At 46.7% G+C, this 71,828-nt stretch overlaps 1 protein-coding gene across 4 annotated transcripts; it reads right to left on the reverse strand.

Moving 5' to 3' along the window:
* Window positions 1-2,408: 2,408 nt before the first annotated feature.
* ALOX5 (arachidonate 5-lipoxygenase) lies at window positions 2,409-49,088 on the reverse strand (the record flags this gene model as incomplete). 4 transcript variants are annotated; one of them, XM_080694585.1, is made up of 14 exons in its annotated part: window positions 2,409-2,588; window positions 4,582-4,752; window positions 5,403-5,503; window positions 5,674-5,795; window positions 5,932-6,014; window positions 6,647-6,733; window positions 7,333-7,536; window positions 14,763-14,909; window positions 16,700-16,872; window positions 18,181-18,287; window positions 27,522-27,644; window positions 32,500-32,581; window positions 38,906-39,104; window positions 48,939-49,088. In XM_080694585.1, 14 exons carry the CDS (start codon window positions 49,086-49,088, stop codon window positions 2,409-2,411), a joined length of 1,929 nt encoding a protein of 642 aa, XP_080550711.1. The 4 variants fall into 4 exon arrangements, with proteins under 4 accessions (XP_080550711.1, XP_080550710.1, XP_080550709.1 ...); XM_080694584.1 differs by having other exon boundaries at window positions 5,932-6,023; XM_080694583.1 differs by having other exon boundaries at window positions 5,932-6,110.
* Window positions 49,089-71,828: the final 22,740 nt, after the last annotated feature.

Consider the following 71,828-nt stretch of genomic DNA (forward strand, 5'->3'; position numbering starts at 1 on the left):
ACTTCCATCCCTAACCCTAGGGAAGACCATGACACAGGGCAATAAAGTATTTATCTTTGTTTTGGAAGTCATTGTCCAAGTTTGCAGCTGATTGGTGCACATTTAGATGCAATGTTTATATAAAGTTGATTGTTAATAAAAACCAAATCTACACTGGCATGTGTGGTGTGGTTCCTCAGAGGCATGTCATGTTTCATTTTTCTTGACTTAGACAATATCTAGTAATTTTAAAGTCTCATTTTGTATTATTTTGTGTTTATTCACTGTTTCTCAGTTTTTTTCAGAGTTTCTACTGAAAATCTGTTTCATATCCTCCGTTGTCTTCCTTAGTTCATTCCTTAATCTACTTTTAATTCATTAATCATTGTGCGTGGAGGGGGGATTACGTGGGATTGAATCCAAGGACACTCTACCTCTGAGCTACACCCTCAGCCCTGTTTATTATTTTTCATTTTGAAACAGGATCTTGACAGTTACTGCGTGCTGCTGGCCTGGAACCTGTGATTCTCCTGTCTCAAACTCACAAGTACTGAGATTACAGTCATGATGTGCAGCTTCCAGCTCATGAGTCATCTTAACAATCAACTTTCTGACCTTTGTCACATCTCCTCCACTTTGGTGTCTATGGGTTGAGTGATTGTATGGTTCTGAACTTTTGGAGGCTTCTCATTCCCTTGTTTTCACATTTCTTGAGCTTGGACATTGGTACTTGTGCCTCTGCTGGGAAGGACATCTGTCCACTGTTGCGTGAGCATCTTTTTAGCCAGCTGCTTTCTCTTTACTGTGAGTCCCAAGCTGGGGGTATGTCTCAGAGTGCAGACACCGACCCACTGTGATCGCAGTGCTGTGATCACCTCCTAACATGACTCTGAGAGGAGATAATAACCACCAGTAACTGCAAGCACTTCAGAGCAAACTATATATTAATAAACCATAAAATCATTGAAAATGTTTTACACATGCTACTTGTCCAGAGTGGAAAAATAGAGTATTATTCCTTTTTCCACTTCTGGACAAGAATAAGCTCCTCTACCCCATGGCTGCGGTTCTCAGGCCCGTGTGAGGCGCTCGAGGGTCTCTCCTGTGGCAGTGTGCTCGTGGAGTCTGTCCGGAAGGCCCTCCACAAGTATGGCAGGCAGTTCTAGTGGGACCCTGGGATGTCTGGGCAGTAGGGAGCTGGACCTGAGTCTCTCCGGGGCCTACCCCAGAGCTAAGTTTTCTCAGAGAGACTCGTGGCTTCAGGAACATAAGCACATCTTCTCTTGTACCATGTTGGCCCTGGTAGAAGCATTTTGCCTAGACATGTAGTTGTTGGCCTACTGCCTCAGGAGCACCTTTCAGAAGCTATGGAGATCCTGTCAACATGACTCTAAAGCCAGGGGTCAGGGGGCTATGGTCAGATATGAATTTAAGAGGGACCATGTCTAAGCTCAGAGTGGATTCTCCTTTTGGGCCTTGGAAAGAGAATGCATTCTTCTTAAAAGCCATACTGTAAACCCTGCCTCAGGAGAAACAAGCCCTCAAGATGGTGCCTGCACTCTACCAGCCAGGTACCCTGCTGGGAGGAAACCAAGGTAGTGACCAAGTGCATGTGCCCCATGCTATCCCAGGCACAGCGAGATGCAATGTTTATATAAACACAGGGGCTCCCCTCTTTAGGGGAGAGCATGTTGGAGGGTGACCACATGGGGTGGATGAAGTCCCAGGTGAAGATGAACTCTCCCTGAGCACAGGAGCCCGCTTCCCTGCTGCCGTGGCCTGGGCTGTGCGCTGCAGAGATGGCAGGTCCAGAGAAGTAGAGGGGGAGGCCCGGGCCATCCTGATGCCCATGGGCACGGTTTCCCCCTGATTGAATCCCCAGTGATCGTGGCTCATTTTTGACAGTGATGGGAGTCATGAGCTGTTGGTGGTAACTGAAACATAGCATGTGGAACAGAATGGGTTTTAAATGCCCTTTTACTTTTAGGACAACCGGTTCTTAATTCATTGAACCAGAGTTTATTTGGACATCTCCTACATATAAGAAATTGGATTAAGCATAAATAAAACCAAAAGTCATTCCACCTCTCCAAGCACAGCAGACTCAGGCTCTCAGGCTGCTGCTGCTTAGTATGGAAGGGCCGGGCTGGGCGTGGGCAGGAGGCTGCATGTCAGTCCTGCTCTGTGGAGGAGGGCCCCTGCCATGTTTCACTTCAATCAACATAGGAGATCCCCCAGAGACTGAGGAACACGAAGAAAAATGCCCTGAAGCTCTGTTGCCATGCCACACTCTGGGGTAGCCTTATTGTTGGAGGCCAGTGTATCTGGGCCTGAGAACAGACCTGCTGGCTTCAGAGGAGAGGCCAGGAGGCCAGCATCTGAGTGGCCGGTAAAGCTGGCCTCCTGGAGCAAGACTGCCACAGGCAGGCTCAGATGGCCACGCTGTTGGGAATCCGGTCTGGAGACAAGTAGTAATAGGGCAGCTTTTTGTTCTTGTTGCGCTCGGCAATCACGCTGACGATGGCCTCCAGGTCCTTGCGGAATCGGGCCATGGCTTCCTTCACCGGCTTCTCAGTGAAGTGCTCCTCTGGGTACATGCCCAGGAACAGCTGAGGACCCAGACATAGATAGGCACATTAATCTAAGCTGGGCTATATGAACTGACAAGCCCTGTCCCACTCCTGGGGACCACCCCTGGGGAGGACACAAAGGGGCTTCCTGCTCACCCCCCCATTTCCTCTGCCCAGAGTGGTATGTCTACATAAGGGGATACTGCTCAGCCATGAAAAAGAACGAGATTCTGTCACTCACAACATGAATGAACCTGGAGGACATTATGTTTACTGAAACTGTTTACTAAAATAAGCCAGGCACTGAAAGACCATTTCTTCATGGTCTCACCAATATGTACATGATTTCACTAACATGTGAAGTTTAAAGACATCCATCTCAGAGAAGCTGAGAATAGAAGGATGGCAACCGGAGGGGCAGGGAGGGGGAAAAGGAGAGGTGAAAGCCTAGTCTTGGATATGATGTTAGAGAGGAGGAATGCTTTCCAGTGTTGTACAGCATAGCAGGGTGACCATTTAACACTATCTTAGACATTTCATAATAACTAGAAGATTCTGAATGTTCTCACCACAGGAAAGGCTAAATGTTTGAGCTGACGGATTTGCTAAATGCCAAGATTTGATCATTCCCCAGTGTAGCATGTATCAAAACATTGCATGGTACCCCATAAATATTTATAACTATGTGTCAATCAAAAAACAGAACAAAGTTTTAAAAGTTACACAAATGCCACCTTTAACTTGATTTTTTTTTTTTTTTTTTTTTTACAGAAGTCTCCAGGGCACAGGCATCATGTATAAAAGGGAAAGGGGCCGCAGTGGTGTTAGCTGGTTTCGAAGACCAGTGGAGAGGTGGTGCAGGTGGAGGCGGAGGCTGCTAGGGTCCTAGACCTGGTGGGCCTGCAGCCCTGCTGTTCTCTTGTTCTCTCCGCCCTACCCCTTTTGCTTCTCATCTGGGCTCCAGCCATGTAGGGCCACTGGGGCCAGCGAGGGCCCCACAGGCTTGGGGGCAGGGAGTGGGAAGGAGGCAGCAGCCTCTTGGTCAATGTGCCCCTTTGCTTGCTCACACAGATGCCTGCAAATAAACTCTAGACATTGATCTCCCCCCACCCCTGTACTGAGGATGGAACCCAGGGGCATTCTACCTCTGAGCTACACCCCTAATCCTTTTTATCATTATTATTATTATTATTCTTTATTTTGAAACAGGGTCTCACTGAGTTGCAAAGGGCCTCACTAAGTAGCCGAGGCTGTCCAAGAACCTCCATCCTCCTGTCTCAGCTTCCCAAATGCTGAGATTACAAGTGTGTACCACGGCCAGCAAAGACATTAATTAATCTTTTGAAACTACTGGATTATTAAAATTAGAAAGTTTCAGGGCTAGAAAGAGGATGATGGGGCTTTGGAGTCAGTTTGCAGAGAGTAACTCTATCTTGACTTTCTTTGACCAAGAAAGTCCCTTACTAGGACTGTGTCCCCTGGCCAAACTGAACAAATGCAAAGACACATGTGCAAGGGCGTCCAGTGAGGGACCAGGACATTAGCCAAGGCTCCCGGCTCCTAAGACACCATACGCTGGGCTGCTTGACCTGGTAGTGCCCCGGGGAAACTGCCGAGGGAGGGAGAGTGCTGAGCCACCAGTTTCCGCTAGTGTTTGGGTCAGATTTACAGGCGTGTGTCAGGAAGGAACCAGGAAACGGGTTCCCTCTGGGGCACCAGGGTTTTGCTATAGGAAAGAGCTTTGTCCGCAGCTGGAAAGAGTGGGGTGGGCTGGGAGTCGTCATCGCCCTCTGGTGGTAGAGTGGAGCAGAGCATGTGCCCTCTCGGCCCCACCCGGCCCCACCCACTCGGAACCCGTGCAGACTCCCGCCTAAGGACCTGATGGCACCTGCAGCCAGCCTGCCCTTCAGCCCTGGACGTCAGGATTCCTGGCTGCAGGTGCCTAGCTTGAGTCTTGACTCACAAACCCCGAGGATGAGGAATCAGTAGACCTAGGGTGACCTGCGCTGTCTCCCATCCTGCCGGGCCTCACCTCATTTTCCTGAAACTGGCTCAGCGCCCACACTGCACCCAGATGCCAGCAGGAGCGGCCGCGGTCAGGCAGTGTATCCACGATCTGCTCGATGGTCACCACACCCTTGGCTGTGGGCGGCGGGGCCCGCATGGTTGGGGGAGCATTGGGGATCCAGGAACACCAGTCATACTGTGGGTACAACGACAGCGTGGGCGCCCTGGGGGCCCACCAGCCCTCCCACTTGCGATGCACCGGGCCTGCACTTGCCCAATTCTGAGCGCAGATGCTGGGCCATCTGGGCCCCACCTTTGCAGGGCCCGCCCTCCCTCCGGAGTCTCCCCCCCCTCCCGGACACCCTCCCGGGTCCCCGCCCCGCCTCGCCCCGCCCTCTGGGGTCCCACCCCTCTTCCTGGAGTCTTGCCCCTCCTCTCCAGTGTTCCCGCCCCTCTTAGCTGGTGCCCTTGTCCCTTTCCTTCCTCTTGGGGTGCTGCCCCTCCTCTTGGGGTCCTGTCCTCCTCCAGCCCCGCCCCTCCTCAGATGTCCCCGCCCCTCCCCATCCCTCCAGAGGCCAGGCATCCTGCCTCAATCCTCTGTTTGCGGCGGGCGCCCTCAGCTGAACCCACATTATCCAAGCCGGCAACTGCTGAGTCCAGGGCCAGAGGCCATCTGAGGGTCAGGCTGGCTAAGAGTATCGTGGCTGGCGCCCGAGGAGGAGAAGGAAGAGTAGGGGGAGGGAGAGGAGGAGGAGACTCCAGTGGGAGCTGAGCTTGGCTCCTCTTGGCCAGCCTCGAGTTGACCGGCCATTGAACGTGGGTGAGCTCCCGCCGAGGGCTACCTACCTGGCCGAAGTTGACTGCGGCGTGCTGGGCGGAGGCGGTGAAGATCACCACGGTCAGGTACTCCGCCAGCTTCTCCCTGTTCTTGATGGACTTGGGGAAGCCTAGGGCGGAGCCAAGGCCCGTGAGCCCCTCCCCGGGAGTGAGGAGTGCCCCCAGCCTCGTCCTGGGCTCCCCACTGCGCCCTGGGAAGGAGGCCGGTGGTGGGCGGTACCCGTGAGGGCTCTGGCCAGTGCTCAGACACCCAGTCAGGCTGGAGAACTGTGAGGCCTACCTGAGGTCTTTCTGCCCCGCATGCCGTACATGTACACGTCCTTCACGAAGTCCTGCAGCTCCGTGTCCTCCTCCACCACCTGGTCACTCTCATAGTAGATGCCCACCACCTCGGCTGCGAACCTGGCTCAGGAGGAGGCCGGCAGCAGCGGCGTCTTAGGGCGCCCCCTCCCTCCTTCAGCGCTGGGGCCCTGATCCAGGTTGGGCCCCATCAGTCCCTGGGGGTTCCTCCTCCCCTGGGACCCCAGCAGACTCTCACTTCTGGATGGCCTCCCACACCAGCAGCCCGTCATCGCGGTAGAAGTAGTAGGGGATGTCCTGCGTGCTGTCCATGCCCCGGGCCTTGATGGCCTCCGGAAAGCACAGGGTGGTGTAGGTCAGGTCCTGCATGGCCCTCTGCACCATTTGCACGTGCCCACCGCCTCCAGTGGCATTGGCCTGGTTGGGAGGATGAGGCCCTGAGCACAGGCTCTCCTGCACAGCTGCCCAGCCCCAAGGCTGTCCTGACATCCCTGAGAAACTGGGAGCCAGAGTGGGGGTGGGGGCAGGCACAGAGGGCAAACCCATGCCCGCTGTGTGGGGGAAGGGGTGTGTAACTCTGAGAAGGCCAAGCCTCTCCCCCAGGCCGAGGTGATGGGGAGGTGTCCCCCTCCATCCAGTGCAAGGGGTAGAATTTCAGGGCTTTGCAGATCTGTCTGCAGGAGAGAAGGTCAGGTCCACCTGGAGGAAGGTGGCAGGCAGTAGGCATGAAATGGGGAACACCCCAGCTCTAGCAGGGAAGAGGAGAGTCCTCATGGTTGGTGAGGGAGCTGGAGACCAGCTGGAGAAGCTAGGAGCCAGCTCTAAGCACAGCCTCCAGCCTTCTGCCCTTCCTAGCCTCCACCCCCGTGGCCTGGCCTCCTGAGTGGAATTCTGGAACTCAGGTGGGGGCAGAGGCCTCCAGGCAGGGTTCTTTCTGGTCCGGGGGCACCTACCTTGTCAAAGAGGCCGTACTCACAGATGAGCTGCTCCCGGGCCTTGGTGTTGATGGCGATGGTGAACCTCACATGTGCCACCAGCAGCTGAGTGGGGAGGAGAAATCTCAGAGCTGCCCCCTGGGGCCCCTGCTATGGGGGTGCTGGGCTCAGGGAGGTGAGGGTCTGTGCCTTTCTCCCTGCTGGAGGCTTTGGTGCAGGATAGTAATGGTGGTGGTGATAAAAAAAAAAGGCTCACAGTTAACACTTTCTAGTGCTTACCTCTGCAATATGTGTGGTTTTAAGCTCTCTAAACTTATTAACTTGAAATCCTGACCATCATCCTTTGAGGCATTTTTACCTGTCTTACAGATGAGGAAACTGAGGCACGGGGCATTTTCTTTTCTTTTAGCCTTCAGTTCTGTAGCAGTCAGTGCTGTGCCATCATTGGGAGGACGGAGGGCGAGGCAGTGCATTATTTTGCCTTTTTAAACTCCACTCCCAGTAGCCAGGCTCCACATCAGGCCCAGACCCAGCCAGGGTCTTGGTCTTGCTACTGGGGACCCAGCATGCCCCCAGCTGCTCTCTTCCCTGGGGGCCCTACATTGCCCTGAGCACTTCTCCAGGAGTCCCTCTGCTGAGCACTCCAGCCAGCCCCCCGCCCCAGAGTCCTTTCCTTCTCCAGGTGGGGCAGTAGCTGGCTGTACCTTGAAAATGGGATGCACGGCGGGCAGCTGGCGGTACATGGCAATGCCGAAGACCTCAGACACCAGATGTGTGCGCAGAAGGTGGGTGATGGTCTGGTGGACATGGAAGTCACTGGAACGCACCCAGATTTTGGCCAAAAGCCAGTCGTATTTGGCATCCGAAGGGAGAAAAATGGGGTTCTCCTCTCCTGGGGTTTGGTTGAGCTGATATGTTGAAGAAAGAAAACACATTGATCTATTTTGCTCTGGGCTGTAGCCTTTGGAGAACCTGATCTCTCAGTAAATTCCTGAAGAATCCCTGTGTCTTCTGCAGGAAGAACATGGAGGGTCACTGGGGACCCAGGGTCAGTATTTCCTCATCTCACTGTGTCACTGAGAACCTGAGGAACCTGGATGACTGGCCCAGCCTTTCTGAGCCCAGGTCTCCTCCTCTGTGATTTGGGGACAGTAATGTCTCATGGATTTGTCAAGATGCCACAGGAGACAGAGGGGAGCAAGCAGGTGGAGGTGGATGGGCCCCACCCCTTTTATCCTGTTTCCTTTTTGTCCTGTCCCCTCCTGGCTCCAGATTCCTCCCTCCACCCTGTCCTCAAATGCTGCTGCTTCCCAGCGGCTGCTCAGGTGCCCCCTGTCATCCCTTCTTGCCCTCAACTAACTCCTCCCTGTAGTCCCTTCTTGCCCTCAACTAACTCCTCCCAAGTCTAGGGCATGGGGGCTGCACGCTGTCAAGTCCCCCAGATGGGAACCCGCAGCTGCAGCCCTAGCTGGGCCCCAAGCCCTGCAGCTGGGCACCCTCTTGTAGCATGGGCTAGGTAGGCTTCCCTTCCCAGCTGGGGACCATGCTGCTTTTCTTTAAAATGTCAATCACGTTATTATAGTGATCTCCTCTTGAAGAACACCCAGTCACCTCTTAATGTCAGAAAAGAAAGTCCCCCAAGTCCTCGGTGATCTGGCTGCGGACACCTCTGCGGATGTGTCCCACCATATTCTGGTCTCTCCATACTCTCTGCCTGGCCAGCCTTTGGTCCCCAGCTTTGTCTGTGACATCAGCCATCCCCACTGCTCACTGTTGTGTGTGTGTGTGTGCTGCTGGAGACCAAGCCCAGGGACTGGGGCATGCTAGGTGCTACCCTACCACTGAGCCACATCCCCAGTACATAGCCATCACTCTTACGAGCACCCACCCCAACTCAGGACCTGACAGTGAGTTCTCCTGGGATCCTGGAAGGCAGGTGCTAGTGCTGCCTTATCTATTAGATGAGAACAGAGTCTTGGACCTTTAATATGCCAGTGGCACAGCAGAGAGTGGGCCTGGAAGGGCTCTGACTGAGCTTTGGGCATTTGGAGAGAAAAGTGTGGCTCCAGCTGGGAGACAGGTAGAGCTGCCCGGGAGCAGAGGCAGCAGTATCCTGTTAGGTTTTTTTGGAAGGTCGCTTCCTTGTCTGTTTCTCCCTCCAAAACAGCACTGTCTAATAGAAATACAATGCAGAGTGGGGCGTGGTGGTGCATGCTTGTAATCCTTGTACTTAGAAGGATGAGACAGAAAGGTTGTAGGTTCAGCAACTTGTGAGGCCCTCTGTAATGTAGTGAGACCCTGTTTCAAAACAAAAATAAAAGTAAGAATAAAAAATTAGGCTGAGAGTGGAGATCAGAGGTAGAATGCCCCTGAGTTCTACCCCTCATACCACAAAAAAAAAGGAAAGAAAAGGAAAGGAAAGAAAGAAATAGAGGGAATTTCAAATTTCTGTAAACTATATTTAAAAATATAAAAGGAATTTGGGCGTGGCAGCTCACACTTGTAATCCCAGTACTTGGGAGGCTGAGACAGAAGGATTGCAGGTTTAAAGTCACCTTCAGCAACTTAGTGAGGCTCTCAGTAACTTAGTGAGACCCTGTTTCCTAATAAAAATAAATATAGGGCTGGGGGGATAGTTTGGAGATAGACTGCCCCTTGGTTCAATCCCCAGTACTGAAAAAATAAATAAATACATGAATAAATACATAAACATGTAAAAGGAAACAGGTGAGATTTAGATTTGCAATATAACTTCAGCTTATTCCAAAATAGGCCTGGTAAAGCATGCCTATAATCCCAGTACTTGGGAGGCTGAGACAGGAATATCACAAGTCCAAGGCCAGCCTCAGCAACTCAACATGAAACTAATCTAAAACGAGTAAATGAGGTATCTCACTAGGTTCAGTGGCATGTGCCTCTAATCCTAATACTTGGGAGGCTGAGACAGGAAGATTGAAGGCTTGAAGCCAGCCTCAGCAATTTATAGAGACCCTGTTTCAAAATAAAAAACACTGGGGTATATCTGAAAGTTAGAACATCCTTGGGTTCAATCCCCAGTACCAGAGAGAGACGGAGACAGAGACAGAGGACTTTACTTTTTCCCTCATTCTATGTCTTTGAAATGTGGTGTGTACTTTGTCCTTATATTATGTCTTGGTTTGGACTAGCCTGGTCTCAGATCTCCAGACCTCTGAGATACTGGTGTCTCCCACCTAGGACAGGGGACAGAGCAGCTCTTGCATTCTGCTCCACCTGTTTCTGGAGGAAATAAATGGGATAGGAGGAGAGGAGAGGAGGGGTTAGCTTACACAGTATTCTAATTCATTTGTTTATTAATGGGGCTCCATGTCTATCTTGAACTATCAGGTGCCTTCAGATAATATTTGGATGATCAGTTTTCTTGAAAAATTACGGAGTTAGAAAACTCTGCACCTGTATTCATACAGAATGAATTTTCTTCTTTTCTTTTGGCATTGGGGATTGAAACTAGGATTGTTCTCCCTACCTCCAAGCTACACCCCCTAGTCCTTTTTTATTATTTTTTACTTTGAAACAGGATCTTGGTAAATTTCTGAGACTGGCTTCCAACCTCCTATCACAGCCTCCCAAGTATAGGGATTACAGGAGCACACCACCACACTGGGCTTCACTGCCCCCTTTGAAAGGTCACAGGACTCAAGATTCTGGGGGTCCCTCCCTCAAGTGCTGTACTCATTTGCACTTGCTGCCTGGCCACAGATCCCTACTGTCATGCCTTCTCCTAGAGCAGGTAGGCTGCCCGCTGCTCTGGGCCTACTTGGATCCATTCCCCAAGTGTTCCCTCCCCAGCTCTGGGCCTGGGATATCCTGTGATACATGCTGCGGGCTTTATTTCATCTTTGCAATGACCCTGCAGAGCATGTATTCCTCACCAGCTCCTGGGGTGCCTCCCTGCTAGCAGTTGGCTGTTAACCACTTTTTTGTTTTTGCCAACCTGAGTCAGAAGAGGGACCTTATTGTTTGCTTTAGTTTGCATTCCCCTAACCAAGGGTGAAGTTGAGAAATTTCCCACATGTGGATTGTCTATTTCTATTTCCTGTTCTGCACTCAGCCCATCCATCATATTCTCTGCCCATTTTCCTACTGTAGTGTTTGTCTCTTCCTTATCACTCTGCAGGATGGTTTTGCATGGTAGAGATATTCATCCTTTGTGTGGCACTGGGGTGGCAGTCATTTTCTCTAGGCCACTGTTTACCTTTAAGTTTTGTTTATGGAGTATTTTACCATTTGATTTTTAAAATGACATAATCAAATGTGCCTACCTTTTCCCTTATAACTTCTTGTCTTCTTGTTTTCCCTCTAAAAGTCTATTTAGTCCCCACAGTATACTCATTATGAATCTTTAAATTCTTTTATTCAGTTGTCTTGCCTCTTTAGCCTCCCATCAGCACCACCTCCAATCAAGAGGAAAACTGTATTAAGGTTTTAATTGGAAGCACATTAAAATTTGTATAATAAGATTTGATAGAATTGGCATTGTGAAGATATGTGGTTTTTCTATTTGCTATCAAATCATTGTTAAGATTTATTTTTAGAGCCTTTAAAATGATTGTATAGTTTTCCTTGCTAAGGGCATTATATTTTGCTGTTAGCATAGAGAAAAGCTATTGTGTTTTTTTGAGGGGTATATCTCTCTGGACACTTTGCTAAATAAGCTTATTACTTCAAGTAGCTTTGAAAAATTAGAACATTTTGTTTTTCAGTAGCAGAAAAGATAACTTTTCCCATTCTTTTATAATTTGTCTATTGATTATTTTATTGCATTTGAGAGAAACTTTAAAACAATGTTGAATAACAATGGTGATAGCAGTATTTTTGCTTTGTTTTGTAGTGCTAGGGATAAACACAGCACCATAAATGCTAGGTAAGTGCTGTACCACGGGGCTACATCCCCAGTCCCATATCAGCATTCTTGTGTGTGATTTGAATGAAAACAACTTTAGAATTGTACTTTTTTTTTTTTTTTTTTTGGTGGTACTGGGGTTCCTGGAAACCCTTCTACCTCCAGGCTACACTCCCAGACATACATATATCTATCTATCTATCTATCTATCTATCTATCTATCTATCTATCTATCTATCTAGTTGTTGTTGTTGTTGTTGTTGTTGTTGTTGTTGTTGTTGTTGTTGTTTTTTGGAAACAGGGTCTCTTAAGCCAGCAAGGCTGGCTTCGAACCTGTGCGAACCTCCTGTCTTCACCTCCCAAGTGCGGGGATTACAAGCATACACCACCACGCCCAGCTTTTAAGATCAATTTTTAAGCTCGGCATGGTGGTGCATGCCTGTAATCTCAGTACTTGGGAGGCTGAGACAGGAAGATCACAGGTTCAAGGCCAATCTTAGCAACTTAGTGAGATCTTATTTCAAAATAAAAAATAAAAGGGCTGGGGTATATCTCGGAGGTAGAATGGCCGAGGGTTTGATCCTCAGCACTAAAAATAAATAAATCATAAGATTAATTTTAAATTATGACAATCATGATTATTAACTTGGATTGATCCTCAGATCTCTTGTAGCCTACCTGTACTCAGTTTCAGAACTAGGACTATGGCAGCTAGGTAGGATGAATTGGGGGTTAATATAAAAAAGCTCTAGAAACAACTGCTCTTGAAGCTGGCTAAAACCCAGATGCTCATCATTTGGGCCTCACATGAATTTAATCAGCTTCCCGACCACTTACGTGGAAACTGGCCTATTTTCTACAATTTCTTCTAATATATGTTTTCCTGGCATTTTCTTCCATTTCCAGTAGCTTTTCTTTCCAAATTTGTTACCAAACAATTACTCTCTTTTAAAAATAAATCTGCAATCACAATTATTCTTTTCTTTTAAAGTCTTCTTTTTTATTGCTAATCTTGTATATTTTTGCCTCTTCCTTTTTGGTTTTGCATATGCCAGGCATGAACTGAGATAGACCTCCAGCCCCTCTCCTTTCTCCCCACTCTCCATTGGCCTCATGGGGAGGTCGTTTTAGTTTTTATTTGTGGACCATTCAAAGAGCCACATTTTTTATTTGTGGCATTCATTTGTATGGGTCTTTTTAGATGTAAATTTGCTTTCCAGGAGAATGAGAAGAACAGGGACACTCCTGTGGCTGACCCAGGGTTCTTGGCCCGTTGGCTAGTGGCAGACCAGGATTAAGTGGAGCCTGTGATTCAAGGCACCTCCTGGCATCTCCTGGTGATGAATTCTTCTCTTGTGTTATGTATCCCTTCACCATTTGCTTCATATTCTCATAAGTAGGGCCACTTTGATAACATGCTGGGGACTCTCCAGGGAGTTGTCCCACTGGAAGGCTGAGGAAAGATGGGGTATGCAGTCAGATGCCTGGCTGGAATCTAAGCTGTGGCCGACTGCATGCACCTGCATCTCAGTTTCCTTGTCGGGGGGAAAGTGATTGACATCAGCAAGTTGGTGGCGATGATTCCCTGAAAGAACACAGGCATTGCCTGAAGGCCCCAGGGCCAAATGTGCTTCAGAATGCTGAATCCTAGGGATTCCAGCAGTGTGTGTGCTTCACGACGTAGCAGGCTTCCTCCTCTGGGTCTGTGGCAACATGGTATTTCATATTCAAGCTGGGTAGTAGTTTGGTAGTGATTATTTGGTTATTACTGGGAATGGAGCAAAATCTCTGAAGAGCATCTCTTATTGCCAGAGAACATTTGTTTGTAGCCAATGAATTTGCCACAAAGTTTAAAAATCAATAGCAGCCTTCAGGATTTTTTAGGTATTTGAATTGAGGGTGAGGGTTTGCAGACTATGCAGGTTAACCCCTTAGGATCATCTTAGAATCTGGTTAGTGCCTGACAAATCCAGCTCAGCACTGTCAGCATCCAATGTCTCAGGGGGGAAAATGATGTAGGATCGAAGAAATAAGTAGGTAGAAAGGAGACAGACAGGAAGGAAAAGTAAAACTTTAATATAAGAACCTGGAGCTGAAATGCTTCTGCCTCTAGTCCACAAACCAGTTCTCTTTCCCAGGCCTGACTCTACCATAAATTGTTGGGAAACCTGTAGATCCTAGAGTTAACAATACTTCCAAGAAAACCTATAATTTAGGATATCCCAACTTATCTGTCAATCAACTAATGAGGACCCCAATCAACCCAAGATCATCCATGCTGAGGCTGACCAGATCACAGACCATCAGGAAGTGCCTCGGGACTACTAGACTGAGCTCATCCACCCTAAGGCTGACCAGACCACCTGCCCGCCATAAACCTCCTTGGGACTACCGGACTGAGCTCATCCTCGTATACCGTCTCTAGTCCACCCTTCACCAAAGTCCCCTATAAGAAGAGAACCCTGAACTCCCTAAAAATGCCTTCCTCATCTTGAGGTGGCCTGTATTCTCTCTTGAATGTGTATTTCCTTCCCTTTCCCCCAATAAACCTCTGTCTATGTCTCTAACCTGGTGCGTGCTGAAATTCTTTTCCATCATGTTAGCCAAGGACCCTGCAGACCCTGAGTTCCTGAGCTGAGGACTCACCCCAACACAATTCATAGCATTGTTCTCCAGTGCTCAGCTGCCCATCCTCCATGGAAGGGCCCTGCCGAGTCCCTTTCCTTCCTCTGGAACCTGCACTTAGTCCTGTCCTGGCCCTGGTCCCTGCTGTCTGCACACCGGCTCGTATGGTGCAGGGCAAATGAAACCTGTGCCCACCTGGCCCTGCCACACCCTGCCCCCACCATGATAAGCATGCCAGGACTGTCCACATTTCTGGTGTCAGTGCACTCAGTACCCCTTGGTGGCCTTGGTCTCCAGACCAACATGCAGTGTCACTTGCCTATTCACCATAGCATCCTGACTTAGGGTCCCTGTCCATGGTCCCGGGATGGAAACACAACAAGTCATCCTTGCCCCACAGGGTTTCTCAAGTATGTCTGGCAGAGTGGAGCCCTCTCCACCTCTCCTGGTGGAGCCAGCACCCCCTACACCCAGTGGACAGGAAGTGCTTATCAAGTCTTCCTTTTTCTTCAGCATCAGTATCCTCTGTCAGTCAGAGCTCTCTCCTCCAGGAGGTGCAGCTAGAGCAGTCCAGCAACTTCCTCCTCATGCCCCTGGCCATGCAAGAGTGGTCCAGAGCCTACTCACCTGGATGGCAATGGGGACGAGCTTGTTGGCCAGGTTCTTATACAGCAGACAGATGGGTGCAGCCAGGAACTGGTGAGTGCAGGGATCCGTTTTGTTGGCATCGATACCATCCAGCAGCTCGTAGTCCACGATGAAAATGTTTCCTTCCTGCAGGAGGCAGAAAAATGTGTCCAAATCACCTTGGCAGAGATGGATCCAGGTGTCAGACACTGGGGGTGGGGGGGGCGATGAAATGATGGTCTTTGGAGTCCCCTCTTCTTCCCAGAAATTCAGTGGAGGCCAGCATGTACAGTTCTCTTGTCCTCTGACTCAAAGGCTGATACAAATGAAGAGATTTTGCAGGTTGTGGTGGTTTTCCTAAGTAAAGGACCCACAGTGGCTAATTCATCATTTGTTGTACCTGAAACCAGCTAGACCCTTACAGAAGACATTGAAAAGCTACCCAGAGTGATAGTGTAAAAAGAAGACACGGAAGAGAGAAGTCAGATGCCAAGACGTGGCACTTTAGGACTTTGTTGACATCAAGTCTGAATCAAGGCTGATGAAACCATTGTCAGAATCAGGTCCTGAGTCCCCTGGGAAGGAGGAGACAGGAAGGAAAGGGTGTACCCTTTGGGTGGGGAGAAGGGGGTTCTGCATGGGGAGAGGGGCAGGCTTTGCAGAAGCAGATGGGAGGGTCTGCAGGATAACCATGTTCTGTGTCCTGGCTTGAAGCTGGTGACATGGTAGGTCACTTGGTGAAAATTCAATGGCTTTGCTGGGTCTGGGTGCAGACTCAGTGCCCATTTCTGTAGTGGTGAAGCCACTCCTGAACAAAACTAATGTGCCCTGGATGCAGGAGATGAAGTGGTGGTGGTGGTGGGGGGAACCTCCGCACTGGCGTCCTCTAGAGGGAGCCTGGCTGTCAGTTTGCCTCATGAGCTGTGTCTCCCTCTAGTGGAGACCCCAGTTAAGGCTTTGTCTGTATACTGGTACTTGGATGACTTGATTTCTTTTCTAGCATCAAGAGTCAGAGTTCCTAGTATGTGACATCAGTAGTGTCCTGGGGTCCTGGCAGGTCCAGGGGGTAGGGCTGTTTTCACTGGAGCAGGACCCCCACCCCAGGACTTCGACAGGGTGGGTGGCCTTTTGGAATCTGGTGGGCCAGGTGTTGGGGCTGGAAGGTCTGTTTGTAGCCTGAAGGTGAGCTGAGCATGCAGGACGGGTAACCAGAAGCACCAGAGGAACCAGCCCTTCGGGGAGGTGGCAGGGGCTGGGGGCAAGGGGCCTAGGGTGCTGGCCCCGTGGCGAGAGGCAGACGGCAAGATCCTTGGGTCCACTGATCCCCTTGGTGGAAGGTGCCTGGCGGTGGGCTCCACTCCCTAGGTGGAGTCAGTTTGAATCCTTCTGGTCTCAAGACAGGTCAGCCTTGGGGGTGGGGGTGGGGTGGGGTGGAGGGTGAGGCTGGGGGCTGAGTCTGTGAGTGAGGAGGAGGGAGGACTGGAGAGTATGGGAGGCAGGAGCAGAAGGTACCAACTTCTTTAAGTAGGAAGTTAAAAATTCTCTCCTCCTCCTTTGATCTTATACACAGCCTGCTTCTGCCTCCACTGCTCTCACCTTTGCGAGGAGGAAGACAATTTGACAAGTGTATGGAAAACATCTGTCACATTGCCTGGCCCACCACTGGCCTCTGGTCAGGGGCAGCCCTTGTCATTATTGACACTGGAAATAGACATGTTCCCAGATGTGACATCCTGGATGTCCCTCCCCTGCACCACCATCACCTTAACCCCCTATGTCTCACAAGACAGCTGGCACAAGGGCCAGGCCTTTCTTCTTGATGCTACCAGGAGAAAAAAGACAAGACATAAGATATTTTGCAGAGGCCTGGGCACCTGAGCCATGGCTTCTGCCTGCCAAAGCGTAGCCGCAGCTATGTTCCCAGCCCACGGGCCTACCTGGACCTCTTGCTCCAAGCTGAGCTGCCTCTCCAAGCTGCACTCCACCATCTCCGTGGTCACTGGGAGCTTCTGGGGCAGCTCCATGCAGCGACGGATGAGCACGGGGTTACAGCCATTTAGGAACTGGTAGCCAAACATGAGGTCTTCCTGCCAGTGGTTCATGACTCGCTCTGTGGGGAGAAAAGTGTGCCTAGCTGGGCCTTGGCACAGGGAGGCCAGGGCCATGGCCTTCCCAACCTCTGCCCAGGGCAGAGTCCCTGCCAGGTCCCCTCCCCTGGGCACTGCTGGATGGCAGGCTGACCACAGGCCCTACTTGCCCTGCCTATGGTTGGCCCTTACTGGATCACAGGACTCCTGTCCCTTTCTCAGACCTGGAGGGAGGAGGAGAAGGGGAGCCCTGGGAGGCACTGCCTTCCCACAAAAAGGTTCCAACACCTTTTTTGTGCAAGAACTCTGGTCTCTTTAACTCTTTGTGGCTGGTAATGTCTTTCCCATGCTACCACTACCCAAGTGATGCCAGTGTTCTTATCAAACACATCCCGGTCCCAAATACCTGTCATGGTTTGAGTTTGTAATGTTCCCCAAAAGGCTCATGTGTTAAAAGTGTGTCCCCTGCCGGGCATGGTGACACACACATGTAATCCCAGCATTTGGGAGGCTGGGACAGGAAGATCGTGGTTTGTGGACAGCCTCAGCTACTTTGTAAGGCCCTTTGCAACTCAGTGAGACCCTGTTTTAAAAATAAAGAATAAAAAATAGGGCTGTGGGTGTAGCTCAGAGATAGAATGACCCTAGGTTCCATCCCCAGTACTGAAAAAAAAAAATAAGTGTGTCCCCAAATGCAGCAAGATTCAGAGGAGGTGGGCCATTGGGGGCAGACCCTTGGGGGTTATATATGTCCCTGGCCACCTCTCCGTGCACTCTCTGCTTCTGGCCACCATGACTGAGAGTGGTGTTTCTCCAGCACATACCCTGCTGCCATGGTTTCTGCCTTGGAGACCACTAAACATGGACTGAAACCTCTGAAATGATGAGCCCAATGACCTTTCTTTGTCTAAGTTGTGCTTGTCAGATATTTTGGTCATAATGACAGAAACTCTGACTAAAACAGAATCCAATGTTGCTTCTTTTATGGACATGCTTAAAAAACAAGCTAAGTTTCTGTCTAGATGCACCACAAAGCCCATTTATATAAAGAAAAACTTCTAATATTTTTGAGACCTTTGAAAATGAAACGAGGTCAATGGTGCTTGAGCTCGAATGTCCAAAAAGGAGATACTTCTGGGTATGACTATAGGAGAGGTAAGTGGCACAGGTGCAGGGGTGCTGGCTGGGGATGTGTCTGCCAAGCCTGGGCAGCGAGGCCCCCTGAGCTGCAGCCCATGCAAAATTTCCCAGCAAGTCTAGGACAAGAAAATGATGCCCCCTCTCATTTCCTCTCTCTCCAGCACCATGAGAGCCCCCAAAGGCACACTCACCAGAAATGGTGTTGCTGATCTTGACAAAGATTTTCTCAAAGTCAGCAAAGTCATTCCAGGAAGACTGAAACATGTGCATGAAGCGGTTGATGAACAAATTCTCCATCCTGTGGACCAGGATACAGGTCACCCTCATGTGCACCACCATGCCTTCCCTGCGGAGCCCCCCTCACGCTGCATCCTCCAGGCAGCTCCCTGGGGCAGGAGACAGCCTTGTGAGGCCAGTATAGAAACCGGCCATCACGCCTTTGCCTCTGTTCCTCAGCTCTGCAGGGAGCCAGGTCACTCCCTCCAGAACAGCCTACAGTGCCTCGAATCCCATCTACGCATGCGTTCAACATGCCTTCGTTCATTCGCTCACTCCTTCATCAGCATTTGCTGTTCCAACTCCATGGGCAAGCTCCTAACAAGCTTCCAGGGTCAAAGGCCATACCTCCTGGGAGGCTGCAGGACCTTGGATCTGGATTTGGGGGGATGAGTTCAATTGAATTGGATCCTCATTTACCTTCTAACACTGGCTCTGTGTCTGATGTTGAGGAGGATACAAGGTCCAATGCTCATTACACAGGGCAGCAAATAGAAATCTAAGGCAGATGTTGGTCCTCCTTCAGGGCAGTAGCTGGCAAAGATTTCTCCCTGCCCTATATACTCACTCTTTTGACTCAATCATTCCCTTTGCTGCATAGAAGCTTTTAAAATCTGATTTCATCTCATGTATTGATTCTCAGTTTTATTTCCCGAGCTTTGGGGATCTTATAGAGAAAGTCTCTATCAGTGCTTTTGTACTTGAGAATTGCTCCTATATTTTCGTCTAGTAATTGCAAAGTTTCTGGTCTATTCTCTAGGTCTTTGATTCTTCTTGAGTTCACTTTTGTTCTTGACGAAAGATAGGGGTCTAACTTCATTCTTCTACATATACCTGTCCAGTTTTCCCAGCACCATTTGTCGAGCACCATTTGTTGAAAAAGCTCTTTTCTCCTGCATGTGTGGGATACACACAGACTGAAATTTTATTCAACTATAAAGAGAACAAAATTTTGTCCGCAAATTGATGGATCTAGAGAATATTATGCTAAGTGAGATTGGCCAGTCTCAGAAAGTCAATAGGAACAGTAGTATATTTTCTTTCATATGTGGAAGCCAAAGAGAAAACAGTCAACAAAAGGTACTTCAAATGAAGGAAGAGAGAGACCAGTAGAGCTGTGGAGAGGAATTGGGGAATGGAAATGGAAAGGGTGACAAAGGGGAGTGAGAAAGGAAACAATTAAAATACTGTTATGTCCATACCTGAAGATAGCATTACCAATCTTACATGTACAGAGAGGGAGGAGGGGGAGCAGGTGGCATGTGGAGGGAAAGACATCAACTGCCGTGTGCCCTTCTGATGTCACTAGGATGTGTAGTTATAGTGCACATAAAAGTTTAAGAGTGGGGCTTAAAAAATCTAAGAGCAGGGCATGGTGGCGCATGCTTGTAATCCCCATGCTTGGGAGGCTGAGACAGGAGGATCACACAGCTTTGAAGCCAGCCTCAGCTACTTAGTGAGGTTCTCAGCAACTTAGTGAGACCCTGTTTCCAAATAAAATATAAAATAAGTCTGGGAGTATAGTCCAGAGGTATAAATCCCCTGGGTTCTACTCCTGGTACCACAAAATAAAATAAAATAAAATAAAATAAAATAAAATAAAATAAAAATCTAAGACAGGAACTCACTAAATTCTAAATGTGGAATTCAGGTAACAGATGTTAGCAGCAACTTCAGGGCTTTCTGAAGGAGGCCGTGTGTGTGGTCCATCCTGGAAAGGTGGGGGAAGATCTTTCCTGGCTCTCCCCTTGCCCACTGGCCAGGGTGATATGCAGAGCCAAGCCCATGCAGAGGAAGCATCTCTGAATGCTGAGGCCCAGCAGTCTGCATGGAATCATTCTTTGGCTGGGGCTGAGCTGCAACAACATGAGTCACTCTGTCAGGGGCAAGTCCAGCAGCCTCCTCTAGCCTCCTGACCCAGGTTGGAAAGCTCTGTCCAGAGTAATCCCAGACAGACTGCTCTGGGACGTCCAGCTCTGTTGTCCCAGAAGGGAGACCTTACACACCTATGTATATACACGAGGCAGCCAGGCAGAGCCACAAAGGGTGAGAAACATTGTGATGAGCAGAGAATGCTGGGGGGTTGTCAGGCCCCTTGCTTCCTTCAGTAGGTCATCAAATGTTCCTCTCCTTTGTATTGGCCACCCTGTGTCCTCCAAGAGGCCATGCTGAGCAGGAGAGGGTTGTGGGGCCACAAGCCCAGGGACCTCCATGCACATCAGGAGGCACTCTGGACTTTGGCGCTATAGAATGATGCACTCCTGGTCTTCTGGCATCTGGTACCATCATCCTTCTGCTCTGGCCCCATCTGGAGAGGGCTTATCTCTTCCACCTGCCTTCCTCCCACCGTCCAGGGCCCCTGCTCAGCTTCTTCCGGCCTTGCTTCCTCCTTCCTTTCTCTGCACCCTAGTTTGTCAAGTGACCTGGGCATCTACCCTTGTGAAGCTAGAGGGTTCATCTCCCTGTGGTATCTGAATGTGGAAAAGAACTGATTTTTGGGAGAGGCGAGGCTTCCCAGGCCCCCAAGATCCTGTTGGGACTTGACTATGACTCAATACTAAGGTGAGGATGAAGCTCACAGAGGAGGGCTGGCTTCCTTCCAGGAACAGCAGGTGGCTCAGAGGACACAGTCAGTTACCTAGAAGTGGGAGGACAAGCTGTCCAGAGCCAGAAGTTCAATGGGAAAGGCTGCCTTGATGTCCTTAGATGTAAAGCTCAACTTTCTGCCAGGGAACTTGGTTGGTATGCGAGGAGATCCAGGGGGACAAAGGCCCTGGACATACAGATTCTCAGTACCTGTCTTCAGGAACCATCCAAGCAGAGTAGGCCTCATTATCAGCCTATGGGGGTGGGAGCAGACTCCTCACTACCCCTGCTGTGTGCCAAGGTTTTAGACACAGGAATCGCAGTCTGATGGGGCTGGGGGACCACCCAAGCATGGGCAAGAAGAGACAGTGGATGAACGTGGCTCAGCTTAGTGCACAGGTGCTCCTCCAAATCCCCACCCATCACTTAGCGTCCACAGAGTCTTGGGCAAGTCCCAACCCTCAGTTGCCTCATCTGTAAAATAGATATAAAGACCATTGGTGCATCACAGGGTTGATGGGATTTACATAAAGCACTGGTATGTAGAAAGAGTTCAACAGAGTGTCACCATGGTGACCACTTCCTATAAAGACCAAAGTCTGCAGCCCAGAAGTTGGAAGCCAGTCTGTAGCGCACACTTAGCTACTTTTGTCCCCCTGGTCCCTCTGTCTGATTCATTTACTCCCTTCTTTCCTTTCACATTCAGTTCCTAGAAGAGTCCTTGCCTGTGGCCGTTATTTAGCCCTTGCACTCTGTCCTCTGATAGAAGTGCTTTGAAGTGGCCACAGCCCAAGGTCTCTGGTCAGTTCTCAGCTCCCCTGATCTCTTACGTCATTCACAGGGAAATGGATGGAACTGAAGAACATTACGCTAAGTGCGATTAGTCAGTCACAAAAAATAAGAAATCAGATGCTCTCCCTAATATGCAAAAGCTAGGGAGAAAAAGGGTCATTAGGAGGAACTCCAGATGAAGAAGGGGATACTATAGATGAGCAAATAAGGTGACCTGAGGGGATAGAAGGGGAGAAGAGGGAAATTCTCTAATGTTCATGATGTACATTAACAAACATATCAAAGTCAATCACTCAGCCAAACATGAGAAGGAGGGAGAGGAAGGGAAGAAGGAGGGAATTGGGGAAGGACTAAATGGGTGATGCTTCCACCATCTTGGACTCCATTAAGGTGATTGACTACAATGCACCAATAAAGAGTTAAAAAAAGAAAGAAAGAAAGACCTGCTAACTACCCCATCCTCTTTTGAGACTTCCAAAGTGTGAATCCCTTTGGTTCTTGTCCCTGCAGCCACCCCCTGCAGTCCTGTTTACTCAGGGACAGGCCAGCCTCTTTGCCCACTTAGTTTCCTTTCTGTTGTGTGGTCCTGGGGATTGAACCCAGGGGCATTCTGCCTCTTAGCTACACTCTCAGAACTATTTTGTTTTTAATTTTGAGGCAAGGTCTTACTAAGTTTTCATCCACTGGCCTTGAACTTATGATCCCCCATCTCAGCCTTCTACAGGGATTAAGGCATGCCCACCTTCCCTTTTTAATGAACACCTGTTTTTAACTTCAAGCCTAACATGCAACATGAAAGGTGCCTTGAGTTTCCCCCTCAGCATCTTCCCACTGTGACCCAAGCTCATCCATACCACCCTCTGCATGCACCCTGTTCCCTGGCCTGTGTCTTCATGTGGTCTCTTCCCAACCTGGGCTTCTTAGCTGCCCACAATGACTGCCAGGCCAGGCTTCCCAGGGCAGCACTGACTCCATTGCTGCTAGTTGCAAACACTCTCATGTCTCCCATTTTCCACCAGATGCAGAAAATCCAGACTCCAGATGTCAACTGTGGCCACGGCAGCTTGGGATGGCATTCCTGATGCTGCCTCCCTTGGAAGATGGTTGTGGTGTGGATGAGATGCCACGTGCCCCCTCGGAGGTGGCCCTTAGAGAACCGCCCCCTGCCAGGCCCCTGGATGGAAATCTCTTGGCGGATGTGAGGGGGGACACCCTGGCCACCTCTCTCAGGACTTGACCACCTTCTGCCTTGGCCTCTACCAGGAAGGAAGCCCTTTCTCAATATCCTTTGAAGAGGACATTCCCCTATCAGCCTCACACATCCTGCAGTTGAGTTCCAGGCTGTGAACCTCAGTGGGCAGTGAACATGTAGGCAGCCCTGCCTGAAGCCACCAGGAAGTTTCACAACCCACTTGGTTCCTGGACAGGCCTGGCCACAGCACACCTCTGTAAGCAGTCCTGCTGCAAGGTCCCCCATGTCCTCTGACTACACAGCCTTCCTGGGTCTCATCAGTGAGAGGACAGACACCTCAGCAAAGGGAAGGCTCCCTATACACCATGCAGAGATTTAACAAGGGGGTGGTGGTGATGGACAGATGTCTGGTGGGCCTCACCTATTACCAAGAGCAGGTGGAAAGGAGGCTGTCTCCAGGGAGACCCTTATCTGGGTCAGTGGGCTGGCCTACGTGGCTCCACTTTGACATCACAACCCTGAGTGGGTCTTACTTTTCAGAGGAAAACAGCAAAGCTCCTGGTATTGTCTGCACCAGCCAGTGCCCTCTCCAAGTGGCCCCCATCTTCAGGGTGGGTATCAACCAGCCAGAACCCATGCCATGTAGCCCTGGTCTCCAGAGTGAGTGCCACCAGCCACAGTCCTCTCCATGTAGCTCTGTGTCCAGGGTGGGCACCCCAGCCAGAGCCCATTCCACATGGCCCCTGTCTCCAGGGTGCTTGCCTCTGAGTTGCCTCCTGAGATTCAGATTCAACTTACTGGGATCATCTGCACCCAGAGTGTTCCTTGTCCCTCATCTCCTGGCTAAGTGCCCTGAGCAGCCTCCTTGAGATTTAGCACCCATGCTCAGGCATGGGCTCCTCTCCTTACATCTCATGGGTCTTGATATACTGCACCAGCTCAGAAACTGTGCTCAGCTGACCAGCCAGTCATGCTGAGCTAGGAGGGGCAAAAGGATCCACCCCAGGATTTTGTTGCCCAGTTCCTATCAAATACTCTATCACTCAAGTGACCAGAACAATGTGGAGAAAGATGGGCTGCAGCATCATTGGAGAGATGATGGCTGGTGTGGGTTGGGGGTACAGGAGCATCAGGAGGAGGCCTCACCTAGGTACAGGGGCTACCAGGAGTTTCTGGAAAAGAGTCCTAGTATCCTAGTAGAGAAGGGGAAGAGCATTTGTGGCAGAGGAAATGTCAGGGACAAAGATGGGGGCCACAAAGACACCCTGTAGACAGTTCTGTGTGGATGTGACTGGAGAAGCCTGGGAAGTCAGGGAGGAGAAAAGAGTGAGGTGGGAGAGTCACATGGGTGGATCTTGATCCCTGGCAGACACACCTGTGTCTAACTTACCTGTGTTTGGGGCAGTCACTGAAGGGTTTCAGGGAGGGAAATGAGAGAATTACATTTACTTTTGATTTTCTTCTAGAAGGAACCACCAACAAATTATGTGTGTACTTGAGAATGAACCCTTCAAATGCTATGTGAGAAGGAGCCCAGGAAAGCATGTGGAAGGGTACGGAGAGAGGTGACGGAGATGGGAGAGGAAGACAGATTCCCTGAGACTCTAGAGCAAAAAGTGACCCCATATGCAACCATGTCTGTGTGAGGGTGAGGCTGGGGGGCCTCCAGCCAGTAACCCTATTTGTATTCTGAAGCCCCCAGGAGCTTTAAAAATATCCCTGAGCCTGGGCATATAGCTCAGTGGTAGAGCACTTGCTTAGCATGGTCCAGGCACTGGGTTCCATCCTGAGCACTGGGGAAAAGAAAAGCTCAATGTCTCAGAGCTGATTGTCTATTATCTGGGCATGGTGATGCATACCTGTAATCCCAGTACTTGGAAGGCTGAGACAGGATGATCACAGGTTTGAGGCAAACCTCAGCAACTTCACATGACCTTCAGCAACTGAGGAAGAGCCTGTTTCAAAATGAAAAATAAAAAGGTTGGGGGTATATCCTGGGGGTAGAATGCCCCGAGGTTCAACCCCCAGCAGGTAGGATGGCATGAAATCGAAGTCCTAATATCCTAGTAGAGGAGGGGAAGAGCATTTGTGGCAGAGGAAATGGCAGGGACAAAGATGGGGGCCACAAAGACACCCTGTAGACAGTTCTGTGTAGTGAGGATTGAGACTTTTGGATCTCTACAGCCATTGGCCATGGTAGACTTGCAAGAGAAGAAGAAGGCGCTGGTGTGGTGTGTCTGTCCTTTTCTCACTTGAGGTAAGGTTCTGTTGGCCACCAGCAGTGTCCCTTGAGTAGCAAGATGAGTCCCACTTAATGCACTTTGACAGAATTGGTGGAGCACCTACTTTGTGGAAGATGCTGGGCTAGATTCCTGAGATACAAAGATAATAATGGCCTCCCTCCCTCATTCCATCCTTTCCTTCCTCCATCCCTCCATTCCTCTGCCATTACTAAGCCCTGAGGCACTACTCCCCAGAGGTCTTCTCTTTCTCACAGACTCTCCATTTTTATTATCCTTTCCCCAACTGCCCATTTCACAAGGACCTTCTGTCCTGCTTGTCTCATCCTGGTCTGGGGTCTCCCTTACCAAAGTCACATGAATTTTTTCAATGGTGTGAATTGCAAGAAAAAAGTGAGACACTGAATTGCAGTGATGTGTCCAAAGTGTTATAGTTAGGATTCAAAACATCCTCCAGAACTCATGAGTTAAACATGTGCAGATGTGGGACTTGGTTTCTGGGAAAAAGTCCCTGGAAGCATGGAATAGGACAGTGTTTTTCTAGGCTGGCTGTTATAGCTTCTGTCTCTCCCCTGTAACTCTGAGCTGTCACAGGCTCCTCCCCCCCACCTCTCTTTCTTTCTCTCTCTCTCTCCTCCCTGCCATGATACTCTGAGGACCTGAAGCTTCCCTGGATCCTGCTTTGAAGTTGGCCTAATGTGGACTGAAATCTCTAGGACTGTGAGCAAATACATTTCTTCCTCTAAGTTTTGCATGTCAGGAGCTTGTATCACAGTGGTGAGAAAGCCGACGGGAACACAGGGAGTCAGATTTTGTGTCCTGCTGTGTCATCAATCCATGTGTTTAGTTTTCATTTCTCACACCAGTTGATCCCAGCCATAGCAGGGAAAACATTTCCTCAGCTTTGGGCCTAAACAGATCCGGATTCAAATCCTAGTCTTGCTGGCTTCTGCCTAAATTGCTTTAAGCAACATTTTTTGACCCTCAGTCTTAGTTTCCTTACTCAGACATGGTCAATAGTAGTATTTACTTCTCAGGATTGCTAGGAAACTTAGGAATAGGTGAGCATACCTAGAAAGAATCCACACTGAGGTATTAGGAGCATATATGACCGTGTTAGTGGTCTTCACCCTCCAGCCTCTTGGATGAGCAGATCAGAGACAGGGTCTCACCCTTAAAGACTCTCATCCATAGGTGTTGGGTCAGCCTGGGGCTTGGAAGGATTCTAAAGCTTAATAAGGCTTCCCAACCACAAATTCAGCAGTTTCCAGATTTGTATGATTATAAGAGTTCCCTAAAGTGTCAATGTGCATTTTAAACATCTCCTCTGATAGCCTGGGTTGTAACTAGGGAATCTATATTTTTAATAGGCAACCAGGAAATCTCATGATTGGGAAAGCTTAACAAAACTAATGTTATGTTTAAATATGAAAGCATCACTACCAATTTCACTCACATGTACAAGGAAGGAGGAATGGGGGGGGGTAGCTGGGTGGGATGCCAAGGGTAGCACACTAAGAGATGTTACATGCATAAATGAAGGTATCACTTTGAATCTCACTGTGATGTATAATTATAATACACCAATAAAATCCTCAACAACAACAACAACAAACTGCAGTAATACAGATGCAAACAAGGCAGCACAGAGATCTATGACTTTTCTGGTTAATAGGATAAGCCTTGAGGGAGGTCCTTGATCTCCTTATATCTCAGGTGATAGTAATGTGCCCACCTTCTGGGGTCGCCTGATGGGTGAATAGTGGGTGTGTGTCACAGGATCATTTTGCCCATCATCACTGCAGAGCCTACCACCCTGATGATGTCTACCCTTGAGCTGACCATAGAAGGAATGAGTGCAGGTGATGGTGGCATATTTCAATAAAGACCCCTGCTCAGGGCTGGGAGCATGGTGATGTCTGGTATCTGGATTCAGCCAGATTGTTACTTTGTTAGATACAGGATATATTGTGATTGTGTATTGAGAATCCATCCTACAGCAGAAGGTTATGCTCTAGATTCAAAATTACCTCCAACACCTGATGTGTTAGACGAGAAGGTGGGGCATGGCTAGCAGGGATGCGTCCCTGGGAACAGTGTCTTTCCAGGCTGGCTGCTGCAGCCTGGCTCTTCTCTCTCTCTGTTCCTGCCATCACATCCTGAGGGTTACTGCATCTCCTCCACCATGCCCTTTGCAACTGTGACCTAGCATGAATACATACTGAAATCTCCCAAACTGTGAGCAAATAAAGCCTTTCTTCTCCTAAGCTGTTTGGACCACAACAGTGAAAGACGCTGCTTAAAAGACCAAGACATAACACAGGGACTCGTAGCTGGGTGGCACTTCTCCCTAATCCAACTCCCTCACAAGGGAAGGACTGAGGGCCCACCTCAGCCCTGGTTGCTGGGAGGACCACTTAGCATCATGAAATTCCTGGACACTCACGCTTTTGAGTAGTTCAGAACAAAGTCCACTCCTTTCTCACTATCAAACTGGATGTCACGGGGCAAATCCCTGTGGCATTTGGCATCGATACTCAAGGGGAAGCCGGGGTTCCACTCCATCCAGCTAGAATAAGAAAGAGGGAGAAGAGAACTGTTAAATGCTAGCCTTTGTTTTAATCCCCACAGCTGAAGGCAACCTGTGTTGTTGGAAATATTAGACGTGGTAGTTGCTGTGCATGCCGAAAGGTCAACATCTGACCCTGAACCTGGTGAGAAACTGGGACCCCTTCCAAAGCCCTGTGGCACCAAACTTTGCTGTTCAGCGAGAATAACAAGGGTATCTGAGACCAGCTGATAGCAGAGGGCAGTGAATAGAATAGGTATGTACCAGTGCTTGGTCAGTGCATGCTCTTGGACTGTGTGCATGTTCTGCATTCGGTGGTCAGGGGGAAAAGGGACAGTTCTCATGCCTTCCCCACAAGGCCACTAGGCAGCAGGGGAAGTGGACGAGGACCCTCAGGGACAGACAGCTGAGGGCTCTCCTCTCCAACCCAACTATAAGTTACCTAGCCTCAGGTATTTTATTATAGCAGCATAAAATGAACTGATAAAGGTTGGTACTATAATTTCTCTAAAGATGAAGGAATTGAGGCATAGAGAGGTTTAATAACTTTCACAGTCCAGGAACTCGAGCCAGAGCCAATAATGTGACTGCCATCCTATATCAGCTGTGTGCTGTGAGATTATCCCAAGACAGGTGAAAGGTTGACTCCTACTTCACATTATATGTAAAAATACATGGCACATTACCTAAAGATCTAAACTTAAAAATAAAATTATAAAACTATCAGGTCAGACAAATGAAACTGTTATGTGAGATTATCATTTTTAATTTTGGATAAATTGCTCTAATACTAGATGTCAACCACTAAGCCAAGCATGGGAAGGAGGGATGGGGAGGGAATGGGGTGGGGATCGGGTGGGGGTTGACTGGTGATGTGTGCATGTATGTCTACAAAAGTTTGTGTCCCACTATGATGTATGAATACAGTGCACCAATAAAAAATTTAAAAAAACCTATCAGGTGAAAATAGACAAGTATTTGTGTAACATTGGGCATGGAAGATTTTCTTAAGCAAAATAGGAATCCCAGCTGAGTGTGGTGGCACATGCCTTTAATCTTAGTACTTGGGAGGCAGAAACAGGAGGATCATGGATTCAAAGCCAGCATTAGCAACTTAGTGAGACCTTGTTTCAAAGTAAAATAATTAGAAAGTCCTGAAGGTATAGCTCAAAGGTATAACACCCTTCAGGAATGCCTCTGGGTTCAATCTCTAGTACACACCAAAAAAATTATCAAAGGAAAATGATACATAGTTAAGTAATAAAAACCCTAAAATCTCCTGTGACAAAAGCAACAGAAGAAAAATGATAAACATCTGTGCAACAAGGAAAATTCTCCTGATATGTGAAAAGCTCCTTTGCAGGAGTTTAATAACAAAAGAACCCACAGAACCATAAAGCTTATAAATAGGCAATTTAAAGAAGCAGAAACACAGAGATGTTTAACTCACCACTGGCTAAGGAAATGCAGATTAAGACAATGAGATCTTACTTAGAGATTCTTAGATTGTCAACCATTTAAAATACTGATGCCATCAGCATTGGCAAAGGTATTAGTGTTTTTTTCTTTAAATATACAATTGGTTGGACTAAAAACATTACAGATTTTGTAATGGCCTTTTGTCAGTATTTATTAGAATGGAAAATTCTGACTTGACCCAGCAATTAAAAGTTCTGGAAGCTGATTTGCTGATAATTACAGCACCAGTACATCAAGGTGTCTGTACAGGTTGTTTCTTTGTGGTACTGTTTGCAACATCCCAAACAAACATCCACATACAAATGGGAAGCAAGGTAAATGCTCATCGCTAGGGGAATGGCTGATCAAGTTCATGGTATGTCCACATCAAGCAAGAAATACACAGCAATTCACAAAGAGGAAAGCAATGAGATGTTTTTCACACACGTTAGCGGGATAAGCATGAAACTATCTCAAGATAGGGAGTGTGCTGATGATATAGGGAAACAGTGACTCTGAGGACCAGCAGCAGAGGGTGAAGAGTGGCTGAACCCCTGTGGAAAAGTCACCAATATCCAGAAAACTGAACAATGCCTGTGGATCCTCGGGAAGGGCAGCCTGGTCATGATGCACAATCTTGATGTGGGTCTAAATGCAAATTGATAGTATTTTATGAAGAATTTTTGCATCTATGCTCATCAGAATAGTGGTCTGTGACTTTCTTTCCTTGATGTGTTTTTATTTAACTTTGATATCAAGGCAATACTCACTTCATAGAATGAGTTAGGGAGTATCCTATTGCTTTCCATTTCAAGGAATGATTTGAGGAACATTGGGAACATTCATTCCTCATTTTTGTGGTACTGGGAGTTGAACCCAAGGGGCATTCTATCTCCGAGCTACACCCCCAGCCCTGTTTTTTCTTCTTTATTTTGAAACAGGGTCTCACTAAGTTATGGAGGGCCTCACTGAGTAGCTAAGGCTGGCCATAAACCTGTGATCCTTCTGTCTCAGCCTCCCAAGTGCTGGGAATATAAGCGTGCACCACCTCAACCAGCTGGCATTAGTTCCCCTTTAAAGGTCTGGTCAAATTCAGCTGAAAGACCATCTGGGCCTGAGCATTTCTTTGTTGGAAGGCTTTCTATTAATCCATCAATCTCTCTGTTATTGATCTGTTTAGGTTTTCTATATCCTCTTGGCTTGATTTAGGCAGATTGTATGTGTTTAAGAATTTGCCAATTTCTTCTAGGTTTTCTAATTTGTTGGAATATAAATTTTCAAAATAGTTCTTAAAGATCCTCTGGATTTCTGAGATTTTCATCTTTAATTTTATTAATTGGGTCATTTTTCCCTTTGGTTAAGTTGGCTAAGGGTTTGTCAACCTTGTTTCTCTTTTGAAATAACCATCTTTTTTATATTGATCCTCTGTATTTTAAATTATCTATTTCATTAATTTTGGTAGTTATTTTGATAACAACTTTAGTAATTGTTTACTGACTTTGGGGATTGTTCCTGTTTTTTTTAAGGTCTCTGAGATGCATCATTTGGTTGTTTATTTGTGATCTTCCAGTTTTGTTTTGTTGGCTGCAACCCTGCAAGTCTAGTTCTAAGAATATCTTTCCCATGATAATGCAGAGATGTTTGAAAAGCTTATCAAGGCTTGGTTTGAAAAAGCCAAACAGTAAAGGTAGCCTGCTATGCCCATCATCAGGAGAGAGACAAGTGTGATGGTCTCGTCATATGATGACCTACCAGGGCTGGGGTGTACTCAGTGGTACCATGCTTGCCTAGCATTCGCGAAGCCCTGGTTCTATTCCCATCGCTGCAAAAACAATGGCACGCTATATAGAAGTTAAAATTAAGGAATAGCGTCTATCTTTGTCAGCAACACTCTTCAAAGCACAAAGATGAGTGAAAAATGGAAGGCACAGAATAATTAAATGATAAATAACACAAAAAGTCCACACACCAATTCCACCATACATTACTGTGTGTGTGCCTGCAGGCCAGTCACTGACAAGTGTGGGGTTTTAACCTGGGTCAGCTTCTCCATTTCTCTGCATGGCTAAGCCAGTGAGGAAGACCAGCCAGATGTGCAGCTTCCTTTCGGGAACTATTATTAGTTGTTGCTTCACTTCCAAACCCTCATCTGGAAGCCTGAGGACTCATGTAAAAGGGGAACTTTGGGAATGTGCAGACAGCACAAGTTTGATGTTTCCTGAACAAAAGCAGAGATGAGAGTCTGAAAAGCACAGATGAGTGGAAGGAGGAAGGGAAGAAAATGATTAGGTATAAGAAAAGGAGCAAATTACCTCACCAAAAAGTTCCCTGCTCCCCTCTGCAAGTATTTGATCATGACGATCTTGAACAGCTTCCAGAGAACTTGGCTAGCTTGTATCCTATCAGGAAGTAGGCAGCTACTTCATACTAATTTGTCCTCAGGTATTAAATGTTGCTAACAAATTAAATTAATTGTATGGGCATTTTGTCCCCAAGCTAGTTGTACTCAGAGAGCTGGCACTAAGAGCTTTGTACAAGTAGAAATAGGGAGAAAATCCAAAGAAGGAGCACAGAAATAAGAACCCTTTGGGATGGGGGTGGTACTCCTGGACAGTGCACCATTAATGGTTCTTGAGCAATGGGCCTTAAAACAAACAGAAGACTTGTATATCCTTAACATGACCAACAGTGTAGTTGGATCCCAACTGGCACTAGAGGTGTAATAGTTTTATTTTTAGTTTCCTGAGTAGCTGGGACTAGAGGTGCCCCATCATACCTGGCTTGGTGTCTTTCAATGAACAGAAATTCTTTATTTTGAAATAGGGGAACTTACCCACCTTTTCTTTTACAGTTAATATATTTTAGTCTTGTTTGAAAAATCTTACTGGACACTATGAAAAACAATCTCTTAATAGAATAAGAGTCTTATAGTTTTGACCTTAACATTTAACTTGAATCAATACCCAAACTGGATTTTTTTAAACTGCAAGAGGTGTAGACCACACACTCTCTCTCCTTTTGCTCTTCTCTGTCCCTGCATGCTGGCCTCACCTCTTCTTCTGGATGGAGATCCAGCATCCCCAGGGCCACTTGTCAAGAGTACACTCTGTGTCAATCAGGTATCCATGAATATGTCTCTTGCCCCCTCCCCTAGATATCTCTGCTCCCCACCATCATGCCCTGAGGACCTGTAGCCTCAGCTCTTGCTTGGCAGCCATTGCAAATGGACTACATCTGTGGGCTGGAATCCCCAGACCCATAAGCAAATGAACCTTTTTCCCTCTAAGTGTTGTGCGTCAGGTGTTCAGGCCACCTGACAAAAACAAATTTATCTTGTTACACATCTGAGCTGGAAGAAGGCCCGCCTGTGGCCACCTGGTCTGCAGTCATAACTCACCGATATTGCTTCTGCCGTGTTTCCAGTTCTTTACGTCTGTGTTGCTTGAGAATGTGAATTTGGTCATCTCGGGCCAACTTTGCTGGGAAGCAAGGACATGTATTAGAGGAGCCTGAGAAAGAACAGTGGCAATGTCCAGCACTCTGGTTTTCTTTATTGTTATTTGTGTGTGTGTGTGTGTGTGTGTGTGTGTGTGTGTTACTGGGGATTGAACCCAGAGGCCCTCTACCTCTGACTATACTCCTAGCCCTATATTTTCATTTTATTTATTTATTTTAAAATAGGGCCTCACTAGGTTGCTGAGAGTCTTGCTAAGTTGCTGAGGCTTGTCTTGAGCCTGCACTCCTTCTGTCTCAGCCTCCCAAGTCCTGGGATTATAGGCATGTGCCGCTACATCTTGCTGATGGGAATTTTTAAACCACTGCATAATAGTCTGGCAATGCTTATGCTGAGCCTGAGAAATGGCAAGCTGTGTGGGGCTTTTGTGTTGCCCGAGAGAGGCAGGACAGGCAGCCCTCATGTTTTTTTAAGTCCATCTGGCTGCTTCATGGCCTTTATGTGACTTAAGACCCTACATGCAAACGCAGACACTCTGCTGCTCCCTGTGGTGCTGGTACAGAGGACTGGGCAGGAAGCTCCATTCTAAAACAGAGCGTTGCCTCTCAGGCTGTGGGTGTCAGAGGAGGCAAACCTGGCCTTGGGGCTGAGTTATCTCGCTTAAGGCCATGAGACCAGGGCAAGTTGCCTTGGCATCCTCAGGTGCAGAGTAGAGGTAATGATGCCTACTTCTCAGGGTCGTGGTGTGGATTTAGTGAGAGAATGCGGCAGAGTACTTCATGGCACTAGTGTCTGGTAAATGCCCAATAAATGGGAATAGTGGTTGCTGTCACTGTGCTTATAACCACAATGGGCCCGAGTTTTTCCTTCCTGCCTCTACATCTGGGCCTCAAAAGTATCATCTCTTGGCCTGTCCTTTTGCTATCTCTTGTTGCAGGACTTCAGCAGGTGGCTAAAAGTAGGATCATCTCTCAGGGCTTTAGAGCAGATAAATGGTATCATGGCTGTGATTATAATATTATTTAAGGCAAAGCCAGTGAACAGAGTCAAAGAATCCCTAATAGTAGAATCCCAGATTTTCTGAAAAGAAAAGATATAACATATATAACATAACAACATAACATCATAACATCATAACATAACATAACATAACATAACATATATTTCCATCTCTCTGTGGTCAATAGCCAAGTTCTAAAATTTTCCATTCTGCCATATGTTGATGTTTTTAAATAAAGTATGCTAAAAATCAGTTACTAGGAAAATGAAATAAAAATAGCCAGGTGTAGTGGTGCATGCTTGTAATCTCAGTACTTGGAAGGTTGTGACAGAAGGATCAAAGGTTCAAGGACATCCTCAGCAAATAGTGAGACTCTCATCATCCTAGTGAGACCTAGTTTTAAAATAAAAATAAAATAGGGCTGGGGATGTAGCTTACAGATAAAATGTCACTGGGTTCAATCTCTAGTAAAACACACACACACACACACACACACACACAAAAAAAAAAAAAAAAAAAAAAAAAAAAAAGCAAACAACCCCACAAAAGGTAGGAGAGGGATGGAGGAAAAGTCAACTCATGAGTACTAAGATATAGTTAGAGAAAGCAAGAAACTCTGGGGTACTACTGCACAGTCCACTGACTATAGATAACAATATATACAGGACACTTTTCAAAGCTACAAGAAAGGATTTTGAAAGTTTTCACTACAAAGAAATGATAAATGAGGAAATAAATGTTTAGCTCAATTTAAATAGTACACAATGTATACATGTATTGGACACATTACATAATGCCCCAGTAATATGTACTAATTTTGGTTTTTTTGTATATCAGAAAAAATAATTTTAAAAATAAACCATGCCTGTAATCACAGGATTTGGCAGGTTGAGGCAGGAGGATAACAGGTTCAAGGCCAGCCTCAGCAATGTAGTGAGACCCTCAACTTAGCAACACTCTATTTCAAAATAAAAAATAGAAAGGGCTCAAGGCATGTAGCTCAGTGGTAGAATGCCCCTGGATGCAATCCTCAGTTAATATTCCTTAAATAAAGGAAAAAAGATGTGTTAAATTCAACTACTGTTTTTTTATTATTAAATCTAACCATCATTAAACTATTCTTTCAAGTTGCTATAAAAGTTTCTAAAACACCTGCTCTTGGTCTCTGTCCTTACCTCATTGCAAATCTGTACCAAACAGTTCTCAGACTACCCTGAGGGCTCTCTGGTTCACAGCTCCTCCAGACTGAGGCAGCTTCAGTCCTGAGCCTGGAACCAGGACCTAGACAGGAAGATGATGGGGGCATCCCTCATCCTCCCCTGGGGAGGGCCGGTGAGCATGTGTGACCATGACTGCTTCCCCTGGACATAGGAGGATGGCTGCAAGCTCTGCGCATTTCCCCTCTGCTAACCTACCTCACAGAACCCGCCTACCTCTTGTGCACCGGGTTCTGAGGAGCTACATTTCTTCAGCTTCCTGGTATGAATAAGTCAGAACAGATTCGGGGAAACAGGAACTCTTATGCATTGTTGGTGGGACTGCAAACTAGTACCACACTATGGAGATCAACAAGGAGGTTTCCCCAAAAGGTGAGGAACGGAGCCACCCTATGACCCAGTCATGCCAATCCTCAGCATCTTTCCAAAGAATTAAAGTCAGAATACTAGCATGATACAGACAAATCTGTGTTTATAGCAGCACAACTCACAATAGCTAAAATATGGAATCAATCAATATCCATCCATCAACAGAGAGATGGATAAAGAAAATGGGGTCTATACACACAATGGAATTTTACTCAGCAATAAAGAATAAAATGTCACTTGCAGAAACATGGATGGCATTAGAGAATATTTTGCTAAGTGAGATCAGCTAGTCCCAAGGAAACCAAAGGCGATGTGTTTTCTCTCATATGTGGAAGCCAGAGAGAAAATAGGAAATAAAAAGGACTTCAGATAAATGAAGAGACTAGTAGAACAGTGGAAAGGGACTGGAGGAGGAAGGTGGGAATGGGGAAGGAGGAGTGATGAAGGAAACAGCTCAAGCAATGCCATGCCCGTCTATGAAGGAATCACCACCAGTTTTGGTGACATGTATGGGGGCGGGTGCAGAAGGAAGCCACTAAGTGTTGTGTGCATGTGTGTTTGTATTACTGAGTCTCACTATGGTGTGTCATTATAATGCATTAGAAAAAGTATAAAAAACTAAGTCAGAAGACATGCAGCCACCAAGTGCCACAAAGAGAAGGGCTGGGTGTCTCCAGGCCTGAGGGTGTTGGTGACTCCGCCAAATGACTAGGGACTTGCAGGTCAGCAGGATGCCAGGGCCTGGACTGACTGCCCCGGGGCTGGGTGGAGCTCCAAGGACTGACAGAAGCTGTCCCTTCAACACAGATGTGCTGGGTCCTGGAACCACAGTGACAGCCTCCGGCATTTGTGCTTACCCAAGTTGCAGAGGCAAAATGTTAGATTTAAGAAGTTATCCTGTGGCCAGTGATGGATTTGTTTGTGGGCCAGGCCTCTCCTTTCTAGGTTGTTCAAAGGATTGGTCCTGGTGCCACGTGGTGGATTAATAATGGCCACTAATTATTTGGTGTTCTTTCCTTTGGCAGGTGAATATTGACCTCTTCTCCCCATGCATCTGGGTGGCCACTGAGACTGCTCAGACCAATAGAATATGATGGAGTTGAATGATATCCGTTTCTAGATCCAGCCCTGAAAAATGGCACCTTCCACTTTCTGTATCTCAGAATTCTTGCTCTTGGAAGCCAATGTATATGTGAAATGCATAACTACCCTGAGGTCTTTTGCTAGGAGAAGCCTTAAAGCATAAGCTGTTGCCTGGGTGTGGCATCAGACACCTGTGATCCCAGTACTTGGGAGGCTAAGACAGGAGCATCGCAGGTTCAAGACCAGCCTTAGCAACTCTACGGGGCCCTCAGCAATTTAGCAAGATCCTGTTTTAAATAACAAATAAAAAAGCTGGGGTATAGCTCAGTGGTAGAATGTCCCTGGGTATTATGCCCCAGTACCAAAATATAAATGAATGAATAAATGAATATGAATGAATGAATGAATATAAGATGCCATGTGAAGACAGAGGCCAAGGAGGCCAGAGATGCTAAACAACATGAGAAAAGAACCATCTTCAAAGCAAGTACTCCTGCCTCAGCTCTGTCAGTTGATGCTCAGGGGCTGAAGAGGAACTGCTGGCCGGAGCCTTGCCCAAATGCCTGACCCATGAGACCATGAGAAAAATTCCAGAGGCTGCTTAAAGCTACTGAGATGGTGGGCTACACAGGGATAGAAGGTGGAACTGGGTAGACAGCTTCCCTGTGCCCCTCCAGACCCACCCTTTCCCCTGTCTTGTCTTTGGTGAGCAGAAAGGCTTCCCATTGGCCTCAGCCCTGAACAGAGTAGATGATGTGGGGACTCAGAGTGGCCACCCCTTTCACTCCATGGGAGCTGTCCCCCCTTCTGCCTTATTCTAGCATTCTTCCCTTTCAACGGACCATTAGGATTAGCCATACTGATGGGTCACACACAGAGATGTGGCTTCTTTGTACACTGTCCTATGCCTTTCTTTGTGTGTATGTGGTGTGTGTGTGTGTGTGTGTGTGTGTGTGTGTGTGTGTGTGTGTGTTACTGGGAATCAAACACAGGAGCACTCTATCTCTGAGCTCCCATCCTTATTAATTTTTTATTTTGAAACAGGGTCTTACCATGTTGCTAAGGTTTTTGCTAAGTTGCTGAGGCTGGCCTTGAAGTGTCATCCTTGTCTCAGATTCCAAAGAACTATAACTATAGGCATGTGTCACCTTACTTGGCAGCCCTACATCTTTCTAAAGTCCCTTTCTTAACCCTCTTGGAATCACTTTGCTCTTACTGTACCATCCTGTGTTTTACTGGGAAGAGCTACATGACCTGTGGTGGTGGTGGTGTCATAACCAAGACCTTGGGTGGGGCAGGCAGGAAGAAGATTCACAGCAAGTGTTTCCAACCACTGGAAAAAAAGAGAAATGCCCCATCCACAACCTTCCACATTCGGGCCACCACCAGACAAAGTGAACTTTGTGGTTTTTTTCTTTTTCCTGTTGTGAGGTAGGGAACAACAAAACAAAACAAAACAAAACAAAACAAAACAAACAAACAAAAAAAAACCAAAGGAAAAAAAAACCAAGAAACACTCTTGGAATTCAGTTTCTTAAGTCAAATTCTGCATCAGGAACAGCATAATGTGGTCTGATGGCTGGAGGACACCAGATAGAGGAGACTTTCCTGCTTTGTCTCATCTACCCCAACAAACCTGTATGGAGCACAGATAAACCAGGGTGAGAGAATGCTTCATCGCAGAGGGGCATCAAATGCTGCCGGGGTGGAAGCAGTTGTCCCCCTCCCTGGTACAGTGGCAGCCTGGCACCTGCAGGTTCAGATTGGCCTGGCTGAGCAACTGAAGGGCCAGGACTGAAACTGAGATGTTTGCCAAGACGTGGGTTTGCCCCACGCAGGTCAAGAGGCTCATGTCCTGGGATGGGTCATTCAGGGAGAAAGTGGCCTTATTGGGGAAAAGGGAAGGTTGTAGGTCCTTTTCTCTTTCAATAAGAAGCAAGTCTTTGGATTTCAGAACCCCAGGCTCACCCATGGCCAGCTGTAGCTGATACTCTGGGTGCTCCCTGCCCATCACTCTGTTCTGAGGCTTGAGTTAGGTGCCCTGACCTTGTGGGCTCCCCTGTTGATGCCACAGAGGACAGTCTTCAGTGCCCTTAGCTGGATACCTAGAGAGCTGTCCAGCCAGGGGTCTGATCCACAGGTGCTTGCTGCTATGGGCCTTAGTTACCCGGTGATGAAAAAGGAGGTACAATCGCCCCAGAGGACTATATTGCAGAGGGTAGGGACAGCTGTGTGTGCTCTGGGCCACTCACTCCACCCTGAGGGGGTCACACCTCCTGTAGGTGTGTTGGGGGAATGAGCTGGTGTTCTAACAGGGATACTGGAGTTTCACTCAGAGCATATAGTGAGTGTGAGTTTGAGTGTGTGTGTGTGTGTGTGTGTGTGTGTGTGTGTGTGTGTGTGTTTCTGGGGATTGAACCCAGAGGCATTCTACCACTGACCTACGCTATACCTCCAACCCTTTTTATATTTCATTTGGGAACAGGGTCTTATTAAGTTGCTGGGCATCTCGTTAAGTTGCTGAGGCTGGCCTCACGCCTGTGATCCTCTTGTCTCAGCCTCCCAAGTACTGAGATTCTAGGCATGGACCACTGCACCTGACTCAGAGGATAGCTCTTTGAAAGGGGTGCGGGGGAGACCTTCCAGTTCCCGGGAAGCCCAGGGTGGCTGAGCAGCTTACCTCGCCCATCCCTCAGCACGATCTCGCCCTCGCCTGTGATCCAGCGGTAGCAGGGGAACTCGATGTAGTCCCCGTGGGGCGTCTTGAGCGTGATGTACTTCAGGTACCAATCGTCGTGCAGCCAGTACTTGCGCTTCTCGATTCTGACCAGCTGGATCTCACCCAGTTCTTCGTCCACAGTCACTTCATATGAATCAACCTGGGTGGGAGGAGGAGTCAGCCTGTCTGTGGTCTCCGGAGCCCGAGTCTTGAAGGAGCTAAGAAAAGGCTACCCAAAGATGTTGCTCTTCCATATGGAATATTTGGGGTGAAGGCTGCTTGAAAAGATGGCAGGTATAGGAAAATCACTCTGCCCTTATTCTGTTTCCTAAAAGCAGGAGATGAAAATCTCATGTGAAAGATGTTCTTCCTATACCAAAGGGAGAGCAGAGTTATTCCTGCCAAGACTGGAGAGCTGAAGCCGAGGGACACAGACAGACCTGGTCAGCCTAACCAGAGATGGCCACGGAGGGACAGAGACCGGAGAATGAATAAACCCCATGTGCAGAAGACCGCCACCCTGTGGCAGGGCACGTCGCTTCTCAACCCATGCTCTTTCAATAGTCCCATCCCGAGGCCCTGATAAAACCACAGAAGCAATGACAAATGCTGGCAGGATATGGAAAAATAGAACTCTTCTACACTGTTGGTGAGATTGTAAATTACTGCAGCCACTATGGAGATCAGCGTAGAGGTTCCCGGAAAACTAGAAATGAAACCACCATAGAACCCTAGACATACCACTCCCCTTTCCAAAAGAACTAAAGTAGAAATCTATATAGCAATATATATAAACCCATTCGATAGCTGCACAATTTACAACAGCCAAATTATGGGACCAATCTAGATGTCTGTGAATAGGAGGATGGGTAAAGAAAATGCAGTCTATATACACAATGGGGTTTTGCTCAGTCATGAAGAACAAAATTATATCATTTGGAGGAAAATGGATAGAAATAGAGAACATTATGCTACGTGAGATCTGACAGTCTCAGAAAGTCATGGGTGATATGTTTTCTCTCATATGTGGAATCCAGAAAGAAAACAGGAAACAGAATATATTTCAGATGAATGAAAAGAATAGAGGAAGAGGACTGGGAGCGGGGAGGGAAAAAGGAATCAATCATAACAGCTCAAATGTTATGTCCATATATGGAAGGTATCACTATCAATTTCACAAACATGTTCAGGGAAGGAGGAAAAGGGGTAGGGTCTGGAGGAAAACACACAAGGGCGATGTGCATGTATGTTTGTATTACGCCGAACCTCACTATAATGTGTAGTTACAATGTACCAATAACAAAGTACGTAAAACGCTCCACAGAAGCAGAATGTTTGCCTGAGATAACATTGTCACTGAGGAAAGCCGAAATAAACTCCAGCTTCACACGTTTGTGGTCCACTTAAAATGCACTGATTCTGGATAGCTGTTTTCCCACTAGCTTGGCTGGAGCTTGCAGCTCTGACATACGGGTTGTGATGCTAATAGGTGCTAGGTTACTTTTCAGGGGTTTGAAAGCCCCTTTGGCTACAAATACTGACTCCACACCTGGGCCTGCTGGTGTTTGATGGATAACCAGAGATGGATAAAAGGCTGGCATCTTTGTCTTCATGTTGGGTCTGCTCCCCTTGCTGCCTTAACTTCTGGGCCAGGTTCTGCTTGGCCCTGCGTGTAGCCATGCTGCTTGCCTGTTGGAGCCGCCCGTGTTTGCTCGGAGCCCACCTTGGCTCTAACGGCAACTACAGCAGCCCAGTCACCCAAAGCCCTTCACCCAATCAGAAGGCCCACATGGAGCCACGGGCCAGAATGTTTGTCCAGCAAGGTGGCACCAGCTGCGGGACTGACCTGGTAGTAGGTCCTGGGGACAAGTTGGCCTTGACAGCCCAGAGGTCCAAGTCTCATGCATGAGGAAGCATCTTATTTTTTTTTTCTTTGTGATACCAGGGATTGAACACAGGGGCATTCTCCCTCCATGCTACACCCCCAGCCCTATTTTATAATTTATTTTGAAACAGGGTCTCACTAAATTGCTGAGGGCCTCGCTAAGTTTAGCTGAGGCTGGCCTCAAACCTGTGATCCTCCTGTCTTAGCCTCCCAAGTACTGAGATTACAGGTGTACACCATTACATCCTGCCAGAAAGAGTCTTTTGAAACTATGCCCAACCAGCAGAAAATTGTGGGTCCCGCCTTACTATAGAAAATCAAAAGAAAGCTGTGTCTCCTTTTTGTTTCAGGGGAGCAGCCTGGTACCTCCATCACTGCTGTTCTCCTTCAGCCAAAGCCCCATCACCCCTTGGCTACCCCCCCCCATTAAAGCCTGGTGATATATCCATTCACACTCACTCACCTTGAATTTGTTCTACCTTCATGGAGTCTGGTATTATTATCTTCTTCATCAAGACTCCACCCGATTGGCCACCCTCATCCCAGACCCTTTCCTTATTACATATGTCACAGTTTTGTAAAATTCAGTATAGAAGGAACTGACTCTCACTATCTTGGGATCTTCATTTCCTTTTTTTTTTTTTTTTTTTTTTTGGTGGTACTGGGGTTCCTGGAAGGCCTTCTACCTCCGGGCTACACTCCCAGACCTATTTTATATTTTTGAAACAGGGTCTCTTGCGCCAGCACGGCTGGCTTCGAACCTGCGCGATCCTCCTGTCTCCGCCTCCCAAGCGCGGGGATTACAAGCGTGCGCCACCACGCCCGGCCTTCATTTCCTTTTGAGGGCTCCCATGCCATGTATAACTTATACTAAATAAATGTATATGCTTTTCTCCTGGTAATTTGTTATGACAACTTACTTCTCAGGCCCAGCCAAAAAAAATGGGAAGAGGTAAGTTTTGCTTCCTCCATAGTTTATCTAGCCAAGAACTTTGTTGCTTAAATTGATGCATAATATTGCTACATATTTATGGGGCATGATGGCATACTTGGATACATATATACATATGCATATATATATATATATATATATATATACATGTATAATGATCAAACGAGAGTAATAAGCATTTCTATCACCTCAAACATTATTTATTTTTTAGAAGCACTCAGAACCCTCTCTTCTAGTTCTTTTGGAATATAAGTTTTTTTTTTAACTATAATCACCCTACTATGCTGTAGAACGTTAGAATTACTTCCTCTTGTCTACACACTGGTATCCATCATACAACCTCTTTCTATCCCTGTTACCATTCCAAGCATTTAACGACCATAATTCTTCTCTCTACTTCTATGTTATCAGTGCTTTTAGGCCCCACATATGCATGAGAACGTATGATACTTGTCTTTCTGTGTCTGGCATATTTCACTAAGCATAAAGTTCTTCAGGTTCATTCATGGTGCCGAAATAACAAAATTTCTTTCTTTTTGTGGTTGGAAAATATTCCACCATATTATGTATATATGTGTCATACAGTAGAATATATATGTCTATATAGAGATATCTATGTTGCATTTTCCTTGTTCATCCATCTGTTGATGGGTCCCTGGGTAGATAATCTATCTGTAGCCAGGACTCTTGATGAGTTCCTCAGTTCATTTCCCAAGACATTCACCAAATGCCTGCCCTTGTTGACAAGGCTCTGTGTTGCACCTGGAGTGACAGAGGTGGACAGGCCCTAGCCTTGCCCCCTTATAGATGGCCTCTAGTAACTCAGGGGCTATCTTTCCTCTGCATGCAGCTCAGGCTGGGGAGAGGGAGAGGCCTGGTACTTGCTGGTACATGTCAGGCCAAGCTTGGTGAGGGTCATCTTCAACTGGCCCTGTAGGCTGGAAGAGGGAGCTGGCCCTCACAGGGGGTGGCCCTTTACAATGCACAAAGGCCTGACAAACTGTAGAACCCAGAGCAGCTTTGGAAGGTGGAAAAATTATAACGTTTTTCACAGAAGAGGATCCTGAGGCCCAGAAGGACCCTCTTCAGCTATTAATTTGCAGAGATGGAATTCCATTCCACTCCCTTCCATTCCATTCTCCCACAGTCCATCGTTTCTCTCTGCTTCTCAATAGGACCAATAAATGAGTAAAGGTGGAAAGGCTTAGAGACAAGTGGGGTTGCCTGGCTCCAGGTCCTCCTAGGACCACAGCAGTTCACAACCATGTGCTGATGCTGAGAACAATCACACCAACGGTTCCTGCAGCTTCCGTGGCACTGGCAAGAGATGGAGGCCACCTTGCTATGGGAAGGGGCCACCCTGACTGTGAGCAGCACTGCTGCCCAGGTCCCTGGGAGCAAGCTGCTGGGTGCTCTAGGTGTGGAGTTCTGGGTTCTGCTGTCCCAGGGCGTGGGTGAGCATGGCAGCAGAGCTCGTGCTTCCCGGTGGTCCACCAGTGCTACCATCAGTGGCTTGTGGGGAGAAAGGATAAGGGCTCCAGCATCGCATGGATGTTGCAGTGACCAGCAGGACTCCACGCCCTCCAAGGTACTGTCTAAGCCAATGCACTTGCCATTGTCCCTCAGCAGGCAGCAGAACCCAGAGTTCCCGGCTTGATGGAGAAGGAGTTGGAGGTGGTGGAGTGCTCCTGCTGCATGAGTGCCCCTCCATCCCTACTGCATCCCCTCCCTCCAGGCTGCCAGAAAAGCCCTGGAGGACTTTCTAAGAGCAATGGGACGCTGGGCTTCTGAGCTAACCTCCCTGCTTGGAACAGGATGAGCAATTTGTCATGGTGGCTGTGGCCAGGGCCAGACGCTGTGGTCAGAAAGCGGAAGCTTCCTCCTCAAGCCCTGTGGTCTGGGCCCAGGTCGTCAGAAGCCGTTTCTGAGGACAACACATCCTGGGACAACATATCCTGAGTTCTGTTACTCCTGCAGGAACCTCTGTCCTATCAGAGTTGATAGGGGCAGGTCCTGCCTGCCCACAGCTTCTACAGGGGAGTAGGGCCACTGGGAAGACCACACAGGCAGAGCACTGACCCCGAGCCTGCAGGACCTCTGCCAGGGGCCTGTCAGTACTTTAGGGTGAGGAAACCAACAGGCCCCAGGATAAAGTTGGGGAAAGGAGCCCAAAGGGAATAGAAGGGACTTGTAGGAATGATCTGGGTAGAGGGAGGAGAGGGAGGGTGCACCTCTCGAAGGATGGCATCTAGGGGTGGCAGAGAAGGGAGATTTCTGCACTGACATATCGGTGACCAGAGCCGAATCTGATGGGACTCGAGGCCCCATATCCAGGGGGCTCAGGGCATCTAGAGGAACACAGAGGGAACTGGATGGCTGGTGCCTGGATGCCCACAGTGCCTGCCCCATTCCAGGCCCTGCCAACCACAGGGTCTGCAGAGGCCTCAGCCCTCCTTTGGGCCAAGATGGAGGTTCTAATTCCTGGAGGAAGGGGGGAGGGCAGTGAAGGGCCCAGGGCTAGACGGCCAGGTGAGCCCAGGTGCCTGGGGCCCTGAGTTTGAATCCCAGCTCCAACAGGCCAGGCCGTGTGGCCTGCGCAACTTGCTTCATACTTAGGCTTCATATGGGAAGATGACTCCTACCTCACAGAACGATCGGGATTCCAAACACCACCATGCCCAGGTGGTTTCTCTCCGAGGACTTGGGTCACAGGCTGTAACCGAAATCATCTGGTCCTCATTCCCGGGCCCTGGGGCTCACAGGGCAGTAGTGCAGCTCATAGGCAGTTGGAAGAGGACGGACCCTGCACACTGCTCCATCATGGACCATCAGGACTAGCAGAATGGAAGGGAGAGGCTGAGCCTGTGTGTTCAGATCCCTGGCTCAACTCTGGGGAGTTCCTAGGAGACAGAGGAAAACAGGGTGGGGGACACTTGGGGCACTGGCAACACATGCGCCCCAGCAGAGGGAAGTCAGCGTGTGGTCGGGACGGAAAGAGCCCGGCCCTGGGGCAGCACTGCAGGGGAAGTGGCTTTCCTGGGCTTTGTGGGGACAAAGAGGATGGGGGGCATCTCCGGGGCTGGTGACAGAAGGACTGGGGTGAGGGGAGAGAGGATGCCCACTCTAAGGGGTAGGAACCAGGGTAGGAACTGAGGGAACACTCTTATGGAAGGACAAAGCCAGAACCTTGGAGTGCCAGGAAGGGCATGAGGGGTTGTGACCCAGGAGAAGAGACTGAGCCACTCAGGGGATGCCCTGGCCTCCTGCCCCCCTACCTGCAGTCACCAGGCAGAGCCCCCGGAGCTGCCCCTGGGTGACACCACTGGATGGTCTCGTAGGAACTCAGCCACCCTCTGATGGGGTGTCCATGGGGAACATGGGTTAGGACTACTGACCAGCCTGGGGCTTTGCTGGCCTGACTGGAGGTCAGAATGTAACGGAAGATGAATAGGGCTGAGGGGCTGAGCCAGGACCCAGCTCAGGAAGACTCAGGGACAGAGCCTGGTGACCGTGGGTCTGACATCCCAGGCAGCTGCTACTGGAAGAGCTCCGGGGACAGAGAAAACCTTCCCCAGAAGATACCAGGTCGCATGTGTCAGCCAGCAAAGTAAGGCCTCAGGGAGGCAGCAGATCTGCCAGGCGCCTGCCTCCTCCCTTCTTCCAGAGGGTCAGGCCACTGGGTGGGTGCCTACTTGTTGTCTGTGTGCTGTGGCACACTGAATTCTGCAGGGGGGGGGGACACTGTAACAGTGCATGGTCCACATTGGGGCGATCAATGAATACTGTACATGGGAATGGCGGAGTGGAGACCCACTTTATAGATAGAAACTGAGGGTCAGAGAAGCCAGACAGCACCTGTGCTAGTGAGTGATCGTAGCCCCAGGATCAGAACCTGCAGCCATGACCATCCAGTGTGCATTCCTCCCTCTGTTCCTCATGTTAGTGGATCAGTTTCCATTTGCATTTCCTGCCAGCATTTAAAGAAATTCATTCATTCATTCATTCATTCATTCATTCATCTGGGCCCCATATCTCAGCTGTGGCTTGTGGGTGGAGTGAAGGGTCTCTGCTGGAAGAAGGACATGGCCTCCCAGACGCCCATCATGGAGGGGCCATAAGAGGCTGTGGAGCAGAGAGGGAGGGATACTTGGGGCCAGGCAGGGGCAAGCCTGGGGCAGAGAGAGGGACCGAGAGCAAGGGCTGGGGAGTCCAAGAGCTGAGGGAGAGGAGAAAGACAATGGTCAGGGAGACTTAGGGTAGAGTGAGGGGAAATGTGGGCAGGGGGCTGGGGACTGAGGGCCCAGAGAGAGGGCTGCTGGGGAGGCTGGAAGACAGAGAGGGAGGGAAGGGGAGGGCGGGGCAGAATGTAGGGAGGAGGCAGGAAGGGAGGGAGGACTGAGACTTGGAGATTGAAGATTCTAAGAAGGAGTGTGTGTTCTCCATTTAGACTCTTCCTGAGAAGGAGGTTCTTTGGAGTTTATTCTTCATAACTGTAAGAATGTTTACTGGATAGATTTAAGAGGCACATATCATTGTTAATTTACACTTACTGAACAAATTCAAGAATCATTAGCCACCACCCTACGTGTGTGTGTTCCTTGGATTGGACCCAGAGCTGGGGCACCCTGGGCAAGCACTCTACCACTGAGCTGCACTTTGCTGGCTCTTAATTTTTTTTAAATTACCATTATGGAATAAATCAACCCAAATAAGTTTTCCAAGCCATCCTTTCTGACTTGAATTGTTTGTAATTTAGGGAGCTAACAAATCATTTTGTCAAATTCTCCTATAGCGGGGGCAGCCTCTAGGAACAAGGCCATCCTGGGTGCCATCCGGGCTCATGAGAGATTCTCTCTGGCCAGGAGCTCTACACCAACCCAATCCAAGTCACTGTGCACAGCTCTGATGAGAATAGTCAGGGATCAGTAAGTTTATTGAGAAACCTGAATTGTGCATTGGAGGAGGGGGGTGTTGACCCACCACAACCTGGAAATGATGGGATTAGTTATGTGGAAATAGTTTTCATTGTTACTGATACTGTCCTTCATGGTAATGATTCTATTGCTCTTCTGAGTAAAATGGGACAGCTTTATTTGCTCAGCAAGCACTCCCTCTAAGCTTTCTATTTTACCTTTACCCAAAAGGGTCCATGTGTCTTTAAAGACTCACTGCCTGGCAAATGAGGAAGTAGCTCTGGGCTGTGCAAGACAAAGTGTGGAGTAACTGCATCAACAGGAACTTTCTCAAAGCTAAGCTTTTCAAAGGGCCTGTCACACCAGGCTATTCCCTGCTATGGAACAGGCCCCCTTGACTCTCTGCTTTCTCAACCCTATGGAAATGCAGCATGCAAATCCCCCCAGAAATTTGCCTCTGGGATTCACACTGAGGTGTTCAATCACAAAGTCATTTGAATGACTTTTCAGGGTGGGGAGACTGAACAGAGAGAGGGAAATAATGAACAGCAAGTACACTCATCTTTCCTCTGAGGACCTCATTATGGCCACACCACTGTGTTCCCTCCCGAGAGGAAACACACACAGGATGTGTGTCTGTGCACAACCTGAGCACACCATGTCCTGTGCTTCTAGAACTTTGCTGGGTGTGGAGGAGACCAGGGCCTGCGGTGGCCCACCCATAAAGGGGAAGTAGTCTACCCTCTGCCTCCTCCCCTAGTCCATGAAATAATGGAAATAAATAAAGGTGCTCTGGAGATGGAAGAGGGTGTCAATGTCCCTAATGGATGACACATTAATTCAACCACCATGGTCCTTAGGGCCAGTTCCATGCCTGGGGAACCAAGCAATAGAAAACAACAATCATTCTTATGCTCAACATAGAACACCTCTTCCCCTTTCTCTCCCTCCTCCTCCTCTTCCTGTGGTACTGAGGCTTCAACCCAGGAGCATTCTACCTCTGAGCTACTCTGAGCCCTATTTTTTTTGAAATAGGATTTTGCTAAGTTTCTGAGGTTGTCCTTGAACTTGCAATCCTCCTGTCTCGCCCTTCCAAATACTGGGATTGCAGGCATGCACCACTGTTCCTGCCTTCTAACTCTTCTTGAAGGAGCTCAGGTCAGGTTAATAGTGTGCTGAACCTGTAGGCCCTAAACACACTTCATAACTTTTGTCCAAGAAATAGTCCCCTGAAACAAACAGGAAGATTTCAGTTATGTTTGTCACAAACAGTTCTGAGCAATTTCACGTGACTTGACCTAATAATGGCAAAAAGGCGGCCTGGTGAGTTTAAGATCTTTTGGTTCAGGAGGTGGTGGAAGGGAAGGAATATTTTCTTCGCACCTGCAGCCTGCCAGGGCTATTCCTTTAGTCCTTTGAGGAGCACTTCTGTGCACCGGCTACTAGGTGAGCACTAAAACACTGGCCTGCTGGTGCTCGTTGGAAATGCTTGGGCTGAAGTGCACAGCCAGTCAGCTCCCAGAGCTGGCTTCTGAGGGAGGCCACCTGTGCATGGCTCTCACAGGGCAGGGCACAGTCAACCAGCTGCCTTTGCTCTCCCAATCCCCAGGCTCCAGGCCACTACAGAGGAGTGAGGAGAGCCAGATACCTCAGCTGGAGCTGTCCTCTGCTGTACATTATGCCTCGAGGGACTGACTATACTAGTTTCCCCAAAGGCCTCTCCGCTTGGGTTTGCTTGTTCCTTCCCTTTAAACTCTGGGACCTGTCCTGAACTCTTAAACTGCCCAGGTGTGAAAACATGACCCAGAGACCAGATAACCGAGGTGCAGAGCAGGGACAAAAGCCCGAGGTGGTGGTCAGGTCCAGGAGGAGCTGGACCCCTGACTGCTGTCTTTCCGTACAGTTCACACTGTCCCCACCCCCTGTGCCCTGTGCCTTGTACATGCAGCTCTACCAAGGGGGAGGTCTGAGGGGTCCTCTCAAGACATGGAGAGGAAACCTCGCACCTCTCCCTCCCCTGGAAGAGCGCAGCATCTCCAGACCAGGCACTCGCAGCTCGCGGTTTCCTATCTGATTCCCTCCGCCAGGAAACCCAGGGCGCGCCCCCATCCAGACCCCTAGAAGGACTAGGACTCAGGTGACCCCAGCCCCGACCCGGCCAGATCTCAGCTGCCTCCGGCGCCCTCACCCCTTTCCTGCCCCCTCCCCCTTCCCGCCCTGGGCTCCGCGCCCGCCCGGACCCACCGCGCCGCGCTCGAAGTCGTTGTAGAAAGCCTTGTCCAGGAGGTGCCTCTCGCTGCAGCCCGCAGAGCCCACGAGGCTGAGGTAGATGTAGTCGTCGGTGCCGGCGAACCACTGGCTGCCGGTGGCCACGGTGACGGTGTAGGAGGGCATGGCGCCACAGCGAGCGCCCGGGGTGAGAGCGCAGGAGTCAGCTCTTTGACACCCGGTCCGAGCCAAGGGCTTGGATGCCGCCCGCCCCGCCCCGCCTCTTCCCAGGTCAGGCCCCGCCCCGTCCTCGGCCAGGCCCCGCCCCTGGCTCTGGACCCCCCCTATCTCCTCCCCCACCTCGTCTTCTGCAGCTGGTGGGATGGGGCATTCCTGTTTTTCATCTCCTCTGCTTGACAGGTATCTGCTGTAGCATCCATCCATCCATCCATCCATCCATCCATCCCAATCACCCTCTTGTCATCCCTCCCAGCTTCACCCTTTCTCACCTCAGCTTCCCTTGGGGCCAGGCTCCCTTAAGGACCCGGGGTTGGACTCCCGGGACCCCTTGAACACTACCTGTAGTCGTGCTTCCAAGCTCCCAGGGTGAGTGTCAGGCCGCAGGATCAGGACGGCTGCCCACGCAGTGGACTTAGAGCTGGGGGCTCTGGGAGTCCATTGAGAGGAGGAGGCCAGGGGAGTCAGGGAGGCTTCCTGGAGGAGGTCACCCAGTGGATGTCGAGGGTGGAATCTAACAGAGACTTGTGGCAGTCGCAGCTTCTTGGCAGGCTGGGCTGAACCTTTCTCTGCACCAGGCACCCGGGACACAGGACCCAGCCAGCCACGGGGTCAGTGGTTCCGGAGGCTGAGCAGCCAGTGGGGCGCAGTCTGCTGAGGTCGCTCGCCCCGGAGGGAGGTGCTGCTTGCGAGCTGGGTCGGGGAATGGACCTTGGACCGCTGGGGGGATCGTGAAGGCGAGGACTCCCTGTGAAGGTCGCAGGCGCTGAGCCGCACTGGGAAGCGCTTTCTAGAAGGTGCCCTGGAGTTGGTGGTGGAGGCTTTGCGGAGCTCCGGGTAGCATGCCCTCTCCACAGCCCCCGCCCCTGCCCACCACCACGCTCCCTGCCCGGCCCAGTCTCCAGCGAGAGCTGAGTCTGATTCAGTGCTTACAGGCTCCTTCACCTGTAGTGCGCTGAATGAAAGTGGGTAAGTCACTCCTAGGCAGGGTAGGGAAACCTGCCAGGAACTCTGGACCCACAGGCGCCCCAGTCCAGGAAGCCTGGGCTCTGCCTGGCGGCAAATCCTTCTTCCTTCTCTGTCTGGAACACCACAGAGGGGCAGGGACGTGCCCCTGGCCTTCCACCTCTGGAGGCAAGAGAAAGGCAGCTTCCAACTGGACTGACTGTATTCGCCAAAAAGCAGGCAGCAAGGGGGTTGTATGGGAACCTGAATGTAGGATAGGAATGGACCTCCCCAACCCCCACCCCGGTCCCAGCGGAGATGGGAGGAGGAAGCCGGCTTCAGGGTGTAGATTCTCTGGTACCCAACCCTGCCCCTCAAGATGCATGCTGCGGGAAACTCTGGAGGAGGGCTAAAGAATAGCGAGGAAATTGCCCTTCAAATCTAAGAACAAAATGACTATTTTTCTTAAAAAGTAAATACTGGAGTTTTTCTGACAACAGTAATAGACCATCATTTCAGAGAACATACAAAATATGGAAACTGACACAGAATAAAAATTCATAATAATGTAGTTAAACTATATAGATATTTTACAGTTAGTAAAAATTCATTAAATACTCCACAGAAATTTAGACACCATTAAGATTATACATTGCACTTGCAACCCGTGTCCTATTTCCATTTTCTCTAAACTTATGACATATAAGTTCTTATGTAATTTTATTTAAAACTATTTTAGCTGCATCATATTCATTTATTTTATTTTATTTTGGTGGTACTGGGGGTGGAACCCAGGGGCTTTTCTACCTCCAGGCTATATATACTCCCAGACCTATATTATATTTTATTTGGGAACAGGGTCTCACTAAGTTGCTGAAAGCCTCACTCAGTAGCCGAGGCTGGATTTGAACCTATGCAATCCTCCTGTCTCTGCGCCCCAAGTGCTTAGGATTACAAGCGTGCGCCACCACGCCCGGCTATGCCACTGTTGCTGAGATTATCCCCTATTGTCACTAATATGGACATTTAGGTTGCTTTAACTCTGATAATTCCATAGTCTGTATTTGGTGTTTACACCTTTATTTAAGAAATATTTCTTAGGATTGGAGTTCCTGACACCTTTGTTTCACCTCTGTTTCCTGTTATTAAAGTGCTTTCCCAAGGGTTGCAATGATTTACACTTATGCAGAACATGGGAAGTTTGTTTCATAAAAAAAGTTGCCATTCTGCAATACTTGCCCAAATATCTCTACCTGCTGCCTTCAGTGTGCTGCCCTTCCTGGCTGGGCTCCTGCTTTTCCTGGATGGATTATCCTCTATTTTCTAGGCAGATAAAATCCTCTCACTGCCTTACTTAAAGTGCATAGATGCTTTCTTTTTACAGCTTTATGGGGATATAATTAACAAGCCCTGGGGCAACAGCTCTACCACTCAGTCATGGAGAACATGCTTTGTGTGCTTTTATCCATTTAATTTAGTTGAGGCTGGCACTAAGCCTGCTGATTTTAGAGAATATTTTTTGTGCTTTTGGGAAGAATGTGGGTTCTGTACTTTCAGATGGATTATCTTATAGGAGTGTTGTAGGTCTAGGTGTTTTGTGTTCTTTTCTGACTTCTGTACTTGCAGACCTATTCTCGAGGTGTTCTATTCATTATTGAAAGTGATGTAACCCCAGTCAGAATGGCAAGCATAAAGAAGTCAAGTAACAATAAATGTTGGCAAGGATGTGGGGAGATAGGAACTTTTCTACACTGTTGGTGGGAGTACAAACTAGTTCAGCCACTATGGAGATCATTGTGGAGATTCCTTAGAAAACTGGGAATGGATCCATCATATGATCTGTCTATACTACTACTAGGTATCTTTCCAAAGGTGTTGACATCAGAAAACTACAGTAACATATGCATACCTATGTTCATAGCAGCACAATTCACAATAGCCAAACTATGGAGCCAGCGTAGATGTCCATCAACAAATGAATGGATTACAAAATTATGGAAAATACACACAATGGAATTCTACTCAATAATAAAGAAGAACAAAATTTGTAAGAAGATGAAAAGAACTGGAAAACATTATGTTAAGTGAGATTGGCCAAGCACAGAAAGAGAAGGGACGTATGTTTTTTCTAATATGCTCAAGCTAGGGAGTATTTGGGATGCCAGAGGGACTCCAGAAGATGGAGATCCTTAGTGGATCCAGGGAGGAAGGGTAGGGGAGGAAGAAGGATGAGGTTCATTAAAGGAAATACTACCTGAGAATATGTGTATACATGTGAATTTACATTGTTAACCTGGGCACTTGGTATTGGGAGGGAGAATAATGGGGATGTGGAGTGAGGGGCACCAAGTATTGTGTGAATGTATTCAATTGTTGATATGATCTACGTTATGATGTGAGACTATAATGCACCAATAGTAAAAATAAAAAATAATAAAAAGAAAACATACTTGTACAACTTTGATTTTAAAGTCCAGTCTGGTATTGCCTTCACGTCAACTGGGTTGTCTCATGTACTAAACTATATTCCCAGCTCTTTCTACAGTTTATTTTGAGACAGAGTCTTGCTAAGTCACCCAGTTGGTCTCAAAGTTGTAATCTATCTGCCTCAGCCTCCTGAGTAGCTGAGATTGTAGGTATATACCACCACATCGGGACAATACATTAATTTTTAATGCCATTACTTATATGTTTGGTTTTATTTATGATATTTTTCTACTTTTAATTCTTTTTTTTGTATTAAGTGATTTTTTTAGTGTAACATTTAAAGTTTTTAACAAGTTTCTTCTGAGTTTGGGTTATTTTATTAGTGGCTCCTTTAGGGCCCATAATATATATTTTAATTTATCAGAATATATCTTGACTTCCAAGAAGATGGCGACAGAGAAAGGCGGTGTTTATGAGTCCTGCTAACAATTGATCTCTATTACCACAAAATCAGTGCCTCTTATAGCCAGAAAACACCATCAGCAGAGAAATAAAAACTGTAAATACAAGAAACAGAGAAAAGGAGGGCTGGAATTACAACCAGACACCAGAAAGAAACCAGCCCACAGTGCAGCAGCCAGAGCTGCAGTGCAGAGCCGCACTGGCGCCATCTTCCCTCGCAGCATCAGAATCCAGAGAGGAGGGGGACTCAGAACAGAGCTCAAAACCAGAAAGGAGATACACCGGTCTCATGGCTGAGGATGCAGCAGCAGCACTATACTGCTAGTGGCAGCAGTGAGTTCACCGGATAGCTCCAGATGAGCACACTCAACAACCCACCGGGCTCCAGAGAGGAGGGGTGGACAGCGAGCTGAGGTGAGCAGGTGCGGAACAGCTGGGTGAAATTCAGCAGTTTTCTCGGTGCAAGGAGTGTCTAAGGCTCCCAGGGTCTGGCCTCAGCACACCCTGCAGGGACTCAGAGTGGAGCTCAAAACCAAAGAAGAAATATGCCAGCCTCACGGCCGAGGGCATGGCAGAGGTGCCATATTGCCAGTGGTGGCAGCAGTGAGTTCACCAAGTCTGCAACAGCTACACATCAGCACACTCAACAACCGTGAGTAAAATTGCAGCCCCTAGAGGAGAAATCCCAGTACTGCACCCCCAGGGACTTGCACAGCTTTGGTAGTCTCCCTGGGTCTGAGAGATTTGTGCAATCCAACCCAGTGGGGGAGTGGCAGTGGCAGAGATATCACACCATAGTCACAGCTCCCCGTAGGAGAATGCCCAGGCTGGCACCCCTCACGGTCTCAAGTAGCCTCAATTGACTCCTTGGGTCTGAGACTTTGTGATACAACCTAGTAAAGGAGTAGTGGTGACTTAGATACCACAGACTCATGATCCAGAACACCTTAAGTGAAGTCATAGTGACCCAGGGAAGAACCCAGAGTAGGCACAAACTGCCAAAATCATGGGAAAGAGGAATAACAATGGAGCAATGCATGCCCACAACCCCACAACCTGAGAACCTTATAACACAGAAATTCAGAGATCTCTAGAAGATCAAATCAGGAAAATAACTTTAGAAATAATAGAGGTGTTTCGAAAAGAATTCAGAAAGAGAGACTAAAAAAAGATAAAGGATGCAATCATTGAAGTAAAGGCCCCAATTCAAAGCATAAACAACAGATTAGACCACATGGAGAATAGAATCTCACTCCTACAAGATGATTACTCCAAAAATGAAAGCATAGTTTCTAATTTAGAAAAAAATATCCAACAGCAGGAATTTGACATTGAAGAAATATGGGCCCATTTTAAGAGAGATAACCTAAGAATAATTGGAATAAAGGAGGGAAAAGAAGGTGAAACCAAAGGAATCAATAATCTCTTCAAGGAAGTAATAACAGAAAATTTTCCAAACTTAGAGCAAGAGGTCGATACACAGGTCCAGGAAACTTATAGAACTCCCTGTAGACAGGATCAGAGAAGAGGATCCCCATGCCACATAACTGTCAAAATGACTAATGTGGAAGCCAAGGAGAGAATCTTAAAGGCAAGAAAAACAAAAGGCCAAGTGACATTCAGAGGCAAACCAATTGGAATCACTCCAGACTTCCCAAACCAAGTCATGAAAGCCAGAAGAGCTTGGAGTAACATATTCCAAACTATGAAAGAAAACAACTTCCAGCCAAAAATTTCCTACCCAGCAAAACTATCTATCAAATTAGCTGGGAAAATAAGAAGCTTCCATGACAAACAGAAACTGAAGTAATTTATGTCTTTAAAACCAGCACTAGAGAAAATATTCACAGAGATTAACTGCAAAGAAGAAATAGGTAATACATGCCAGAACCAAAGAAACAAGATTTCCATCCAACAGACAACTAAGCAAAGAAGAATAAACAGTATCTTAAACAGAAATAAAACCTTAACATGTTAGGAATTAAAAATTATCTCTCTATAATCACACTGAATGTAAATGGCCTCAACTTCCTAATAAGAAGACATAAAGTGGCAAAATAGATTAAAAACCAGAATCCATCCATCTGCTGCTTACAAGAAACACACCTTACAAATACAGATAGGAATAAATCAAGGTAAAGGGATGGAGCAAGGTAATCCATGCTAAGGGAACTCAAAGACAAGCAGGAGTAGCAAGTATGATATCAGACAAGTTAGACTTCAAATCCAAACTTATTAGAAGAGACAAAGAAGGTCATATTTTACTGGTAAAATGAATAATCCAGCAAGAGGAAATAACAATAATCAACATTTATGCCCCAAACATAGGTGCAACTACTTTCATAAATCAAACTCTTTGTGACATGAAGTCACACTTAAATCCCCAAACAATAATACTGGGAGAATTCAACACACCTCTCACAACATTAGACTGATCTTCCAGACAAAAGGTCAATAAAGATGCCTCAGAACTAAAGAACACCATTAACCAAATGGACCTGGTGGACACATATAGAATATTTCACCCAACTACAGCAGAGTTTACATTTTTCTCAGCTGCTCACGGAACCTTCTCCAAAATAGATCACATCCTGGGACACAAAATGAGCACTAGCAAATTTAAAAATGCTACATACTTCCCTGTATCATTTCAGACCATAATGGAATGAAACTAGAAATCAACTATAAGAAGACCCAGAGAAGCAACATAAACATGTGGAGACTGAACACCACACTTTTGAATGGCCATTCTGCCAAAACTGATCTATAGATTCAATGCAATTCCCATTAAAATACCAGAGACATTCTTCAGAGACCTAGAAAAATCAATCATGAACTTTATATGGAGAAAGAAAAGACCCAGAATAGCCAAAGCAATTCTCAGCAATAAGAAACATGCAGGAGGCACCACAATCCCAGACTTTAAACTATACTACAGAGTAATAGTAGTAAAAACAGCATGGTACTGGCACAATAACAGATATACTGACTAGTGGATTAGAATAGAAGATACAGAAACAAATCCACACATCTTTAGTCAATTAATCTTTGAGAAAAAGGCCAAACTCATACGCTGGAAAAAAGACAGCCTTTTCAACAAATGGTGCTGGGAGAACTGGCTAACCATTTGTAAAAAGATGAATCTAAACCCCTATATCTCACCATGCACAGGAATCAACTCAAGATGGATCAAAGACTTAGAAATTAGACCTGAGACTGTGAAGTTAGTAGAGGAGAGCATAGGTTCAACACTACAACATATTGGCACAGGCAGTAACTTTCTCAACAAAACCTCCAAAGCTCAGGAAATCAAAGCAAGAATTACCAAGTGGAATAGCATCAAACTAAAAAGTTTCTTCTCATCAAAGGAAACTATCAATAACTTAAAGAGGAAGCCGACAGAATGGGAAAGGATCTTTACCAGCCACTATTCTGATAGGGGGCTAATATCCAGAATATACAAAGAGCTTGAAAGACTCTACACTAGCAAAACAAACAACCCAATCAAGAAATGGGCAAATGAACTAAATAGACACTTCACAAAAGAAGAGATACAAAGGGCCAATAGATACATGAAAAGATATTCTTCATCACTGGCCATCAGGGAGATGCAAATCAAAACTACACTGAGATTCCATCTAACCCCAGTCAGAGTGGCAAGCATAAAGAAATCAAACAACAATAAATGTAAATCTTAAAATTATAAACTTTTAGAAGAAAACCTGGGTCACAAAACTTCACAACATTGAAATTGGCAGTGATTTCTTGGATATGATTTCAAAGGCACAGGCAACAAAAGAATAAACAAACTTCCTAAAAAAATGTACATCCAAAGACAATGTAAACAGAGTTAAAAGTTACTGATAGAATGGGATAAAATATTTCCAAATGCTATATCTGAAGGTGTATTAATATTCCAAATAGAAATGCTAAAAATTAGCAACAATAAAAGCAGCAAACTATACAATTTAGAAATAGGTAAAAGACTAAAATAAATAATGAATCTACAAAGATTTTTATATAACCAATAAACACATGAATATCACTCATCATTATCATAATAAACTAGTCATTAAGAAAATACAAATAAAAATATAGTGAAATACTACTTGACATTTGTTAGGATGGCTGCTTAACATGAATTACCTTGCTCCAGCCCTTTACCTTGAGTTTGTTACTCTCTTTACTTGTAAAGTGTGTTTCTTGTAAGCAGCAGATGGGTGGATTCTGGTTTTTAATCCATTTTGCCACTTTATGTCTTTTTATTGGGGAATTGAGGACATTTACATTCAGTGTGATTATTAAGAGATAACTTTTAATTCCTAACAAGTTAAGATTTTATTTCTGTTTGAAATACTGTTTATTCTTTGCTTATTTGTCTGCTGGATGGAAAATCTTGTTTCTCTGGTTCTGGTGTATATTACCTATTTCTTCTTTGTAGTTAATCTCTTTGAGTATTTTCTCTAGTGCTGGTTTTGAAGACATAAATTCCTTCAGTTTCTGTTTGTCATCGAAGCTTCTTATTTCCCCAGCTAATTTGATAGTTTTTCTGGGTAGGAAATTTTTGGCTGGAAGTTGTTTTCTTTCAGAGTTTTGAATATGTTACTCCAAGCCCTCTGGCTTTCCTGACTTGGTTTGGGAAGTCTGGCGTGATTCTAATTCGTTTGCCTCTGAATGTCACTTAGCCTTTTGTTTTTGTTGCCTTTAAGATTCTCTCCTGGAGCACGCCAGACCCCTGGAGAAACTGGGGCCTGGTTGCAAGGCCCTGGGCCCCAGGCTGGGGTCAGGCAGGGCAAGCCGGGCCCCTAGAAGAGTCAGGACCCAGGTCACAGGACTCTGGGCCCCAGGCGGAACTGTGCAAAGCACGCTACTGAGTGCCTGATCCCACAACCTCCTCAAACCACACATGCTGTCTTCTCTTATTTAAAAAAAAAAAAAAAGGAAAAGTAAAAGAAAAAAGAAAAATATCAGAGAGGGGTCAAGAAGGCCATGGCAGATGCAAGGATACTGGAGATGCAGACAAAACTTATCCAAATGAACTGGAACTTTTGGAAAAATTCCCTGCAAAGGAGGGCTGCTTCTTCTCTACATTTTTAAGAATCTTGGACATCACCTGTAAGGAGAGAGTTTAGTGGAGACCTAGGAGAAAGGCAGTGTTGGAAGTGGTCTCCGCGATTGCGGTGGAGACTTGTATTCAGGAGAAGAAGTAGGATCCTATCAACCTTATTTTTTGGAGAAATTACACCAAACGTTGAATGCTGCCATCGTGCCTGCTTAGGAAGACTGCACAACATTCAGAGTGGAAAAAGAGCTTGGGAAATATTTGAAATGGTGGAGGCGGTGGCAGTTGCAGTGGCCAGTACTCTGGGGAGGCAGAGATCTGATGCATTACACCTGGAACCTTTGAAGTAATAACTCCAGAGGCAGAATGCTACCACCACGCACCCTCAAGAACGTAGAACAAATGGCTGGGCAAAGAGGGTGATCGAATTGTAGCCTGCCAAGGGGTGAGACCAGTGACGGACACAGCAAAGCTGGGATTGGAGCCTGCCATGAGGCAAGGCCAGTGCTGGAGCCTCCGAGGTCGAGATAGAAGCCTGCTGAGGGGTTAGGCCAGTTCTGGGGCCAGTGAGGCCAGGATCGGAGCCTGCCATGAGCAAGGCCAATGCTGGGGCCTTCAAAGCTGGGATTGGAGCCTGCCGAGGGATTAGGCCAGTGCTGGGGCCAGCAAGGCCGGGATTGGAGCCTGCTGTGAGGCAAGGCTGGTGCTGGGGCCTCCGAAGCTGGGATTGGAGCCTGCCGAGGGGTTAGGATGATACCGAGGCCAGCGGTCAGCATCGGAGCCTGCTGTGAGGCAAGGCCAGTGCTGGGGCCTCCAAGGCCGGGATCAGAGCCTGCCAAGGAGTTAGGCTGGTGCCGGGGCCAGCAAGGTCGGGATCTGCCAAGACTTTGCTGCCCACTCCATCTTGGCATCCACATGTGTAAGAATCCATGTAGTCATATTGGCGATTAGCCCCGAGAGAGGGCATCGTCTCTGGCCAAAAAACTCCTCCACTCTTAGATATTCTTTCATAACTATTATCCTTTTGGTAATGATTCTTTTAACTCTCCAAATGAATTGCTCTGGTGGAAAAACGATCAGGACTGTGAGAGAAACTGAATCCGTGTAAAATAATCCTTCCAGTAAACTTTCAGCTTTGTTTAAATGGTAATTAGATGAGCTTTGTTCAAATGGTAATTAGATGCAATGGCAGCATTCCAGTCCACCCTTATCTTTGACCTTCAATTTTGGCTTTTGCACCTAGCAATAGCGATGCCTGGAGTTATAGCGACACCACCTGGTTAAAAATAGCTATGTCAAAACAAAGGACAGATAAAATAGATGTGTAAAGGTGAAAGAAAGAAAATATGGTGAGAATAAGAAAGTATTTTTGTATGAAGAAGAGCTTATCCTAAGATTGTCCCGAATGGGAAAGAGAGAATTAGGGTAATCAGAAAAGAAAAGGAAGTTGCAGAGGGTTAGTGATAGGAATATGGATTATTAAAAGAGGAATAGGTTTCTAATAAGCCTATTCATTTGAGGAAAAATGCTCAGCTGCTAGAGAAATGTATCTGACAACTAAATCTAAAGACTTCATGTTGATTTTTGCTGTTTACCTGCTAAACTGTGTCATGAGTTTGTTTAAGTTTTCAGACAGCAGATGGTATTGCAGACAAAATCCAGCAGACATTCATTGAAATTCTCTAAATCATTATATGAAAGCTAGAATCTCCTGACTTTGTCCCCCATTCAGCTCAAAGGAGGTTGATAGATAAAGAAGGACATTGGACTAAGCCCTAGGAAAGCTCCGAAAGGGTTAAAGAAAATCAAGGGTTAAAGAAAATCTGACTCTTCAAGTGATTTTGGGTGTGACTTTTGTTTTTCTGGAATTAGCCAAATAAAAGCCTCTGCAGCTGCAAGGTCAGAAGGGGCTGAATCGAAGCACAAGATCCACCTGAGATAATGGGACTGATCTCAATCACAAAAGACCTGTGATGTCCCAGGACTTACTTTTGTCTTGTCCAGGGTTGGTAATCTGCATGTGTATCTCTCCTTTATACTTTGGGTGATTTGCACTTTTCTACTAGAAATTCACTGGGAGAGGGAAATATATAAAAAATCTTGTGTCCAGAATAAAGTTGTTCGATTGCACAAGAAGCGTTGATGCATGTCAGGTTCTTTTCAAAAGCGCCGATCATAGGATTATTTTCCTAGGAAAGAATCACTGCAGATAAGAATCTGCAGTATTTCACTCTATCCTTCCCCATCTTTACTGAGATCGACTGCGAGTGAATTCGCGCCCCCGAGTGGAGTGAGTTGGTTTGTGGCAGGAATCGGAGCCTGCCCTGAGGCAAGGCCGCTAATGAGGCCTCTGAGGCTGAGATCAGAGCCTACCGAGGGGTTTGGCCGGTTCCGGGGCCAGCAAGGCCGGGATTGGAACCTGCTGTGAGGCAAGGCCAGTGCTGGGGCCTCCGAGGTCAGGAGAGGCATCTGTCAAGGGGTTAGGCCGGTGCCAGGGTCAGCGAGGCTGGGATGGAGTCTGCCTTGAGGCTAGGCCGGTACTGGGACCACCAATGCCGGGATCACAGCCAGCCGAGGGGTTAGGCCGGTGTGGGGGCCAGCGAGGCCAGAATCGGGGCCTCCCATGAAGCAAGGCCACTGTTTGAGCCAGCGAGGTCTGGATCAGTCTACCGGGTAGCCAGGCCACTATTGGGGCCGTCAAAAGTGAGATCGGTACTTGCAACGTGGCATGCACAGAGAAATATCACAGAAAATAAAAACCAGATGCTTCCCCTAATCAGCAATAACTAGGAGGAAAGGGGCAACAGGAAGAGATCGAGTTATAGAGAGGGCCCTATAGTGAAGCAATTAAGGTGACCAATCAAAGGGTATGGAATAGGGGAGGATGGAGACTCTTTAAAACGCAGGAGGTACATAAACAAGTGTATCAAAGTTAATCACCAAACAAGCATGGGATCAAGGGAAGGGGAGGGAATGGGATGGGGACTGGATGAGGGCTAATTGGATGATGTGTGCTTATATATCCGCTCAAGTCTTGTATTCCAATGTGATACATGATTACAATGCACCAATAAAAATAAACTTAGAAAAAAAAAAGATTCTCTCCTTGGCTTCCACTTTGGTCATTTTGACAATTATGTGGTGTGGGGAACCTCTGCTCTGATCCTGTCTAAAGGGAGTTCTATATGTTTCCTGGACCTGTGTATCAACCTCTTGCTCTATGTTTGGAAAAATTTCTGCTATTATTTCTTTGAAGAGATGATTGATCCCTTTGATTTCACCTTCTTTTCCCTCCTCTATTCCAATTATTCTTAGGTTAGCTCTTTTAAAATGGGCCCATATTTCTTCAATGTGAAATTCCTGCTGTCTGATTTTTTTTCTAAGTTATAAATTATGCATTCGTTTTTGGAGTGATGATCTTCTAGGAGTGAGATTCTATTTTCCATGTGGTCTAATTGATTGTTTGTTCTTTGAATTGAGGCTTTTTACCTCAGTGATGGCTTCCTTTATTTCTTTTAGACTCTAAATTCTTTTTGAAAGTCCTGTATTATTTCTACAGTTATATTCCTGATATCTTCTGGAGATCTCTGAATTTCTGTGTTATCAGGTTCTGATAATATGGGGTTGTGGGCATTCATTGCTCTACTGTTGTTCTTCTTTCCCATGATTTCAGCAGTTTGTGCCTTCCCTGGGTCACTAGGACTTCACTTACTGTGCTCTGTATCTCGAGTCTGTGGTAATCTTAGCAACCACTACTCCTTTACTGAGTTGTATCTCAAAGTCTCAGACCCAGGAAGTTAATTGAGGCTGCGCAAGACGGTAGGGGGTGCTGGGCTGGGCATTTTCCCACGGGGAGCTGCGACTAGGGTGTGGTATCTCTGTCACTGCTACTCCTTCACTGGGTTGGACTGCAAAATCTCAGACCCAAAGAGATATCAAAGCTGCGCAAGTCCCTGGGGGTGCAGTACAGGGATTTCTCCTTTAGGGGCCACAATTTCACAGTTATTGTGCGCGCAGATCTGGAAATGTCACAGGGTGCGGCGAACGAACTCGCAGGTGCTGCTGGCAATATGGCGCTGCTGTCATGCCCTCAGCCATTAGGCTGGTTTCTTTCTTTTCTGGTTTTGAGCTCCGTTCTGAGTCCCTGGAAGGAGTGATGAGCTTGGACACTGGGAGTTTTAGACATTCTTTGCGCTGAAAGAACTGCTGAATTACAACCAGCAGCTACTCACTTCAGCTCCTTGATCTGCAGCTACTCACTTCAGCTCCTTGTTTACCTTTCCTCTCTGGAGCCTGGTGCTGTGGGGGAAGATGGTGCTGGCATGGCTCTGCAGCCACATTGCGGGTTTGATTTCTTTTCTGGTCTCTGGTTGTTCTTCTAGTCTTTTTTTCTCTGTGTCCCTTGTGTTTATATTTTTATTTCTCTGCTGATAGTGTTTTCTGGCTATGAAAAGCGCTGATTTTGTGGGAATAGGGATCGAGTTTTAGCAGGACTCATAAAAGCTGTTTTTCTTGGGTGCCATCTTCTGTTATTTCTTGCTCTCCTTATTTCTTTTGTAGAGCTATCATTTTTGTACTCCAATATAATTTTGCTCCCATTTGACTCCTTTGTCTTCCTAATGGAAAATATATTACATTTCTTTATGTTATAGACCTAAAAATTATACAGATTTTGTTGTATATGATTGATTTTTAAATTAGTTAAGAAAAAAAGAAAATATGTAAGTCTAATGTATTTTATAATTACCTATGCATTTATCTTTACAGCTCTCATTGTTCATTAGGGTAGAGTCAAATTATTGCCTGATGTTACTGGCTTTCAACCTGTAGACGCTCCTTATTATTTCTTTTTGGATGTGTTATTAGTAATGAATTCTCTCAATTTTTGCTATCTGGGAATGCCTTTATTTCATCCTTATCTTTAAAATACAGCTTTGCTGGACATAATTCCTGTTTTTATTGTGATAAAATATATGTGTCATTAAATTTACTGTTAATTCCCTCTTTTTCATTTCATGTTTCTAAAATTCTAATCATAATTTTAAAAAAATGTGGCAAAATATCTGTCACATACCATTTTAGTTTTAGCCATTTTTAATTATACTGGTTGGTGGTATTAAATATATCCATACAAGCCAAGCATGGCGGTGCATGCTTGTAATCCCCAAGTTTGGGAGGCTGAGACAGGAGGATCACAAAGGTTCAAAGCCAGCCTCAGCTGGTTTAAGAGACCCTGTTTCCAAATAAAATGTAAAAAATAGGTCTGGGAGTGTAGCCTGGAGGCAGAAGGCCCCGGGGCTCCATCCCCAGTATGTATATATGCATATATGTATATATGTATATATTTACATATTTATATATCCATACAGTTGCGTTAACATCAGCATCGCCCATCTCCAGAACTCGATTTCATCTTTGCAAACTGAAGCTCTATATCTATTAAAAATGGCTGCCTTGGCTTCCACCATTTACTGTGTCTAGTATTATGGAAACTCTGGGTACCTCATACAAGTGGAATCACACGTTATTTGTCCTTTTGTGCTATGCCTGTTTTGCTTAGCACAATGTCCTCTAAGTTCATCTCTGTTGTATCCTGTGTCTGGATTTTCTCCCATTTTAAAACTTAATCACACCACATTTTGCTAATCCATTTATCCATTGATAGGCACTTGGGTTGTTTCTATCTCTTGGCTAATATGAATGATGCTGTTATGAACATGGTGTAAATATAATCTCTTTGAGACCCTGCTTTTAGGCCTAAACACACAGTGGAGTTCCTGGATCCTCTGGTCATGTGGTAATTCCATCCTTCTCCTGAGGGAGCCTTGAGGACTTTTCTTCTCTTGGGCTGCTTCTGTCCTGGTAGATCCTCTGGGCCAATGTTTGTAGCTGGGTGGCATGTTTTCCTCAGTTGTGTTTCTGTCTCTATGGGTGGGGACAGGTTTTGCCTTTCCAGGAACCTCCTTTCTTGGCAGGGAATCTCTGCCCTCTGAGTGACGTGGAGAAAAGCCATTCAGGGCTCTGTATTGTTAGTCTGCCACACCTGGGAGCGTGTGCCCTCAGAGAGGAGGCTGAGTAGAAGAGAGCTCCAGCTCTTCTAGAATAGCTTCTGTAGCATGGAGTCAGGAGAAGATGGGGAGGGCTGTGGTCTCCTCTGCACTGGATGCTGAGGGATAGGCCACCTCTTTTCTTGTTTGCCCATCCCAAGAGGTTCTGTCTTGTTGAGCTGGTTGCAGTGAACAGAGGGAAGGGGTCGTGGCTTAAACACTCAGATTCTTACTGCTCTCACTGAGAATGGTAGAATCCCTGAGTTAAGTGTTTCTTCATTTGCCATATGCCCTTAGGATAATCTCCATGTATTTTAATTTTTTTCTTTGCTATTATTTTCAGCAGTTCTGTCTGCTTCACTCTGGAGAACATCTGCAGAGCCCCTCACATCATCATTCTGGAAGTGCTTCTCTTATCACTGACTCATAACACCTGAGAGTAAATCTTTTATATTTTTCCAAATAAAATCCTGCAAGGAAGAGAATGAAAATGGAGGTGTCTGATTGAATACAAAGTGAACTAATGCTATAGTTTGGATCTCAAATGTTCCTCCAAGGTCCATATGGTGAAGGCTTGCTCCCATGTTGGTGATATTGGAGGCAGTGGAGCCTTTAAGAGGAGGCACCTAGTGGGAGGTTTTTAGGTCACTGGAGGCATGCTCTTGAAGAGGGTTATGGGACCCCAGCTTTCTCCTAGTTTTTTCCCACTCCTTGGCCAGGAGCTGAGAGCTTCTGCCATTGAGATGCTGCATCACCGCAGAAACCAAAGACACAGTCCAGCAGGTCATGGGCTGTAACCTCTAAAACTCAGCCAAAACAAACCTTTTCTCTTTATAAGTTGGTTGCCTGAGTTATTTGGTTACAGTAATGGAAAGCTGACTCATACAAATCAAACCCTACAAGGCAGTAAATAAAAATAAAGACACTAGTTGAGAACCAAGTCAATTAATACATGGAAGTTCTGCTTGGGTGACTTTCTGCTTTATCATATCCTTCCTTCATCCCCATCTCCCAAGCCCTTAATGGAGATGGGGCACTTTTGGAGAATCATTTGCCTTCAGGATGAAGTGTCCACTCCATGGGACGGCTCTCTTCAGCCTCACTCTGCCCATCCTATCCTCCCTGCCTGGCCTTCCAATCTGAATCAGGCAGGATTCCTTGGAAATGGGGCCATGAGAATATGTGTGCCCAGGAATATATTTACTGTAAGCAATTGACTTTTTTGACTGTAGGACAATGATATGCACAATGGAGATTGGTATATAAATTGAGATTTAATTATAAATTGAGATTTGTATATTGAGAGGTAAGTCTGAAATCTGTGAAGCAAACCATTTGAAAGACAGGCTGGATGTACTCAGGCAGGAGCTGAAGTTGCTGTGCACAGGGTGTGTTTCTTCTTCCACAGATAAGGCTCAGTTGAAATCTTATGCCTTTTGATCATGTGGATCAAGCCCATTCAGGTAACTAAATACCACCCAGGTATTACATTTTTTTCTGCAAAATGTCTTCCTGGCCACATCTAGACCAATATTTGATTGGATAGTTGGTTTTTTTTAGCCTGGACATGCTGACATTAAAACCGACCATCATATTACACATCCACTATCCTCTTTTCTGAACAGCTTGCATCTTGTCTTGCCCATGAACTCTTAGCATGTTTCCTTCCCAGTCTGGAGTGCTCCTACTCTCACTTCTCTGTGTCCTGAACCTCCTACAGATCCAGCATGAATGACACTCCTTCAATGGAACCCTCCTTGGCTGTTTCAAGCAGTTAGCTGTTCCTCCACTGAGCTCCCATGGCCTTTGTAAATACTCATATTTTGACACATTTCTATTCAGCCCCACCAGTATTAGCTTCTGTCTCAGCTCCTTCATCATTTTCTGAGTTACTTGAGGACAGGGACTGCATTTTATCCATTTCTTTGTCTCCAGCACAATGCCAGGTGTGAAGAAGCTCTAAGTACATCCCAGTAGACTGAATTATTGGAAAGCCTGAAACTTGCTGGAAAAGCAAGGTTTCTGTGGTTTTGAAAGCAGATGGGCAGTCCAAGCCTAAGCTCCAGAGAGCAGCACTAACTTCCCCCTTGAGGGTCAGTCGCATGATCCCTGACTCATGCTGTAGGACTACAGCACATTCCCAGGAAGCCCTAGCACTGCTATGTTTGTAACTACAACAGAACAAGTTGCTCTTCAACAGGGCAGAATGGGCCTGGCCACTGGCTGGTCAGAGAGGTGACTTGGAATCTGTCTCCCTGAGTAGCTACTTTCTTCTGGGGTCTGTCTCATGGGCTACACCTTCTTTGAGTCAGCTATAAATACTTAGAGCATATTTCAATCTCTCCCGGTCCATTGATATGCTACTGAGGACTGAAAATAAAAGCTCATTCACTGGGGATTTGGAGAAAAAAAGAAACTGGACATTCACTGAGCCACCCATCTCATGTGCATCATCCAGGGTCCCATCAGAGGGACAGAACCACAGGACATGTAGACCCATGAAGAGAATTATCAGAAGGAGCTGGCTTGTGTGAATGAGATGTGGAGATGTGAGTCTGAGATAGAAGGACTGGACATTCTTAGGCAAGAGCCAAAGCTGTGGGGCACATGATAGATTCCTTCTTCCTCAGGGAAAGCTCAGTTCTGTTCTTGAGGTCTTTTAATCATCAGCCGATTAAGAAATCAATTGTGCAGCCACATCTCCCCACTCTGCCCTAGGATGAAGGATGCTTGGAGTCCTGGAAGACAGTCCCTTAGCATGGAGGTTAACTGTAACATTCATTGTTACAGTAACATTGTTACTGTTCTTACCACTACCTGATACTGGGTTATATTCTTGTTTTTCATTCTCCTCCTGGAGGCTGAGCGCCATACAAGGGAAGGCTTGGCTGAGGATGTGGAGTTAGATCTGGGTTGGATTTGGTTCGCGAGAGAAAAATGGATCAGGGAAGAGAAGTATCCAGGAACCAAGGGAGCCGAGGTGTCAGTGAGGAAGATCGGAAAGAGCAGCTCAGGGACCTTTGCTCCAAGCTTCTAGTCTCCCAGGGAAGGTGGTCCAGGGAAGCCAGCTGCTGGCCCTCCATTCACTCCCCATCCCTTGGTGTGTACACATTACTCTGAATACTGTGTCTGCCCTGTTCCTGACTCCCTGACTCTCTGAGCTGGGTCCAAGGTCATCCCTGTTGTTCCTACCCCTTCCCCGGAGTTTAAAGCATTTCCCACAAATTTAGACTGAAGGCTGAGCTGGCCTTTGTGTGAATACTAAGCTCAGCCCAGTTCCCAGCAGAGTGGGACCTGATTTAATTGCTCCTTCAGGGTCCACTTAGAGTAACCGCTGCAAATAGCTCTCCCAAAAGTCTCCCAAAGACAAGGACAGATTTTGCTAAAGGTGAGTCAAAATTTCTTGGCCATATCAGCTTAAATACAGGAAGAAAAGCTTCATCTGTCTTGAGTGCTCATACCACAGGCTCTGTACTGACATCTCAGTCATGGTTGGCAGAGAGGGGAAGGACGGACACATAATCTACAAGCTTCACAAAGGTGAAATTAATTTTTTTCAGGATTATCATGAATTTTCTCAGAATGGTACTTTCTATTGGGTGATATAAAAATAGGGAAAGTTCTGCTTCTAATTTTGTTTTCTTAGTAGGGGCCATTCTGAAATAGGAGGATCTCAGGTTTATGGCCAGCCTCAGCTACTTAGTGAAGCCCTCCGCAACTTAGTGAGACCCTGTTTCAAACTATAGAATAAAAAATCAGGCTGGGTTGTAGCTCAGAGGTAGAATACCCTTGCGTTCCACCCCCAGTACTGCAAAAAAAAAAAAAAAAAAAGTATGGGTCATTAACTGTATAAAAGACCTGCTGGGTTTTGTTTTGCTAGCCCAGACTCAGTAATATTTGAACACTTCTTTCTGGCTATTATTATTGTTTGACTTTGGAATGAGAACTAGCTTTGTTTTTGGTACTTTGTGACCTGGGCTTCTAACAAACAAGTTGGCTAGAAATATCCTCAAAATATCTTTCAGATGCAAAGATGAACATGTGAAACCCTGGCACACTCTGAATTTTTTAGTTTTCTATTTTTAAATATGTTTACAATAGACATCTACCTTCATATGTAGTTGAAGGGCATTTAATTGATTATATTGTATATGCAATAATCTTTAAATGCTTTTAGAAATAAAAATAAAAGAAGTATTTGGGTATGGTGGCACATAATTGTAATCCCAGTAGTTAGGAGGCTGAGACAGGAGGATTGCAGGTTTATGAACAGCCTCAGCTACTTAATAAGGCTCTCTGCAATTTAGTGAGACCTTGTTTCAAAATAAAGAGTTAGAAATAGGGTTGGGGATATAGGTTAGAGGTTGAATGCCCCTGGGTTTCATCCCCAGTACTACACACACACACACACACACACACACACACACACACACACACACACACACACTAACAGAAGTAGTGAGTTCTACTTATTATTAAGTCTCTTAACACAGTAATAATTCTTCATCCATGAAACTCAACTAAATTGAGTTAAAATTAGTAGGTTAAAACTTCACTGCTGGGCGTGGTGGCACAAGCTTGTAATCCCAGCATTTGGGAGGCTGAGACAGGGTAATCACAGTTCGTGGCCAGCCTCAGCTACTTAGTGAGGCCCTCTGCAATGCAGTGAGACCCGGTTTTAAAATAAAGAATAAAAAATAGGTCAGGGGGTGTAGCTTGGAGGTAAAATGCCCCTGGGTTCCATCCCCAGACCCCCCCCCCAAACAAAACTTCACTAAAAGTAAATTGTTTTTCTTATAAAGTTCTATTTATCTTTAGAAAGAACTTCAATAAAATAAACTTTTTACTTTCAGAGATTTGGGAGATACTTATTGCTGTTTTTATGAAGTGATGGAAACTTTGTGGTGCATTCTTTATTTTCTAGGAAGCTCGACCACCGAAAGGTGGAAAATAAGTGTGAAAATAGCCACTGTTTAAGTGTCCTATCACCATGCATATGGGAAGTGGACATGCTGTCTGACTGTAACATGTGCTAAAACATGGTCATTGTTATCTAAGTCTTGTTCTTTACCTTCACATCCTTGACAATGGAGAGGTCAATCCCAAGGGTGTTGTAGGAACCTCTGGGGAGAGAGGTCTTTGCTATTCTCAGACAAAGAAAGGACTGGTGGAGGTCCAGCAGAGGTTTCATGGATTCATTTTCATAGAAGGAGCCTGGCATCTTGCTTCTTTGACCTGCCTGTCTACCAGTTGGATGAGACTGTCCACCTGTCCTGGAAATCACAGCACGTGAGTCTATATCTGAAGGGGGAATTTGTTCACTTTCAGTCAGCTGTTCACTTGAAGTTTCTGTTCAAATCCAATTTCTGATACAGGTTTGTTTGTTTGTTTGTTTATCCTATTCTCACCCTGGAACTAAGTTCAGAGAAAGACTGGTTTTAAAGTTTCTCATATAACAAGTCTTCTTGTTGTCCATGATAGTATGCGGCAGGTCGGGCACTCAGCTGCTCTGCAAGTGCTGGGGATGGATGTTCCTGTTTCCTCTGGGTGCAGCTAGGGCCCCAACTCTGTTTTTTCTGCCATGTGTGCTGTGCAGTGAGCCACAATGACCCAGGGGTCAGGTTCTGAAGTCCTACGGAGGATGTTAGTGGGCAGTGAAGAGCTCTTGCACTGGAGCACCTGTGGGACAAAACAAGCTCTGTTCCTTTTCGACCTAACTCAGCTCCATGGCCCACGCTGGGGGTACGAGGCATCACACTGTGGGCTCTGGTGAGGAACAGGTGATGCGGCAGTCCTACCTCCAGGTTCAAAACTCGAGCCCAGCAAGAGCGGCCCAAACAAAAATGAAGTCAGCTCAAGCCTATTTCATTTGTTTATATTCACCAAAATACTTGTGCTGTCCTGGTACCTTGCCCCTGGAGACACACAGATGGGACTCTGGCATTTTTGTCTGCTGGGAAGAGATTTCACATGAGTCCAGCCTGGTCAGTCAGAGGCACAGTGCTCTTAGGCTCTTTTATTAAAAAAAAAAAAAAAAACAGTCTTTAGTTTTTAAAAAAGAGTAAGATGACCCAAAGTGTAGGTGATGTTTGGATATTTTGTAAAAGACTTTAAATGTTTTAGTGGGAAATGCATATCTTGAAGTTGGATTAAGAATTATAAATCTTAATTAAATTAAAATTAATTAAAAGTGAATGTCCTCTTAGGTCTTTTTCATCCTTCCTTCCTTCCTTCCTTCCTTCCTTCCTTCCTTCCTCTCTCTCCCTTTCTCTCTCTCTCTTTCCTCTTTCTTTCTTTCTTTCTTTCTTTCTTTCTTTCTTTCCTTCTTTCTTTCTTTCTTTCTTATCAGGGACTAATCCCAGAACATTCTACCTCTGAGATACACCCCCAGGCCTTTATTTATTTTTATTTTGAAACAAGGTCTTATTAAATTGCTTAAATCTTGGATCCTCTATCTCAGCTTTCCAAAGTCATATATATATATATATATATATATATATATATATATATATATATATATTATATATATGTATATTTGGTGGTACTGGGGTTCCTGAAAACCCTTCTACATCGGGGCTACACTCCCAGACCTATTTTATACTTTTTTTTTTTGAAACAGGGTCTCTTAAGCCAGCATGGCTGGCTTCTAACCTGCAAGATCCTCCTTTCTCTGCCTCCCAAGTGTGGGGATTACAAGGGTGAGCCATCACCCCCAGCTCCTTTATTCTTAAGAAAGTTTTGTTGACAAATATGAATTGTACATCTTAACCCTTTTTAATTAATAAGTTTTTATTGGTGCATTTAATTGTATATTATAATAAGTTTCAGAGTGATAGAAACACTTATAGAGTTGAAAAGAAGGAAAAAGTCAATGTGATACCATGCTGCTGTTATCTTAATACCCAGAGAGAATGTACACTGTCTTGAGAATAGAAACCATGCTGCTGTCGTGCACAGTGGACTGTTCTTTAGCATTATCTCAACAAACATATGTAAGTTTCAGACCCAGAGTAGGGGGCCAAGAAGATTGCAAAGAGACAAATGAGGTATGCATATCAACCTGCAAGGGATGGCTGGTTAACTGACCAGTCATGTGTAGTGGGTCTCAGGACAGAAATCATACAGAGCCCTGATGGGATGCAAAGGAGGGAGTGGTGCTTTTTTTTTTTTTTTATAGGAAAGGGACATTTGGAAAGGAGGGGCTGATGACTCACCTGGTTCCTGAGAAGAAGGGCATTTATGGATGGGGAGGAATGCAGGAACCCAGCCCAGCGTGGCTGGTGTGGTTGGGTGCCTTGGCCAGACAGGGAGGGCTGGATGTGGCTACAGCTTGGCTTTAAGGCTTAAGTTGGAGAGGACTCCAGGAGGAACAGCTGAGAACATTTGCTCTATCAGCAATGAGGGGTCTTTGAAAAGGTGTTAGAAGGAGATTTACGTGGCATGTCTGCTTTTCAGAAAGGCCACTCTAGAGAACAAGTGGACAGTGTAGGTCATCAAGACCCCAGTCTCTCCTCCATCCCTCAGCAGTGCTTTTCCTGAAGACACACATTCAGATATCCTTTATTTCTTAAAACCCCAAATGAGAGCCAATTGTGCATATCACATCAAATTTTTCATTCTATTTTTAAATTTAAATATAAAGTTTTACCTTTTTGTCATGCTGCTTAACAGCATAGCTCAAGAGGGGGATGTGAAGTGTGAGGAGAAAAATGTACTTCAAGTAACATTTACTCTAACGACAACAAA

This window comes from Muscardinus avellanarius (assembly GCF_963383645.1).
Source record: "Muscardinus avellanarius genome assembly, chromosome: 4".
Lineage (NCBI taxonomy): Eukaryota > Metazoa > Chordata > Mammalia > Rodentia > Gliridae > Muscardinus > Muscardinus avellanarius.